This window comes from Telopea speciosissima, chromosome 1 (assembly GCF_018873765.1).
Source record: "Telopea speciosissima isolate NSW1024214 ecotype Mountain lineage chromosome 1, Tspe_v1, whole genome shotgun sequence".
In the NCBI taxonomy this organism is placed as follows: Eukaryota; Viridiplantae; Streptophyta; class Magnoliopsida; order Proteales; family Proteaceae; genus Telopea; species Telopea speciosissima.
The window spans coordinates 13,040,900-13,092,359 of NC_057916.1; the positions used below are offsets into that span (position 1 = coordinate 13,040,900).

At 38.5% G+C, this 51,460-nt stretch overlaps 2 protein-coding genes and 1 long non-coding RNA gene across 4 annotated transcripts; 1 reads left to right on the forward strand and 2 right to left on the reverse strand.

The window, feature by feature from the left end:
- Nucleotides 1-562: 562 nt before the first annotated feature.
- LOC122658048 lies at nt 563-29,205 on the reverse strand. The gene is made up of 5 exons (XR_006332406.1): nt 29,170-29,205; nt 22,384-22,386; nt 16,568-16,630; nt 16,037-16,043; nt 563-575 (listed from the first exon to the last, which is right to left on the reverse strand). It is a non-coding gene; the product is annotated as an uncharacterized LOC122658048 (long non-coding RNA).
- LOC122658017 (psbP-like protein 1, chloroplastic) lies at nt 864-8,298 on the reverse strand. 2 transcript variants are annotated; one of them, XM_043852880.1, is made up of 8 exons: nt 8,086-8,298; nt 7,871-7,973; nt 4,009-4,089; nt 3,699-3,781; nt 3,463-3,585; nt 3,257-3,328; nt 1,620-1,716; nt 864-1,076 (listed from the first exon to the last, which is right to left on the reverse strand). In XM_043852880.1, exons 1-8 carry the CDS (start codon nt 8,155-8,157, stop codon nt 973-975), a joined length of 735 nt encoding a protein of 244 aa, XP_043708815.1. In that variant the 5' UTR covers nt 8,158-8,298; the 3' UTR covers nt 864-972. The 2 variants fall into 2 exon arrangements, with proteins under 2 accessions (XP_043708815.1, XP_043708806.1); XM_043852871.1 differs by having other exon boundaries at nt 7,871-7,978; nt 8,082-8,298.
- Nucleotides 20,651-47,711, forward strand: LOC122658043. The gene is made up of 5 exons (XM_043852903.1): nt 20,651-20,706; nt 29,865-30,049; nt 39,892-39,964; nt 40,093-40,148; nt 47,510-47,711. Exons 2-5 carry the CDS (start codon nt 29,988-29,990, stop codon nt 47,622-47,624), a joined length of 306 nt encoding a protein of 101 aa, XP_043708838.1. The 5' UTR covers nt 20,651-20,706; nt 29,865-29,987; the 3' UTR covers nt 47,625-47,711.
- Nucleotides 47,712-51,460: the final 3,749 nt, after the last annotated feature.

A 51,460-nucleotide genomic window follows, 5' to 3' on the forward strand; every position in this document is an offset into this window, starting at 1 on the left:
TGCAGTGACAGCAAGAATTTGAAGATTGAGAGTAGGAGCACCATCCCTCCCTCGAGAATCTGGTTACCTATGTTCCAGTTCCCACGTACTTGTACTTTGTTTAGCTTAAAGCATGTTTCAAAATGTCTCAAGCACTGATTAAAGAGAATTAATCTTCAATCTTCATACAGGAAAAACATAGCTCAGAAACCATTGGAAATGCAAGGAACTCACTAACACCTTCAACCTTAAACTTTGGATGGTTCAAGGGGAGGGGGAGGGGAGGAAAAACCTCATAGAAGGAAGCAGTAATATCAAACCAAAGAGAGTTGGTCAGATACTCCATTAAACCTAAAACTTTGAAACCTAAGTAGATTACACTGAAATTATTAAACCCTATCATTAATCTAGATGAAGGCTGAACCCTTGCTGGAAAGGTGCTATTAAATATGAATATGAAACAGTAGGACTCTATTTACCAAAAAAAAAAGAAACAGTACGACTCCATACAGAGTGATCGCCGGCAAATCAACTAAGAGAGCAACTTAATAGTTGAATTTGCAGGAGTTCCATCGCCCCAAAAATGGGAGTTTTCTCTCTTAACAAAAATGAACAATTCAGTTTCCTTTGTAGGTGTATTAATGCTTGTGGATCTACCTTTTGCCAACATCGGCACAACAGGCATTGCACAACTCGTTTGCCTTTGCATATTTCAGATGGGAATACCATGTTAAATAAAATGAGCATGTCTTTTTAATGAGCATGTCTTTACCACAAAAAAAAAAAATGAGCATGTAAAGACAGCAAATAGATAGATTAAGTAAAAAAAATGCATAAATCAACTGAGATAGTATTTGAAGGGTTAAGAGATGTAATATCGATACAGATCAGGCAACAGTAATTCCCAGACATAACACCTGTCATGGAGCAAAACGCTCTTGCTATCAGGAAGTGGGTTACTCCTAATCTGGTTTAGAGAAGCAGGTGACAGCCTCAAACATTGAAGATTTTGAAGGAATCAATAACAGTGTTCAATTTATCTTTCATCTTCCCCCATCTCCTTTCATTGGCTCCTGTTGTTATGGTGTAAAACTTACCTGAAAAGAGAAGGCCATAGTTCTCGATGAGAATCAGAAAATTCAAGACAAAGGGGATTAAGACGCATATGCTAACTACACTGGAAAATTCAAAAAAAAAATTTTCAAAAGATTCCCTTGCACACTTTTTTCTCCCACATTTTTTTTTCAAAGACTTCAATGAGTGGAGTCCTGCAATCCAATCCCAAGTTTCAATATACATGTCTGCTAGTAGTTATTTAAATTAGTAAAGAAACCATACACTTTAACAGGTCAATGATCCATGTTATAAGAATTACATGAATTCTCTTTTCACATAATTACCAATCAGATCTTTCTCTCAATATCCCAAATCTCTTATGTGAGTAATTGATGAAAATTCTATTGGAACCCCTTGCCAGGATTGTCAAGATATGATTTAGGATGGGTAGTTTCTCTCCTTAGCCTGAATCCTTATCATTATACATTTTATTTTATTTTTTTTAAAAAGGCCTTTTAAGGAGGTATTGCAGAATTATGCATTGAAAAACTCAAAGAATAAAAAAAGATAGTTTAAGTTTGTACCATTTCCAATTGAGATTGCACCAAGAGCATGCCGGGTAAAGTTTGAAGCTTGAGCAACAAACTCAAATGTGTAATAAGTTTTTCCATCAACATCATGCTGCACCATGATGAAAAAAATACATGCAAGAATTACAATCTTTTCCAACTTGAGTGAGATCTGGGAATTGCCCAGCTAACGTATGTGCGTATTAAAAGAGCATCCCAATGCACAAGGCTCCCGCTACTGCAGTGCGTATTGAAAGTATAAAACAATGCACATTTTATGAAGATAATTCCAGTCTACCACAAGTATCATTCCAATAATTTAAGTACTCAGGAAACAGGACGTTGACCACATGTCAATTTCGCATATGGCATGGTTCAACTAAGTGGAATTGGCAACGGGATTGGCCTCCGCTGATTCCGATTCCGATTCAGCTGTAAATCGTCCTAAAATCTAGAAATTCAGTATTTATCGGCCGATTCAAATCGGCAAGAATCATAACTGGGATCGGCCATTTCCGATCCACTACCACAAAAAATGGAATATGGGCACATCCATGCACTGAAAGTTGAAGGCCTACACATGTTATTTTATGACAAGCTTATAAAACAGTCAAATCACAACATTAGAACTCTCCAATTAAGTCAGTTGACTGGTTTTGTGTTCAAAAGTATATTATTATCATGTCTATAGTATTAGAATGTGTTCTGTGTGAAATATAGTTTTAGTTTGATTTACTAAAGACCCCAATATTGGAGCGCCTTCAAGAGTCCAGTTCATAAACCTATTACTGATTTGGTTGTCTTGCACAACATCATTCTTTTACCGCCTCCCAAAGCCTGAATGGAAAAGCCACATGTCTTCCTATCTAACTGGTTTGGGTATAGAAAGCTGGAGTAAAATGCCAAGGGAAACAAAATGCAGTTACACCAGTGAACTGAAGTACGGAATTTCACAGATCCATTTTCAATCGGACGATCATTTTCTTTGGTACAACTAAAACTACGAAACTTGATATTTCAAAGTCCACTTCAATCCTTAATTATGGGTATTGAAATTGCCAGGAGTTTTGATGCTGATAAATTAATTATTGGAGGTGATGATTCATCAGTGATTATTGGATGGATTTCACCTGAGAGGAGGTTCTTAGAAATTAAAAAGTTTCAGACAAGGGCACAAGACAGATCCTTTGCCACCTCAATGATTATCTTGTTCAGTTGGGTTCCAATGTCTACCAACACCATAGATGAGGTCTCAAAGTTGGGAGCTAGGATAGATGTCATTTGCATTGGCAATTATCTATTGCTGACCTAATCTGCTTCTAGAGTTTTGTTGTAGCCTGTGTCTAGTCTATATGTGGTCCATGATGTTGCAGGTTGTTTGGTTGTTTTGTTTTTATATGCAGTCGTCGATTCGTGTGGTTGTGGATTGTTTGGTTGCTTGATCAATAAAGTTGTTATTTATCCCAAAAAAGGAAAAGAAAAAGGATAGCATACTATCATGGATCAAATCACTTAAGCTTCAAGAAGTGATGAAACAAATAGTTGAAATTGGCATATGAATAATGAGGATCACACTATAGTCTGCTACCAAAGAACTAAAGGAAAATACAAATTATACACTGATCTTTAATAAGAAAATAAAGGGATTATACCTCTGTTGCTTCCACTAGCTTGCTTTTCTGCGAAGGAGGGACTAATACTTTTTTTATTAAAGCTTGAGCAACCTGAACCATTGAATGATAACAACCTTGTAAGGTGTTCAAGCATGTAGAAATTCAAGGAGTGCAAACGGAAAATGACTGTTTCACCTGCATTTTATTAAAACAAAGTATATGCTAAAAACAGAAATAAGGCAAACCTCTTGTGGGGATCCAAGGTCTCGAATGTCCTGTTTGATTGTTGGAACCATATTTACGCTGACACTTTCTAATGGCTCAATTACATCTTTGAATACTTTATCTTGACCTTCAATGACTACTTCCTGGCTCAATGAATTAACTTCATCAAGAGAGCAATCTTGGTATATATTTTATATTTTTGACTACCAAATACATTCCTATATAATGAAACTGAAAGAAATTTAGAAAAGCAAACCTGCCATCCAAATGGGTAGAGAAATGAATATCCATCCTTCTTGTCTACGACTGTCAAAAATCCTTTTTTAGCTTCTGCAGCAACTGAGCCACATCAAGGGTGTTCTCTTAGGACATCATCCATCATTATTCAAAGAACCAATGCACTGCACAATCAGCAGGCGTGCTTTCAATGCTACTTAAGCATTAATAAGGATTAAGGAACAGACATGGAAAATTATTTGTTTCAAATTGCCACTAGCTTGGGAGGGGGTTGACAAAATATGGATGCAAAGGAAAGAGGATGCATACAGGGAACTGGAAAAGCTTACAAGATGAGGAAGTTGAATATAACAAAGAAACCCAAGTCGTTATTGGCCCAACAGAAAGCACTTGCCGTCTCCCCAATCTATCTGCATAACAAAATGATCCAGGAAATTAAAGTGTCTGGTCCATTGTTTTTTCACTTTTCAACTCTAAACCCAACCCCCAAAATACACACACAAGCATGCACTGCACACATGGATAACAGCACACACAAGGGAATTATCATTTAGTTATTGGAAAGGTCAATCAGAAAACAGAGATCAGAATGTGGGGGAGAGACTGAAGCATAAGATATACAACTACAGTAACATTTTAACTCTCTGAACCAGAAAGCATATAAGGAGCTGTTAAACATCATTCCACTGGGATGGACTTGTTAACGGGAAAATGAATAATGAGTACCTTTTTTTTTCTTTGGCCTTGGAAGCAAGAGTTTCTACATCGTTTTCTTATATTTACCATTCCTTGTTAACGCAAAAACAGTTTATTTCACTCTAGTGCTATGTTTCTCTATATAAGTGGGATATGCTTAATGTTACATCTAGACACATCATGCTTTGGCTTTGGATACCATACTTCTCATGTGTTTTGGCTTTGACTTTGACATGTATTTTGAGTATGGAGGAAGTTCCTGCTTGTTGGCTTTCCTTATTTGTCATTAATTCCCTTATATTGAGGAAATCAATTAATGAAAGCAAAGGCATTACTGACCTGGAGGATGTCGTTCTATTTTATCAATTCCAACAACAACTCAACCTTATCCCAACTAAATAGGGTCGGCTCCTAACCCTCCAATCAGTTCTATTCAAAGCCATACATGATAAAAGGCCTAAGTTATGCATGTCTTTCCTCACTTCTCCCAGAGTCATTTTAGGTCTACCCCTGGCTCTTTTAGCCCCTTCAATCTGAATCAAATCACTCCTCCGTACTGGAGCATCTAAAGTCCTCTGTTGTAGATGGCCATGCCACCTCAAATGACTTTCTCACAGCTTATCATGTATCGGAGTTACTCCCAAATCAGCTCTAATTTGATCATTCTTTATTTTATCCTTCCTAGTTTTACCACACATCCATCTCAACATCCTCATCTCAGCTACACTGAGTTTATCTATATGATGTTTCTTAACTGCCCAACATTCCGTGCCATACATCATTACCTGTCGTATGACTGTCTTATAAACTTTTCCTTTTAGCTTTAAAGGAATGCATCGATCATACAACACTCCGGATACACCTTCCCACTTCATACATCTTACTTTAATTCTTTGTGTAACATCATCCTCTATTTCTCTTTATTTATGATTGAGCCTACATACCTAAAATAATCACTTTGTGGGATCTCCATCTCATCAATTTTCACCACCTCAGCATCCGTCCTAGTGTAACTAAAGTTACACACCATATTTTCCATTTTTCGTTCTACTTATCTTAAAACCTTTTGATTTCAAGATTGATCTCCATAGTTCCAACCTGACTTTAATCCCAACTTTTGTTTCATCCACCAAAACAATATCATTAGGAAAAAGCATATACCAAGGGACCTGATCTTGAATGTCTCTGGTTAGACCATCTATGATAAGCACAAACAAATAAGGGCTAACAGTTGATCCTTGATGTAACCCAATTGTAATTGGGAATTCACTACTTTGACCCCTCCCCCTCCCCCCAGCGGTTCTTACACTAGTCACCACACTACCATACATATCTTTAACTATACCCATATATTTACTTGAAACACATCTCTTATCTAGTACATGCCAAATTAACTCTCTAAGGATTCTGTCATAAGCTTTTTCTAGGTCAATAAAGACCATATGAAGATCCTTCTTGCAATCGCTAAATCTTGAGTCTCCAATAAGTAAATAGCTGTTGTTGTGGATCTTCCTAGCATAAACCAAATTGGTTTTTGTAATAGTAGTTTCATGTCTTAGGCCAGTTTCAACTATCTCACATAACTTCATAGTATGGCTCATTAGTTTTATGCTTCTATAGGTATTACAACTTTGAATATCACCTTTATTTTTAGAAATCAGAACCACAATGCATCTCCTCCATTCATCCGGATTTTCCTCATGCTCATAATCTTATTAAACAGTTTGGTTAGCCAAGATAAACCACACAATCCTAAGCTCTTACACACTTCTATTAGGACCTCATTTGGACCGGGTGTCTTGCCTACTTTCATCCTCTTTAAAGCTTCTTTTACTTCAGGTACCCTAACTTTTCATACATATCTACGACATGCGGTGTATCTTGATGAGTAGTGCAACCTTCTAGGTCACCATTACTCGAAACGTCTTCATTAAGTAAGCTGAAGAAATAATATTTCAATCTCTCCTTAATGTCCTCATCGCTTAATAATATTTTATCATCCTCACTTTTAATGCATCTAACATGGTCAAAATCCCTACTCTTTCTTTCCCGCATTTTAGCTATCTTATAGATCCCCTTTGTTCTCAAATTGTTATAGAAATCCTCATATTTCTTTGCCCTTGCTTTTCCCACAATCTTCTTTGCTTCATTTCTAGTAGCTCTATACCTTTTTAAATATCAATTATGCAAATGACATTTCAAATGATTTGTTTGGTGTTCCTTTTTAAGGTATTAGCCCCGCCAATGTAGAAAATTTCTGATTATGATTACAGAATGAACCAAGACCAAAAGCATGGCCAGAGTCATCCAGTTCTGGACTGTGTATATGCATTCATCTAATTGATCTCAGAAGATGGAGTTGGATTCCAGTTTTTGACTCGTTGTTGGCATGACAGCAATATCTTCACTCCCACAGGTAGCCCATGCTGGCTAGTCCACGCATAGATCTAACTGATCTCTGAAGACACAGTTAGATTCCAGTTTCCCACTGGTTATGGGCATGATAGCAATCTCTTTACACCAACAGGTAGCCCATGTTTCTATTATTGCAAGCCCAAAGAGTATATGGTTCAATTTCAGATTGCTTCATGCTTACACTGAGTCGTTTAAATCTGTGCAAAACCAAGTTTCTGAACAGGATTAAGTGCAAAGAGGATCAAATCACGAGGATAGTGTAAACATATCCTTTCAATAATTTGTGGGAGGCTTTAGAAGCTACCAAGCACCTCCCCATGGCAAGACAGTTGTATTATGTGAAATATATAATTAGCAATCAAGGGAATTATTTGACGTATAATTGCAACTGCATCCGCAAATATCAAAAGTAAGCTGATAAACACAATGAAGTGGATTTTCACAATAGCCATCTTATGATGCCAGTTTGTTAAGTTTGAAACATTTTTCTATGCTCAGACTGTAATTCTTTTACTTCACATCATAAGAAGCAAATACCATAAAATCAAGAGGAATGTCTCTTGCAACATTATCCAACAGCCAGTTAGAAACCCACTGTCCCTACTCTAGTTGAGCTGATACAACCAGGTAGTTGGAAGTAGTTATCCACAGTTGTCTTTCTGGAATATTTGCTGTGATTTTTCATTCATCCAATAAAATGCAATAGATTAAATGTCTACATTCATTCCCTTACTCAGTAGGATTTACTGGATTAGGGATAGTCCAGTGAGCAGGGCCATTCTTCTCGCCAGAATTGAATCACTTGTAGGGAAAAAGACAAATGTGCATAGATAAAAAGTCAAAAAGTCGATCAATTCAAACACCAATGCTAAGCATGTCCGATCTTGATGCATTTTTTGAACACTTACCATACGCCAGAATCAGTGAGCTACAATTGGAAAGTATACTAAATCAACATTATATGCAGATACCTCAACAAAGTACATCACAGAGTCTCTAGCATGAATATCCAAGATAAACTATAAATAAGGTGCATTCACAGACTGAAGTAAGAAAAAGGTAAATGAAGAAAAACCTAACCTTGCCGAGTAGAAGTCGAGGCCGCAGGCGTTAGCTCTGCCTTGACTAAAAAGGGAAGGCCTCTTCTGGAACAAGGGAAGAACGCAGGCTTCGGAAGCCCTATCTGGGACAGACAGGAGAAATGGTACAGCTAATGAGCAACCATTTGGACTAAATTTGGGAAGAAAAATAATGCATCAGATGATCTCGTTTTACTGTGAATAGAAAGAGGGTACCTGAGAGGAAGCATTGGGATTGGGAAACAAGGTCCAATGGATTGCAGGTGAATTTCTTAGAGACGCCGTCATCTCTGTGTGTAGGGATGTAAATTATATAGATAGAATTAAAATTTTAGCAGAGGACATGAAGGATAGACGAAAAAGCAGGAAACAGAGCGTTCTTCCTTTCTAAGCTTTTGAAATGGCAGCAACGTCAACTTGGTTGTCATGTGGCCTGTGGAAGGTCACCTTATCTTTTCTTTTCGGTTCGGACAGCTTGACTTATCCATTCATCGAATGGACGAACGACGCTAAACACAGATCCAAACTCGTAACTGTCCGCGACGGTTTTCTTAAGGTGTAAGAGATACAAATGGACATGATTACAGTGTGGTATTTGACTAGTAGCCTGGGAGGTCGGTTTTTTGGGCGTCTGGATTATTGGGCTTGGCCAGAGGTATCAAGTCAACCGTCACAGGAGTCCATGGCATCTATTTTTTGAAATCCCCACCTATATAAATTAAAGAGTTATCATCACTGGAAAAAAAATCCTCTCTCTATTCCCTAAAAAGGTACGGCATCTAGTATTCGGTACAATATTTAATATTGAGTATGGTATTCATACGGTATCAAAGTCAAACACCCCATATCGATACCTAAGGGTATCAAAACCTAGCCCAAACCATTAAGATCGATTGAAAAAACCCGAACCGAATCGAACCAATTCTTATTGGATTGGGGTGTGACGGGATCGATTAAAAATCGGACCGACCAATATCAAACCGAATGAAACCGATATAAAAAAAAACAAAATTTGAGTATAAGGTTATGAATAGATTAATTGATTATCAATTGATTTCAATATTAGTGAGCGAATTTCTGGTTGTAAGGAGAATTGTTACAAATCAATGAGTATGAAGCGACAAAAATAGGGATATTGATTTTTAACAATATTTCTTCCATTGATCTCCTTGTTCACTATGCAAAATTAATTGGTTGTCAAATAAATAATTTGATAGTAGGGTTCATTTTGTGATTTCAATATTGATTATATTTTCAATAACTATTCATTGATTTCAATATTAATTATCATCCCCATACAAATACTGATAAAAAATTATATGATTTGTAACAATGATTTCGCTACAAACTCTATTTATCCATTGATTTATATATTAATTATCTTCAATTACAAAAAAAAAAATATATATATATTAATTATCTTCCATTCTTCTCATTACAAATTATTCTTTTTTATTCGAATTACAACATGAACACATCTTATTTATGGTTGTTTACTTGTTTTGACTTGGGGAAGGTGCATTAAAGTGTTTTTTTATCGAATCTTTCCCCACTACAAATTATGAATGTAATATTTCATTGTGGTTCAAACCCGAAAACAAACCGATCTAAATTGATATTAAAAAACCTAAATAAATTGAAACCCCACCGGACCGAAACGAACGAAGTTTCTTAACGGTTATAAATTAGTATATATGGCATGAAATATATTGTATTTAGTATGTTATATTCTTATATATATAAATTATTGTATATATTTAATACATATATACTTGTATATATTATGATAATATGGTACTATACCGATATTCGGTAATTTGATATGGTATCGATATATACCGTTGGTATCAACCTCCATACTGATACCGAGTACGTTACCATTTTCCCATACCATTATTGTACCAAATAAACGGGTAATTCGGTATGGTATCAAATTGACACATACCCTTAGGCATAGTTTAGGGTTGAGAGCTCAACACCTAGCATGCGTGGCATCCAACAGTGATGGGTTCAAGAAGGAAAAAAGAACTGACTCAATTGATTTCAGACCATTGGACGTCGCGCTTGCCAGGTGTCAACCCTAAACTACACTGTACTCGGCAATCAAGGAATTAGAGAGGATTTTAATCTATCATCACTGGCTATATCTAAAATCGAAATATACAGTATCAACTTAATCAATCACGAAGAAAATAAAACAACGACCCTTGTATATATCAAGTGTAACACCCAATGTTGTTAGATAATTTGGGGATGGATTCGACGGACATCAATGATGGGAATTCTATTGTTGAACGGTAAATTATACAATTTTACTAGGCTATTTTTGGTAACGGCCTCAAGAATGTTCTTTGGCGTTAAGAAGAAAAAAACGTAAAATTGTGTTTGGTTAATCGATTCGTTCTTTTGGTCTTTAAGAACAAACCGAATAAAATCTTAGGTCCCGTTTGGTAAAACTCCCAGAGAATACTTCTGGTGTTTATTTGTTCTACGAGTATGCATATAGAATAGAAACACGTTTGGCACATTCCAATCTTTTATTCTCACAGACTGGAATAAAAGGTAGAAAAATAATTGCCCGCTTGACAACAACGAAGGTGACTCTATCACGCCATTCTCTCTTCCACGAGCTCCGCACAACCCTCTGCTACGTCAGCTATCCTCTCTAGCACGATCCCCTCTGCAACTGGACTTGACAACAACGAAGGTGACTCTCTCTCTCAAGCAGAATCTCTAAACCCTGAGATTTCAGGGAGTTTAGGGTTTCTTCCATGGAAAAGAAAAAGAAATCCAAAACCTGCGTTCTTTCTTTATTTCTCTATGAAAAAGAAAAAGAAATACCTAAAAGAAATAGCCCCGCCCCTGCGTTCTTTCTTTATTTCTCTCTGAAAACCCCTGCCTGAAATTTCCCAAAAAAACTCTGTTGAAACTGGAAAATCCAAAACCCAAGAAAAGAAACGAAGAAGAAAACCCAGCCAAACTTTCTGATTCTATATCTCTTCTTCTCTGCATAAAAAATAGAAGATCGCAGGGTTGCAGGGGAACCCTAAAAACCCAAAATATACCATACGATTCCTTGCAATGTCATATGATTTCTTGCAATTTTTTTCTTCTAACTTGAACCTATGGGATTTGATTTTGCAGGAAAAACTAGAGAGAAAGTTGGATCAGCAGTGAACCAAGTTTAGTTCATACCTGCAACCTCCAAAAAGTGAGTCGATTTTGGTGTTTACCTTTGTGCATTTTTTTCTTATATTCTTTCATGTTGCTTGGTTTCCATTCGAACTTCATAGTTAAAATAATATCTATTGATTTCTGGTCTGAAGCCTGAGGTTAATCTTTCATATATTACAAGTTCAAACAACTGCTCTGTTACTTGAAATATTCAGTTGCTGGCCTATTGCACCAACTAGAGTTTCAGGAAACATAATATTTTTAGGTTTGAAAAAATCACCAGGGTGGGACTATAGTGTTGTTGAAGTCCCTGTCCAGGTTACTTAATCTTTGAGAAGTTACAGCTCTTGTTTCAGCTTTCTAGTTCACCATCAGTTATCCTTTTTAATTTCTGAAAGTGTTTACTCATAAATACAACCTCGGGGTTGTGTTTGGTAAATCCAGAATAATCCAATTTCTGGAAACTACATTAAATTTATGGAATCTGTTAAACTTCTCAGTCTTCCTCATTCCACCCAATTGATCCAGGTTACTACTGTGGTTTCAGAACTTCATTGTGATTCTAGATTCCATCCTAAAATCTGAACCACACCACATTAATATAGGTAATGTGACCTATCTTCTCTGTTTTCTAGTTGTTGAGTGGGTTGTTCCATTCCTACTGAACTTGAACATAGTTAGGTTCACCCAACACAGTACCTACAGAAATCAGCTGCCTTGGTTACCAGGGGGTCTTTCTTGTCTTAGGTTGATTTGCTAACAAAGGTATAGGCTGGATTGGGTGTTTTTGGGAGGGAAGGGGTGGGATAGGGGCATGGCCTTGGGTTGTGTTGATAAATCTGATTCCACTTAGGCCACATGCTCATGTGGGTGATTTGCAGTTGTTTTTAAGTACAGATATCCCGAGAAAGGGGATTCGATCAATTGAGAAATGAAGAAAGCTTAAAGAGAGTTCTTTGTCTCCATTGTTAAGTTTTGGTGTTGCAGAGAGGGAAACCTTGCATTTTCAATAGTTGTTTTCTTTGTGCAACAGGTATTATAAATCAAATTCTAGATCATACCCAGTTGAGTCATGAAAATTTAAGGTGTAAATTACTCATACTAAAAATCATTAATTAAAAGAGTGTTTGGATGATCTTGACTTGGACTAGAGTGTTTATATTAGAATAAGAAAGGAAAAAAAAAGAAGAACAAAAGAAAGGAGAGAGCTGAACATGAGAAAAAGAGTTTTTGATGTTCCCATGTTCAAAAGAGAAGTGATGCTTGTGAGTGTGCTTTAGAAGGTAAGTGCATGTTTTGTGTGTTGTGACAACACACTTTGGAGTTTGTATTGTTTGAACTTTGAAGGTTGAAGCCCTTCTCTCTCTCTCTCTCTCTCTCTCTTTTTCTTCTTTTGTGAGTTCAGAAAAGAGAAAATTTGCCAGCAGTGGGTGTGTTGCTATTTGACTCTTTTTATTAATGGTAGTTTATTTAGGACATGGATACTCAAGTTTTGTTGGATTTATTTGTTTGAGGGATTAATGGTAGTTCATTGAGGGCATGGATACATTGTTTGTTGATTTTTATCAAAATAAGTATAAATAATTTTAAGTATTATAGTATTATTTATGATAATGAGTAATATAATCATAATTATTATGGATTAATAATGAACTTAATGCCATTTATGTAATTTTTTTGTATAAAAAAGTGATTTTGTAAAATGTCTACCAAACACTGTTTTTGTGCTTTTTCTATTTATGGAACAAAAAATGTAACAGTTTTACCAAACGTTATTTTATTCCACGAGATTATTCTCACAGCACAGAATCGAAAAAGAGCACTTATGTGAAAAGAACATTCTCCCAGAACGATAGTGTTACCAAACGGGACCTTACTAAAAAGATCGTTCTTTACAGACTGTTTGTAAAGAACGAGGACAACTTATTGGGGGAAAAAACCCGTGATTTCTTCTTGGCTTTTCAACATTGTGAAGTTCAGATTTCGGAGGGCGCTGCGGTTAGAAGGGGAAGAGGAGACCTGCAACTACGGGAGCTTCCTCACAAGGTGAGGCCATGTCCACTGATGTCTCTCATCCCTCTCTCTCTCTCACAATCTCTTTCTATCTGTCTCTCTCTGTCGCAGTATCAAGGGTTTGTCCCTCAGTCTCTACAACTCTCTCTCGCTCTCTCTCTCTCGGTCGTCTCTGTTGTGTGAATGTTTGTTTTTGGTTTTGGATAGCCAAGATCTGATATAATCGTTCCATTTACTCCCAATTTTTCTCAGGAATTGGATCACCATCACTAAAATTCGAAGGAATCAGCTCAAAAGGCATGGATTTTACCCATTATTTTGACCAAAATTGATTTTTAGGTATTCCGGTTCTATCTCTCAGGGACTTTGTAGGATATGTGGATATTATTTGGTTAGCTTCTCTCTTCATGGTCATGTATCACTTCTTTTAACAGACTTCCCTATGATGGATTAAAACTCTGTTTCTCACAACATCCAATGAATTTTTTTTCTCAAGTTGTACAAATATTCTACATTTTTAAAGCACCCTAAAAATTGGTCTGTGCAAAACTTCTCTTTCAGTATGGATGAGTCCTGTCCTCTGTTGTTCCAATTACTTGATGCATCACTAACATTGATTGTGGTCCCTTGACCTGGAAGACTAGTTGATTTGGCTGCTTCCTGGGCTGCCAGTGCTTTCTTGCTTATGATGTGGAAGATCTCTGTCAAAATAGTTTGGACAGCCTTCTCAATATTGTATGCTTCCAATGCTGATGTCTCAAGAAACGAGAGTCCTTCCTTCTCCGCCAAAACCCATGCATCTTCCTCCTGTACAGCTCTCAAGTGGCCTAGATCAGACTGGTTCCCTGCCATTATGATGACAATGTTAGATCAGACTTGTTACTTACATATTTTCTTCATCCTCATCCTTAAATTTTTGACTTTGTAATCTTATAAGGAAGTGATTTGTCTATCCTCCCGTGTTTACATATTTTTGTTTTCTCTCTGTCTCTATAGAAGCTCATTGCAATATTGTGACATTGGCTTATCATAACGACTGTAGTGGAACATATGTTGCTTTCTCTGTATGCAACCGGTCTCAATTTCATGTTTTAGATGGACTGATGTTGAGCAATCCTGAATTAGTTGTTTTTTTTTTTTGGGAAATTTACACATACCACCCCTGAGGTTTGACGAAAGGATATTTTCACCCCCCAATTTTGGAAAATTCTGCATACCTCCTCGAGGTTTGCAAACGGTAACAAATAAGCCCATTCTGTCAGTTCATGACTAACACTGTTAAAAATTAGACTTGAATTGACAGAATTGCCCTTCTAAGAAGAACAAAAAAAAAAAAGGTGAATGGACAAAATTACCCTTACAAAGGGGAAAAAAAAAACAAACCTGCAACTCATCTTCCCCAATCGAATTGGGGAAGATGAGTTGCAGGTTTCAAAACCATAAGGGGAAGAAGTGGTGGCGTAAGTGGTTCTGAAACTCTTGCCACTTTCTTCTTCTCCGCTTTTTCTCTACTTATCAGTTTCCATTAAAATCTTGTTCGTTAATTTAATTTGTCTCTGCAAGTTTTGGTACCTGAGAGCTTGGAAAACAGAGAGGACGGAAGAGAGAAGACGCGGAATTGATTAACAGTAATAACAATGTCAAGCAAGCTGAGGAAGGCAATAGGAGCAATGAAGGATCAGACGAGCATCGGACTTGCCCTGGTAGCCAAAACCAACTCCTCGAATCTGGAAATCGCAATTCTCAAGGCCACAACTCATGACGCCGTGCCAATCGAAGAAAAGTATGTGAACGAGTGATACAGAAGCCGAAACCATGATTTAATTGGCTGTTCTTTGATTTTCGTTGGAGCCTTTTTATTTTTCTTATGATAGGGTTAAAACAGTCTTTTTATATTTATTTTCTTAAGTTCTCCCTCCACGATTTTAGAGGGATAGGTGTTTTTTTTATTTTATTTGTTTAAGCTTATACTCCTATTTAGAGTATAAGTCTATTATGTTTTATGTTTGTGATTAGGATTCAGATTAGGAATTCCCACTCCGAATCTGACTAGGATTTGCTTTTAGGTTGATTATTTGTAAGGCCTTTTGCCCCCCCCTTTTATTATAAATAGATATTTCGTGGGAGGCTCCCCCACCTATTATGTTTGAAATTTTGTTTCTTCTTGCTGCTGCCGCCATGACTGCTGCTGCTTCTCTGTCTTGTGTGTCATATCAAGGCCCCTTGTGAGTAATATCAAGGGCTAGGGCTGGAGTAATCCGGCGACTCCTTGCATCTTGCAGATCGGGAGGTTCGTCTTCTTCTTCCTTCAAGTTCTTCAAGGTTGCTGCTGCTGAAATTCTGCAATTCCAGTAAGAGTTACAATTTCCTGCAACTTTATCATCTCTTCTTCTTACTTCCATCTAACCTAATCGACTTCCCCAAACCCTAGCTTCATCTACATTCATCACAGCCTTATTCCCTCATCAGATTACACTCAAAACCTAACCACAGGTCCATCACAGTAACCCTCCCACTCGATCTCAGTTGCAGCCTCACTTATCCACTACAAACCCTAATTCCCTCCCTCAACATAAAAACCCAGAAAACCTAAGATCTGCCTAGGCCTAACCAGCCATCAAAACCCCACCAAAGTCCAGCCGAACCACCCCCTCTCTGCTAGGAAAACTCGACCTAAAGCCCAGCCCCTAAATCTGCTCCTAACCCTAGTTTCAGCTTAGATCCTAAATCTGGAAACCCAAACCCTAACCCTAATATTTCTGAATTTCTATTTCTTATTCAAACCTCATTAAAACCTATTCTAATAGACTCCTAAAATTCTGCAGACCATTACCCAATAAAACCCTAACTCAATCTCCCATTCCTAACCCTAATTTTGCCCTAGTTACCCTAAACTGCCCATTCGGCCAACCCTAAAACAGAACCTGGTCCTAAGTGAGATTTATTTCACCTAGGCTACATTAACGAGATTCTCCTCTACATCTCCTCTTCCAAGCACTACGCAGCTGCTTGTGCGCAGGCCATCGCTAAGCGCATTGGCCGCACGCGTAAATGGATAGTGGCACTCAAATCGCTAATGCTCGTCCTCCGCATCTTCCAAGACGGAGACCCTCACTTCCCACGCGAAGTCCTCCTTGCCATGAAACGAGGTGCCAAGATCCTCAACCTCTCCAGCTTCCGTGACGATTCCAACTAAAGCCCTTGGGATTTCACCGCCTTCGTTCGCACCTTCGCACTCTATCTGGATAAGCGTCTCGAGGGCTACCTTATGGGCAAGCTCTAGCGCAGGGCTGTCTATAAGGAACAGAACAATAAATGCAGCAACCATCGCAGGAATGAGTCCGTGTGCGACATGAAGCCCCCTGTTTTGCTGGATCGAATTAACCACTGACAGTGCCTGCTTGATCGGGCAATCGCTACCAGGCCAACCGGTGCCGCCAAATGCAACCGTCTTGTGCAGATCTAATAAAGACGTGAAATTTTTATTATAATTTGGATCTACATGTTTTACCTGTAAATGGGCAGACGGAGATCATAGCACCCAATGAATCTGAGCTAGCAAGTCTCTTCATGACTGAAAAAAAAATTGAAGAACCCATTGCTTTGTACGGGCCTTAAAGGAAAGACAGGGAGTGATGGTGAACAAATCAGAGTTTAGGGTTAGGGTTTGAGGGTGGGGCAGAGAGTGATGGTGAAGATGGTGATGATTTGGTTCAGGCAAAGAGGTTGAAGAGGAGTGATTGAGTGGCAAATGTTTTAACGAATCAATGGGGTGCTGGGATGGTTGCAACTCATCTTCCCCAATCGATTTTGGGAAGATGAGTTGCAGGTTTTGTTTTGTTTTGTTTTTTTGGTTCTTCTTAGAAGGGTAATTCCGTCAGTTCAAGTCTAATTTTTAACAGTGTTAGTCATGAACTGACGGAATGGGCTTATTTGTTACCGTTTGCAAACCTCAGGGGGGTACGCAGAATTTTCCAAAACTGGGGGGTGAAAATATCCTTTCGTCAAACCCCAGGGGTGGTATGTTTAAATTTCCCTTTTTTTATATACATAAATTGTCATGTAGATGAATATGAAGGTATTGGAAAAATTAATATCTTCCACTTTGATCATCTAGATCAATATGAAGGTATATACATAAATTATCATCTAGTTTTGGTCCACTTTTGTACTCCCAAGAAGTTCAGGCTTCACCATATAAATGGAGACGCATTTTAAAACTATTAATTGTCTCCCAAAACAAATCACCCTCACAATGGCCCTTTCTCCTTGCTCCACTATGAGTGAGATAGAAAAACAGCGTACAGCAGGAGTCACACTGAAACAGTTACCCATGACTATTCGGTTGGATCAGTTGATCTTTTGATCTTGGTGAATAAACAGTGTGGTAAATATTCAAATTCCTTTCAATTGTTTGAGGCTCTAGAAGTTCAAGGTAATGCATAAGCATCAAGATACTACATAATGTGGAACGATTTGGTATTTCATATAAGTTAAGTAGTTCAATCTTAAACAGTATTTGTTGATGGTGGTTTATTAATTCCTATTTCTGAGAATAAGGATAGAGTATGCCCATGGGACCTTAGAGATAGGAACATGGAAGGAAGAAATGAAGAAGAAGAAGAAGAAGTAGGAGTAGAAGAGGAGGAAGAAGATAAGAAGAAGAGAATGGGGAAAGCAACAAGCTGCTGCCCGGAGAGGGGGGGGGCCTTGGTCCTCCCTCCTCTGTGTGCATGTTTTGTAGGTGGTTGGGGCTGCCAATGGTGGCTTCAGCCACTATTGTGTATAAAAATAAAAACAGTGAAATAGAAGAGAAGAAAATGGAAGAAGCAAAGAAGAAGAAGGTGGATCCACATTTGGGCTAGCAGATTTGAAATTTGGGCCTTTAATTGTGGACTCCTAATGAATTAAATTGCACATCTAGGCCTAAGGAAGCTGAAGGTCCTGAGTTCGACTCCGCCTCTCCCCTTGGGAAAAAGATCTCTACTTGGTGGTGTTTCCTACACCCCCTCACAGGGCACCATGAGATGACGCCTCTGTCCCCTGGGTAGATACTCAAGTGTGCTCCCCCATTGGCCCAGACGCTTGTGTAGAAACCATGTGACTGGGGAAGATATATTAGCACTCTCTCCCTCATCCTCTAATGAAATGACCTCCCTGCCCTCTACCCTATGTGTATGAGGTGTCAATTCTAGGCTTGCATCGGTTTGCTCCATTGGGATTAGGAAAGCTTGAAAATGACTCGATCATTTGTTAAATGTGTTGGGCTCAAGCTTGGACCAGTTGTTTTTTGTGTGATGGTCCTATCGGATGGGTGCCATATCGATATTGACCGTCTAAGAGCCCGATTAAGACCGACCTCTTAAGAGTTCGATTAATCCCACTATTACAGACTTGCTATTGTTGTTGATAAATTTGATGAATTTCTTGGCGTAAGGAGACACTAGGGCTCTGTATGGTAACACTTCTGTTTGTCTTTTAGTGTTTTTGAGTCTGGCACACTTTGTGTTTCTATGTTTTTTGAGCATTTCTGGGTCCTGAAATGCTGTATGATGATAATAACCCTAAAAAAAAAAACATTTCTAAAGTTTAGAAGAAAGAGAAATCTGTATGGGTTGCACTATGGCATGAATCGTTTCTGTTGTTTACCAAAAATTACGTAATTGCCACCTGCACCATGGCTTTTATACTTATGGTTTTGTTAGCAAAAAAAAAAAAAAAAAGGCAGACATCACAATTAAAAACTACATAAATTGTTTACGAAGTACAACCATGAGTTTAAACAAGTTATTACAACTGAATTCTAGAGTTGAAATAAAGCATAAACTAGAGCAATTGATATGATCAGGTTCCATATCAATAAGAAGGATGTAACATCGAATGCAAAATACTTCAGCCGATTTCCTATTGGTGGATGAGTTTGAATGCCAGTCTTGAGAACATTATCATGGATACGCTCATCAATATCCTCATCGGGATTGTGGGCGTCTAACCATAAAATACAACAAGGTTCCCTAACATACACAAGAGCACCAATAGTTAGAACTTAGAACTACCAAACAAGTTTCATTCCATGTAGATGAAAAAGCACACAAGCTATAACAAACCTCACAAGTTTCATCAATAAACATAAAAAGAAGCTAGTGCATAATTTACAACAAAGGAAGCTAAGCATAAAATACTTTGAAGACACATCCTTGCCTAAACAAAACTCCAATTTGAATTCCAGCCATGACCACACCCATCATCGTCCTTGCTGCCCTGTTCTACTTTGAAGAAAAAACAAGAAAAGGAAGCTGAGCATAAAATACAGCAAGGATTCCTCTTCTTCTATTTTTTCTGCTCCACTATTCTTTGCACCACAGCCGACATCACTTCCCTTTGAGCATAAAATATAGCAAGGTTTCCTCTTCGAAGTTCAACAGAGGTCAAGCTTCGTAGTGCAACAGAGGTCCTGGGCGAGAGAGAAGATGAAGAGGGCGAGAACGAGTTGAGAAGTTGGTGAGGGTGAGAGAGAGAAAGAGAGAATATGGAGAGGGCGAGGGCGAGTTGAGAAGATGGAGATGGCGAGGACGAGTTGAGAAGATGGAGATGATCGTCATTCTTGCGCAGAAGAGGTGAGAATGAGAGTTTTTGCGATTTTAGGGTTAGAATGCCCAAATGTTATGTTTTTCTGCCATATCCATATATTACCCTCCTTCACTTAAGTTGGACTGCTGTTTCTCCGAAAATTTAAAGAAGTGCTTCTCTCAAGTGAGAAACACCAATTTGGTTTTTTGTCAATGTGTGCTAAAAGTGTGCCAAGTGTCTGATTCGTTTAAAAAAAAAAAACAAAAAAACGAACCAGACTTGCCATACAGTTTTTATCGTGTTTCTGTTCCAAAAAAGTGGAAAAATACCAAAAACACTAAAAAAGAACGTTACCATACAGAGCCCTAGCTAGCTTTTGGAAATTGGAAATCATAACCCATGTAGGAATTAGGATACCCAGCTTTTCCTTCAACAATACTTGTAGTCTGTAGCATGGTTTGCGGAATTGGCCGATTCATATCGTAGAGACCGATACTGATCTCTGACCGACCCCATGTCGGTAGATCGGTACAGACAAGGGTAAAAATGGGATTTAAAAAAAAAAAAGAAAACAGAGCGGATCCAGACCGATACGGTCGATCCAGATCTGTGTTGGTCTCTGCCGTTACCAAGCTGATACCGATTACTAAAACCCTGGTCTGTACTCTGTAGACCCTTAAAAGATAACTCGAACTCATTGACCAAGAACTGAGAACTGAGAACCGAGAAAGAACCCTAGCTGTGAAGCTGAAGACCTGAAGGCGTGAACTGAACTACTACGGCGGTTTCTTCCGTTGAGTAAGATCTCTCTGGCGCCGCCTTCAATCTTCCTCTGATCAACCATAAGTTTTTTTTCTTGCTGTTTGTTCAGTATCTTCCCTTCTTCTTTCTTCGTTTTCATCATCATTATCATCCCCACTCTTCTTTTTCTTCCTCCTCTTCTACTCGGTTCTTCCCACCCTCCCCCTTCCTCCCCTTCTACTCGGTTCTCCCAACAACACCCACTCTTTTTCCCCCTTCCTTCTTTCTTAGCAGATTTGTTTGCATTTGCTGACAGCTCTATCTTTGTTCCATATACCCGTCAGTCTTCATTCCCTCTGCAATCATTTTCTCTTGATTTGCTCTCCCAACTTCAACATAGAGATTGCTTTTAGACACTTAATCCAATGACATGTATTTTTTACCCAATACTTACCATCTACTTATCTCGAGAAGGTATCCTGGTGGACTCTGGAGGCAATTTAATCAGAAACAAGATATGACTTATATTCAAATGCACAACAATTTGATCTTTGTGGTTATAATTCGGAATCAGGAATTTGAGGTTATATACATAATGGATAAAACCCTCCCTTTTTTTTCCTTCATCCTCTTCATCTTCTCGGTTCTCCCCCCCTCCCCCCCTTCTCCTCTTTTTCTTCTATGCTTTTCCCCTTGGTTATAGGCAAGAAGCTGTGTCTTGATCTCTTATTCTCTGTTTACTTTTAAGTATGGTTATTGGTTGCCTACAGAATTTCTACATTCATATTCTTCTTACGTGCTTCAAGTTAAAGTTTTGTTAGGTAACATCATTTGGATCACTTTTGGTTATGTCAATATGTCCACATATGGAACTGATTGACCTAGGATTACTTTTAGTTTTTAAGTCCAACTATGTGCTGGTTTATGAGTAGAGTACACTTTCTTATCATATGTGTACAAACATGCGTCTGTACTAAATGGAAAGTGTGTGTGCTTATGTAGTTTATACAACAACAACAATAATAAACACAGCCTTATCCCAACTTAATGGGGCTGGCTTCATGGATCCAAATAAAACAAAATTATGAGATGGGAAATGAGATGAGAAATGAAAAAGGGGAAATGACAAATGAAAGATGGAAAATAAAAGAAAAATGAAAGATGAGTGATAAAAGTAAGAGGAAAGAGGCACAACCCAGCAAGTCAGGAACATCTCAGCTAAATGGGGTCTGCTACATAAAACCCTTGCCCGCCAATAGGTTCTATCCGAGCCTCCGAGGTCATACTTGATACAAGGCCTAGACTGTGCATGTCCTTCCTCACAACTTCTCCTATGGTCATTTTAGGTCTCCCCCTAGCTCTTTTAGCTCCTTCAATCGGTATCATATCACTCCTTACTGGGGCGTCCTTAGGCCTCCGTTGAACGTGACCATATCACCTCAAACAACTCTCTCAGAGCTTGTCATTGTCGGGGCAACGCTCAAGTCAGCTCTAATATGCTCATTCCTTGCTCCTTACTTTATCCTTCCTAGTTGTTCATCTCATCCATCTTAACATCCTCATTTCTGCTACACAAAGCTTCTCAATATAGCACTTCTTAGCTGCCCAGCATTCTACCCCATACATCATATAGCCGGTCGTACAACAGTCCTATAGAACTTTCCTTTAAGCTTTAAAGGAATACGTCAGTCACACAACACACTAGACACACCTCTCCATTTCAACCATCCCACTATAATTCTTTGCGAAACATCATCCTCTATGTCACCTTCTTTATTTATGATTGATCCTAGATATCTAAAATAGTTGCTGTGCGGTATCTTTCTTTCCCCAATTCGCACCATGTCAGTATCCATCAAAGAATGACTAAAATTACACATCATATACTCCGTCTTCCTTCTACTAATCTTAAAGCCTCTTGTTTCCAAGGTAGATCTCCAAAGCTCTAACTTAGCGTTAATCCTTGCTTTAGTCTCATCCACCAGGTCTATATCATCTGCGAAGATCATGCACCACTTGCTTATGTAGTTAATATGGATAAACAATTCATGTTGCTTAAAGTGTTGATTCTTGATAAGTAATTAAACATAATTATATCATTGCTATACTAGATATAACTGATATATTAAAAAAATACTAGGGCGCCTTGTTGCCTAAGCGCTTAGGCGGCCTTGGGGTGCTTAGGCGCTGTGACAGCTATGTGTTATCTTATTTCTACATAATGGGCTAACTTTTTTGTAAAATTCCTGAAGTATGGGATTTACTTGGATGCCTGGGTTGGTCTAAATTTGGTGACTTTTGGTTTCAAGTTATTCTATGATGAACCAACCATTTTATTCACTAATACCTACCCATGATTGTGCCAAATGACATCATCTAGGGAGTTGGGCAGGGAAATCCAAGAGTCCTTGACTTGAACTGTTTCCTCTGCTTTATATCATAGTGACCTACACATAAGAGTGCTTGGGTACCCATGGACTGGGGCTTTTAAAAGGACTAGCAATCATGGGTAGGTTGCCCTTGCTCTATACTCACTGGCTTTCTTTGGGTTCTGGGGAGAACAATCAAGTATTCATGGCATGGGGATTGACCCCTGAAGTTTTGCAGTTTTATATCACGTGGCAGATGATAAGGAGGCAAGGCTGGTTGTTTACTTGGAGTTTGTGGTGAATAGAATGGTAAGGATCCATACTAGCCACAGAAACATTGGTGGTTTGAGATTCAAAGCTGCCCAGCCTTCTACTCATCCGTGAGAGTTGGACGCTTTTGAGTTTTGGAATCTGAATGCAGCTAGATTTGCAATGCTTCTCACCCAAGTCCTCTTTTGAGGTTGCTCATAGGATCCACTACAACCTTTGTCCTAGATTTCTCATGTGTCCAAAATGTTGCGTCAAGCTGGTTTTTGAACTATGATTCACCTGTGAGATAGAACTTGTAAAGATCTTATTACACCCAAAGGAGAACATGCTAAGAGCACACCAACCATTATAGTGCAAAGGCTACCAACCAAAATAAAGACAAAGAACCAGATTGGGGAAAAATTACAGAATGTTGTGGCGCAGGGAGTAGTGGAGTGCCTACTAAAATGAAGGCTTTGGGTCTCCCATTACACCAGGAAGGTTCTTGCTTACATCCGGTCATTCTGTACTTCCACTAGGAAAGCTTATTTGTTAAAGTGGATTGGAAATCCACCTCCAGGTAGCTATAAAATGCTTATCCTCTGCGTAAAACATGGTATAGACTGTTTTGATCCTAGATATGTGCCCTCAACACACACTTTACCAACTGGTTGGATGATGAAAGTGAAGACAACAATAGTGATAGTGACATTGGTGAGGTCATGAACATCGCAAAGGTGGCAGGTGGTATGCAGCAACAGCTATGGGAAACATATCAGAAACAAATTGCAGATCAGATTGAGGCCCCCTATAAGTATTGAGGATGGATAATTTTGTTTTTCATGGAACTATTTGGTATGTCTTTATTAAAGACTATAATTTGAGTTTAACAACTTTTTTTTTCTCTTCCACAATGCGTACACACTTTACATGTTTTTGGTCACTTTGACAGCCTGGTGGGGCCTGCTAGGTGTACATTGCAGCTGATACCGATATGTATTATGTGAGTCCATTTGTTCAAATATGCTATAGATGGACTTCTAAAAAGAAATAACTTCAATATAATAAATAAGGGTTACAAAATTTATTCTACACATAGGCATAGCAAACCTATTTCTCATTTTAGTAACTATTATGTCTACTAGTAACCAATTGATGCGATCCTGGGTTTGAAAACCCTAAATTTGCGTTGCTATAGGCCCACCCAATCAAAAGAAACTCAAATAAGATGGTCAGTGGCAGTTCTATAATTTCACAGCATGATTCAAGACTATTTGGGATGGGAAGTAGGACTTTAGGACATGTGGATAAATAAGTTTAAAGGAAAGTGACAAATCTGGAAACCAATTGGAATAAAATAAAAATAAGTTAAGAGTCTATGGGTTTTGTGTAAATTACAGGAAATAAGGCTTTAATATCAGAAGAAGCTTCTTCCTCACGGTACACAAGCATACAAACAGAAAAAGAAACCAGTTTGCAAGGGCACCAGCCCCTCAATCACGGCGTCAACTCAATAATGGATTTGGGGTTTCAATATCAGCTTCCAATCCTCCCAAATACAACTGACATTAGCCCAAGCAATCAGCCAGAACAAGAAATATAATGATCTGCAAAAAACATAGGCGGAAGTTCAAAACACGCTTTGTTTGCTGGCTGTGTTTCTCAAATTAGAGAAGGCTTTTGGGTCTAAGTTCCTAGGGTTTGAATCGCCCTAATGGAGGAACTCACTCCTAAAATCTGAGAAGAAAAGAAGGATCAAAAGAGAGGCCCAGAAACAGAGCTCAGAAATAATAGCAGCCGAAAACAGAGGAATTAGAGAAAATACTAGGCTAAAAAAAGAAGGGACTGGAGAAAATAGAAGAGATAAGGAAAGAAACTCACACTTGAATTGATAGGGATCAGAGAAGAAGGAAAGAGATGCTTATGACCGCTTTGATGAATAACACTTGTAAATAATTCAACCACCAGTGAGGAAAACTCAAATCTCAATTCTATATTCCATTCCAATTCCTTATCGTTGATTACATATAAATATAAAGAAAAGAAAAACAGAGAATTCTATTCAAAGTTTAAAACGATGGTAGAGTTTGAAACAAACTCCATTCTCTATCTATTGTCACGCTAACAATAAAAACTTTAAATGACAAAAAAATAATCCCAAATAAATAAACTACTACCAGCCTTATTAGACCAACAACCCAGGTGGGTGCGTGGGGCCGGTTCTGTCTAGGCTTGGATTTCCAAACTTGGTCGTTGGTCCAACCATTCTAAAGCCAATGCATCAAATCTCCTACTCTGTTGAATTTGTCAAGTTGGGATAAGGACCAAGGGGGCCATCTGAGTCAACATGCTGGAGGAACGACTCTGCTACCTTGAGCTTAATTTCGGAGGACCTTAGTAGGAGAAGCTTCATTTCTTTGTTGTTGTACTTAAAAGAGTACGCATTCGTATACTCACATTGTTGGGCCTTTTTATCAAACAACCACGACTGTCCAAGAAGAATTTGACGCACCTTCAGAGGGAGGATGTTGCACTGTACCGTATCCATGAACTCACCAATAGAGTATGTAATGTAGTCCTAGAATAGGAGATAATCCTACTAGGAGCCAGATAAAAGCAAGTGCTGGTCAAGCCTGCTGTTAGGGGCTGGTTAGGGACTGTTTTAGGGCAAAATTAGGGTTTAGGATGGGAATTTGGGAATGGGGTTTATAGGGTATTAATGGGCAGGTCTAGGGGGTCAATATGGTATAAAAAGGTTAGGGTTTGGGTGAGTTTTGAAATTTTGCAATTCTGGACAGAATTGAGTTGCAGGTTTTGGGCTTTAATGGAGTTAGGGTTTATGGGATTCAAACCAAAAATAAAGGGGATCAATTGGGGGAAAGGATTAGAGGATTAGAAGAAGAATTTTGGCGTCAAACTTACTGGAGATTCCATTGGCAGCAAGCTTCGACAGTTGTGAAGGATAAAACCACCTTCGAATTTGAAGAAGATCCTCCCAGCCGTCACGGCGTAAGGAGTCAACCGGATTCCCCCAGTCCCTTTCCACCTTGATAGAACCACGAGGATGCACACTCACAAGGAGCAACACTCAACAGAGTAGGGCAGCAGCAATGGCAGCAAACAAAAGCTTTTCATTAATCAAAATTCGTGTCTAATGCTAGCCTCCCTTATAAACTTATATAGAAGACTCAAAAATAGACTTAGACACTAAAAAGGAATGGCCTAACCCTATCCCTAACCTATTAGGTAACTTAAGCTAACTAGGAAACTAGAGTACTACAGGAAATAGACTCAAAACATGGCTGGACTTATAGAGTCCTAATCCAGCCCAACTTACATCACATGACCACTTAACCAAGTCACATAATCACTTAAATTGAACCAATTGGATGCAACCAATTTGAACCGGTTCAATTAAAAAACATAAAAATAAACTAAGTATTGGGTTAATCCCGTATGCAACTTATATACCCATATTTTAGGCCCATAAAAGTGGCCTATGACATTAGAAACCCATGGGATCAAAGGCCCAACATGTATGTAACCCAACCCTAGACTTATTCCCAATGAAACAAGCCCTATTTGGTGATGAATTTGCATCAGTATGTGAGCAAGCACCTATCAGTAATTCTAGATTGGTGTTGTTCACCCATGCTATCTTGTATTGAATTTGGTGTGGCTCTGTTTTTAATCCCAACATGCGAACATCGTCTTTAAAGACAACATTTGTGCAACTACCTTATCAATCACCATGCTACATAATTGGTCATTGTACTTCATTCCGGTCTGGAAGATACTGCTAAGACGCCAATCTTCATCCACAGAGACCTTGTGAGTGGTCAAAATAGGACGAAAAACATAACAAGCCTCATTGCTATCATTGCCGTTCACTTCACCTGGCTCACGCTCTATCTCCAAACAAATTGTCACAAGACTAGGTTGCTCTTTCGTATCAGTATAGACTATCAAACGATTGGGACATTGAACAGTGATATGCTCATACCCTTTGTACGTGAAACATTGAGTGCCGGATTTTGGCATCATATGAGGTTTGTTAGAACCATGTTGAGGTGGAGAATATGATCAGTTAGGTCGTGATTAATCTAGCCGCATACTCTTCAATTGTTTTGCGATCCTGTCTCGGCTATGAAAATTTGAGTTGCATGCGCTGCTTGTAGTTGGTTGGTAGGATTCTTCGGTTCATTGGTTCGCTCATCTCATCCCAAGTAGTGACTAATTCGATGCCTTGAGTCTGATTATGTTTTTTGTGTTTGATCCACCAGACTTGAGCCGTGCCCTTCAGTTTAACCTCAGCAAATAGAATCTTTATGGCCTCAGTCAACCCGTACCATCTGAAGGTCTTCAAACTGTGAACCCAATTCAAATACTGCTTCAGATTATTGTTCCCGTAGAAGTCAAGGACATCTAATTTGGCACATCTTTCAGCTCCATAGGGAGCTTCACCAAAGGGTTGGCCAGCACCATATGGTGGAGGAGGTGTTGGTCTAAAATGTGGCGGGTGGTGTATAATATGACGGTGGTGGTGGTGGTGTGTGATGGGGCGGCTGCGGGGTTGGTATAACATGAGTTGGGCCCTGTTGGACGGAGTTGGAAGAATCCCTAGATTGAATGGGACTCTTTCTTTTATCTTAGGCCACCAGTCGGTCAATAGAAGCTTACATGGATGCCATCATAGTCTGGAGAGAACTGACAGCAGTGTTGAGGGTATCAACACGATCTGTGAGGTTGGCAATTTATGTCCTGGTTTTTATCTTTATAGGAGTTTAGCTGTTGGAGAACCTCACTATTGGCCACCTCGATTCAAGGTATGATTCAGCTCTAATACAAATTGATGCGATCCTGGGGTTCTAAAACCCTAAATTTTGGTCGCTGTTGGTCCACTCAATCAAAAGAAACTCAAATAACATGGTCAGTGGCAGTTCTGTAATTTCAAAGCACAATTCAAGACTCTTTGGGAAGGGAAAGAGGACTTTAGGACATGGGTAAATAAGTCAAAGGAAAGTGACAAATCTGGAATTTAAAACCACTTGGAATAAAAAGAGAAATGAAGTTAAGAGTCAAGGGGCTTTGTATAAATTACAGGAAATAAGGCTTTAATATAAGAAGTATTCTTCTTCCTCATGATTCGTGATACAAGCTTACCAGTGGAAGAAGAAACCAGTTTGCAAGGGCAACAGTCCCTCACTCAAGGCTTCAATTCAATAATGCATTTGGTGTTTCAATATCAACTTCCAATCGCTGGAAAATCAAGGTCTCCTTCTCCATCAGCTGTTTGTCCATCCACACCTGGCCCCGTCCTCCGCCTGGTTGGACTGCAATTAACTGCAATGGATCTGTTTGTGGGAACCTTGGGGACTATGGCACAATTGGGCGCGATGACAGGGGTCGGGCAGTTTTTGCTATAACCGGTGCTTCGGCAGATGCTAACATCCTGCGTACGGAGTTGATGGCTATGAATTATGGTTTGTTCAAGACTCGTGACATGAACACTCCTCATGTCCAACTACGGTCAGATTCATTGACTGCGGTTCAGATGGTATTGGGTGTATACCCAATTCCCTGGCACTCGATTAGCTTGGTCAAGGACATATGCAAGCTTCGTCGTTGCTTTAGGAGTTGTGTTCTTCTTCATCATGTTAGAGATCAATTCCTGCTCAGATTTTTTAGCCAGTTTCCTTTCCTCTTGTCAGGAGCTCCACTTGTGTATAAATAGTCTCCAAGAGGTCCTTTCCAGCTTAATACGGAATGATGCCAATGGGAAGAAATACTATAGGTTGTAAATACCTAAATTCTTATTAATATAATCTCTCCTTTACCCACCCCCCACCCCCCCTCCCCCCAAAAAAAAAAAAAAAAAAAAAGAAGAAGAAGAATTCCAAGCCTCCCAAATATCATCGACATCAGCCCAGCAATCAGCCAGAAAAATAAATATAATGATCCGCAAAAAACCCAGGTGGAAGTTCAAAGCACATTTTGTATGCAGGCTGTTTCTCACAGCCGAGAAGGCTTTTGGGTCTAAGTTCCTAGGGTCTGAATTGGCCAAGGGAAGGAACTCACTCCTAAAATCTGAGAGGAAAAAAAGTATCAAAGGAGATCGACTCAACTTCGTGGGGCTGTTGGTGTTGCCCAGAAACAGAGCTCGGAAATAATAGCAACAGAAAACAAAGGAATTAACGGAATAAGAAGGAAAGAGAAAGAATTGAGGAAATTAAAAGAGATAAGGTAAGATACACACGCTTGAGCTGATAAGGATTATAGTAGGAAAGAGATGCTGTCGATCACTTCAACGAACAACACACACCAATAACTCAACCACCAGTCTCAAATCTCAGCTCAATATTCTATTCCAATTTCTCATCGTTGATTACATACAAGTATAAAGAAAACAGGAAAAAAACCTATTCAAACTCAAAAACGATGGTAGTGTTTGAAACAAACTCCATTCTCTATCCACTGACACGCTAAAATAAAAACTTTAAAGGACAAAAAATAATCCCAAATAAGTAAACTGCTACCTGCCCTTATTATACCAAAAGCCCGGGTTGGGCTGGTTCCCTCTGGGCTTGGGTTTCCAAACCAGGTCATGTTGGTCCAATCATTCTAGAGCCACTGCATCAATAATTTCCATCAATACCATAGTCATCAATTACTGTATCTTGTCTCTCATAAAAAATTACCGTATGTCTGTCTCGTTTAAAAAAATTACAGTATGCTTGTCTGTCATAAAAAAATTATCGTATGCCTTGCTGTATGCTTGTCTCTCATCAAATAATTACTGTATGCATGCCATCCTTTCATACTAGGATGAGAATTCCATTATCCTTAGTCCTAATAGTGTTAATATGTTTTTTGAAACAGGGTTGTAGTGTTCTTCCCATCAATTTGTAGGAGCCCAAAAGGCCTTAAAGAGACTTTCCAAACAAGAAGTTAAGAGGAGGACATATTTCTGAAGGCCTTTTCTGTTCTCCGTTGGCTCTGTGTATGGATTCCGTCGTTTCTGAAGCAGCAGATGGAGGAATTCTTCCTGAATGGGCGTTCAGTTGGTCAGAATCTCTCTCTTTATCTGTCTTGCCCAAGCTCAGCTAGTTAGTTTTGTTGCTGACTAGATGGTCTAGAAAAAAACAAGTTCAGAACATGTTTAAAGCTGCAAACAGTCTTGTTTCTTTTATAAAATTTAGAATTAGCTTTTTAATTGTCCTTCTATACAAGTACCCTTCTGAAAATTAGAGAAGATAAATGTTTAGAGGTCAGTTAACTTCATCAAGGATAATATGAGAGGGCATTTTGATAGTTAGGTCCCAAGGAGAGTTGAACTCATTAATTGGTAGGTGTTGATCCTTTCCAACTGAGCTACCCCCTTGGGGTCTGGTAGAAAATTTATTCAATTTTTTTTTTTCTGTTGAGATAATCTGTAGTTAGAGGTGCAGTCAGACACCCTTGGTTATTATTCTGAGTTGAAGTTACATAAGCTGCCTTTGTTATTTTAGATAGTGACTTGCGCTCAAAGATCCGTGCTTTCCACTAGGTTTGTGTTTTTCTTTGTTGTCTAGAAACAGAACTCAGGAGTAGCCTCCTCCTTTGCCTTTTGCTGGTGTTATTGGGTCACTGTTTTTGGAAGGTGAAATGGACATAGATGAAGAATTTCAGGGATGTACTTGGGACTTTTGGCCATGCAGTCACAAAGTTTGGTTGGGGCAATACTGCTCCTTGTAGGCCCATTAACTTAGTTTCTTAGTAGGTCGCCCCCTTCCTTTGACCACCAGAAAGAAGAGTGAGATTCTGCCCCCTCTGATGGCCCCTCTCTTTTGACCACCATTGCTCTTGTGACCGCAAGCTGTCAGCGCCCCCCGTTGCTTTTGCTTATACTCATAAGCGCTATAAGAGCATCCCCCCTAGGGGATTGTTGCCTAACCCTCTTTAATTCTCTCTGTCTTCTGGATTTTTCTGGAATGTTAGGGGTCTCAATTCCTTGGCTAAGCAAGCTGCCATTAAGGCCCTCATTAAGTCCTCCCACTCTTCTCTCTGTGCCCTGCTCGAAACCCGTGTTCTTCGAGATAATGTGTCCCGCATCGCTCCTTCTTGGTCCTTCCTTTCCAATTATGACCATTGTCCTCATATTTGGATCCTGTGGGACCCTTCTATCCTTAACATCTCCATCTTGTTTGCTTCCCCCCAGATCCTTCACCTCTTCTTTTCCCCTCTTAATTCCCCTCCTTTCTTCCTCTCGGTCATTGATGCTCCTAACCGTGCTTCTGACCACCTCCCTTTGTGGGCTGATCTCTCCCTCCTCAAATCCCTAGTGAGTTCCTCCCCTTGGGGTATTGGTGGTGATTTCAATGTGGTCAGGTTCGGTCATGAGAAAGTAGGTGGTAGGCCCTTTCATTTCTCCTCCTCTAATGCTTTTAATGATTGTCTCGATGACCTTGGCATCTCAGATCTTCGCTGGTCTGGTTCCCCTCTCACTTGGCATAACCGTCGTGGAGGTTCTAATCGCATAGCTTGCAAAATGATCGTTTTCTCATCAACGATTCCTGGCTATTCTCTTTCCCCAATTCTCATGCGAATTTCCTTCTCCTTGGCATCTCGGATCAGTCCCTGCCACTTTTGGATCCAGCCCTACATCTCCTTTGGTCCTAAGCCTTTAAAATACTTCGATATGTGGTCTTCTCACCCTCTCTTTCTCCCCTTAGTCCGTGATTCTTGGCACATGCCAACCTCCTTCCATTCCCTCCCTCCCCTTGCTTTTGCCTGTAAGCTTTGTAATCTTAAGCTTTCCCCTAAAGCTTGGAACTCATCCGCCTTTGGTTACATTCCCTGGTCCTGATGGCTTTAGTATGGGCTTTTCCCTTGCTTGTTGGGACATAATCAAAGATGACTTTTTCAAAGTTGTTCGTATCTTTTTCTTGAATCCCAGCCAGATCTCTAGGATCAATCAAACCGTCCTTTGCCTCATCCCTAAAAAGTTGGGAGCATCCTCTTTGTTTGATTTTAGACCTATCTCTCTCTGTAATCTCCTTTTTAAATTCATTGCCAAAATTCTTGCCAATCATCTTCAGTTAGTGGTTCCTTCCTTGGTCAGCCCTAGCCAATCAGCTTTCATTTTGGGCAGAAGCATCGTTGATAACATCCTTCTTTGCTCCGAAATTGTTAGAGGCTTCGACCGTAAATCCCACTCTCCTGTTGCCCTTATGAAAATTGACATCCATAAATAATTTGACTCTATCAGGTGGGATTTCATTGGCGATGTTTTTGACTCAAACGTCCTTTCACCTTCCCTTCGTGCGCTGGATCCATTTTTGTATCTCTTCCCCTTCCTTCTCGGTTATTATCAACAGCTCCCCTGCTGGTTTCTTCCCCTCTAAAGTGGGAATTCGCCAAGGCTGCCCTCTCTCTCCCTTTCTGGAAGTTTTCTCTAGGAGCATTCAGTAAAAAACTGACCAACATCTCATCTCCCCCATTCCTAAATGCAAAGCTCTCAATCTCTCTCACCTTGCCTTCGCGGATGACCTTATGATCTTTTCTAAGGCTGATCCCTCTTCGATCTCTTCCATTATGTCCTCCCTCCATCTCTTCGAAAACCTCTTTGGGCTTAAGATCAATCTCCTGAAGTCCAATATCTTCCTCTTTGGAGTCTGGAGTTTCTGACTCCGTCAAGGATCATCTTCTTCGCCTGACGGGATTCTCCTTGAGCTCCCTCCCTGTTAAATATCTTGGTCTCCCCCTCATTCCCGCTAGATTTACTGCCCACCATTGTTCCCCCATGTTAGACCTAATTAGAAAGCGCCTCCAGCTTTGGAAGGGCAAACTTCTCTCCTTTGCCAGAAGGCTTGAGCTCATTAGATCCGTCCTCTAATCCTCTTACATCTATTGATGTGGCATCTTTGGGCTTCCCAAGTCGACCATTTCTGTCATGGAATTCCTCTTTTGTGTCTTTCTTTGGAAAGGCAAAGAATGCTCCAAATTCATCCATCCTATTAGTTGGGCTTCTATCTGTTTCTCCAAATCCAAAGGTGGCCTAGGTATCCGTAGGATCGGTGATTACAATAAGGCTGGTATTCTTAATCTCATCTGGAAAATCATAACCAAACATGATTCTATTTGGTTTCATTGGGTTCAATCTCATTTCCTTGAAAGGACTCCCTGTGGACTGTCTGCTTTCCGGCGGACACATCTTGGGTTTGGCGCAAAATCCTCCACCTCCGGTCTCTTTCCCTTCGTGCCATCTCCCTCAAGATTGCTGACGGCTCCTCCTCTCTTTGGATGGACCCCTGGCACTCTTCTGGTATTCTTTTTAATCTCCTTGGATCCCGCTCTGTTTACTCTTCTGGTATTCCTAAGTTCTCCCCTCTCTCCTCTATTATTGTTGACGGCTTATGGTCTCCCCCTTTCCCCTTTGTCTTGCCCAGGTCTGGGCCCCCCTTCCCCCTCTTCCCCTCCTCCTCTCCTCCTCTATCGGACAAGACCATATGGATCCCCTCCTCCAATGCCCTTTTTAGCTCTAGATCGGCTTGGAATTTTGTTCGTCTCCAAGCTCCGAAGTTTCTCTTGCATATGCTTTTCTGGTTCAAAGGTCACATTCCTTGCCATAGTTTCAATGTTAGGTGCGCCCTGAACAACTGCCTCCCCACCCAAGCTTTTCTTCTGCACCATCACATCCATGTTTCCCTTGCTTGTATCCTTTGTTGGAACGGTCTTGAGGACGTTGATCACCTTTTCTTCTCTTGCCCTTTCACCTCCCCTGTTTGGAAGAAAGCCCTCCAATCCATTTGGCCCTGCCCGAGAAGGCCTTTACCTTTTTCCCGTGAGTGGCTTTGGATGGATATGACTTTTTCAGGTAGTTCTATTTGTGATTCAGCAGGTAAACTTGTGCTAGGGGCTGTCATTTCTCATATTTAGATGGAAAGAAATCTTAGAAGATGGACCTCCAATTCCCGATCTTTTGATAAGATTTGGAAAGGCATCTTCTTTGATGTTAGCTCTAAGCTGCAGATTTTTCGTTTTAGCTCTCTTATTGACTCTCCTAGAAATAGGCACATTGCTTCATTTTGGAGCTTAGATGTTTCTTTTATTCAGACTCCTATCCCGCCCCTTTGGGGCTTGTTAGGGCTTGGGTCTTTTTATAGCTTCCCCCCTCTCTTCTCCCTATGTATCCTCCTCCCCTCCCCCTTCTTTTCTGTCCCATTTTTGGTAATGCATTTTTATTTTCCCAAAAAAAAAAAAAGTTTCTTAGTAGGTGAATTGTGGGTGCTATACGGGAGAGACATACACCTAACTTGTGGAAGACCGCAATTAAGGTGCTCTCCCAGACATGTTCTTTCCTTTGTATATGAGCGCAATTGGAGTACGTTTTCATTTGTTTACTCCAAAAGGCGGAACCAAGGTTCAAAAACTCGGGTCTCGGAGCCATCTCGGCCCAGCAAAAAATCGAGTTGGGCCGAGATCTCGACGAGTTTGTGCATTTTTTTTTTCTGACTCGGAAGCCCATCTCCGAGGGTTTTAGACCTCTTTTGGGTCTGAAAATTGGTATACAACCTATTTTAGGCCATTTAAACACAATGGCATTATTAGATTTTGCAAAAACAAAGTCCAAATTGGAGTTTCTTGTTAGTGGGAAAGCAGGACAGACACACTTATTTTAGAAACCAGGACAGACACAGGACAAACAGTCTTATTTATGCCTAAATAACTCCTTCAATATAAATCAGATTTAAGCAATCTTGGACTTGTTGGAAAGCTTTCAAAACATAGCTTTCCAACAAGTCCAAGATTGCTAAAATCTGATTTATATTGAAAGAGTTATGTACTGGTCAAACTTAATTCGGTGTGCGCGAATGTTGTCAAAATCACTTTGAATGAAAATAATTTTTTGGACATCAAAACAAATGAATATTTTACCGCACTTTTGGTTTTTAGCAATGTTTTACCATAATAAGATTTATGGAATTTTTAGATTTGAGAAAAACCCCAGCATTAGAAAGTTGAAAACCGCACCTATCGCCGAAAATCCAGTTTTTGTTCCTGAACTGGGGGGTTGACTTTTTTTCCTTTTGGAATTTGATTTTTTAACTATTTTTATTGGATTCAAATGGGGGGGGTATTTGCTTATCTATGAATAATATCTTAAGTAAATGCAAAAGCATTTACTTAAATGATATTAGGCATAAATAAGTGTCTGTCTTCTCTGTCTTGGTTCCTGGAATAGATAGGTGTCTGTATACCAAGAATTTCCAGCAAGATCTCGAGATTTGGCACTCATATAAAGGACCTACATGGGCATTTTCCTATGTCAAACCGAGATCTCGGAGAGATATTGACATTTTAAGTTTCGTAGGCCATCTCAACTCGGGAAATTGGAAAACCGAGAATCTCGGCGAGATCTCGCGAGATTTCGGACTATGGGCGGAACCAATTGGGTGGTAAATAGTTGGAACAGTTGGTGTATGTGCACTACAACATGAGATTGAAGATGCAAGACATACGCATGGGCATGGACATTGACAAAGACCAAATCGAGCTTAACAACATCTTTTAAGCGGAGTCAGATGAGAACAGTCCCATGTACGAGTGGGTGAAGGATCGAGGTGACATCATGATGGATCAACCCGGTGCTAGGCTCGACCCTGAGATTGCTAGTCAGATGTGTACCGATGTTAGGGAGTTCACGACTTTTGAGAGGGTTGAGTTCACAAACAGACACTCTGATCTTTTGAGTCCTAGCCTAGCGGAGAAGACGAGGATATTGACTGGTTGCATTCCAATTTCCACATGCATATTGTTGCTGTTTGGTGGTAATGGTAGTGATGGCTATAGTTTTGCGACCCTTCGAGATGAGTAAGACCAAGTGCAGCTAGAGCCAGAGCCTATGCTATTCATAAGAGAGACTCAGTTTGATCATGCTACACAGGATGCTGACCATGGTGCACATGCCAACACTCATGCAAGTTATTCTATCGGCTCGTGCCGCAGGTTCAGATCAGATGAGGAGCATGACAATATTGACATGGAGATAGATGTTTCTTCCTTATCTGGCACACTTGGAGGCCTCAGTCTGGAGGGGAGTAGTGGATGTGGTGGGTATGGACATGGGATCAATGGCGTGGACCATCATTTCCCAGAGAGACATCTAGTGTCAGATATGGTGGATATGATGGGTTTGATCAATAAACCTCTTCATCTTCATTCCCTACTGCTCATGATGATCAATCACAAGCTGTGTCATATTTAGGATAGATCTCATTTCCAGGCCCCCAACAACCATTATCAGCCTGGTCCGCCAAGTAATGTAGTCCTAGGTTGAAAGAAATCCAACTAGAAGCCAAATCCAGGATCTGTTCTTCAAAGGGGAATTCGGTTAGGGTTAAATTGATGGAAAATTTCAAATTTAGGGTTAGGGTTTAGTGGGGTCTAGGGTTTGAGGTTAGGGTTAAGGTAAGTTGATGTAGGGGAGTCTTCCAATAAAGGTCTCATTAACAATTAACCAGTCTAAGGCTGCTGACCAGAATCGGCAGCAAGGTTGGTTGAGTTAGGGTTAGGTTTTGGAAAGAGAGATGAGTGGAGATTCTAGGGTTAGAGTGGGCAGAATAGGATAGGGTTTGGATCGAGTCTTCCAAAGGGCTAGAAGGACACTTGGTCAGGTTTTAGTAGTATTCTGATGGGTGGGTGATGCTATGCTGGCTGTGGGTGGTATAGAAGATAAGAAGAGGATGGTTAGGCCTTGACTCAATTTCACACTTGTGGATTGAAGAATAAACTTGAACAGAAGTTGTTGATGTAGAATAACTCTTGAAACCAGAACTTGAACCTAACAGCAATGGAGAAGACAAGTAACCAAATTGAACCACCTGGGCTTACCACCGCAAGGTGTTAATGGGATCAAACACCGATTCCGTCAGCCTTGATCAAGCACAAGACAATTCTCCTTGGAGAAGACAAGTTGCAGTAGCAGCTTAAGAGTATTTTTTTTTTCCCCAAAATTGTGAGGTGAAAAGAACTCCATGAAAATTAGCTTTATTTATAAGGGCCATAAGCCCTTTTCCTATTCAGCCTAGGAGACAAAGTCTCTCCTAGTCGATTCTATTACATTGCCAATAAAATAAAAGGGTCATGTGACCACTTTAAGTAGTAACATGACTACTAAACTACCTAGCCAATTCTATGAGGTGACAATTAAGTTGTCACATGACTTGTAAACTAATTGAAATAAAAAAAAAGGGGTCATGTGACCCCTTAAGTAGTTACATGACTATTACATCAAAATAAAAACTAAATAAAAATACTAACTACTAATAGTAACACTACTTGGACAGCTTTGACTTCTTCTTTCGGACATAAGTCTTCACATCTGCATCACCAAGTAGCTACAGTGGATCCACATTTGCATCATCTTCCTGACCCAGTGATCTATATACAAGGTTGGGGTACTTAGAGACTAGAGTATGACGATGAGACCTATTAGGCTGTTGTGATGGATTTTGATCGTTTTTTCAAATATAGCATGACAACCTTTTGTGACGACGGCAACAATCTTCCTCATCTTTCGAGCCTGCTCGGAACTCTGTGTTTTTTTGGGTGAATCGGAACTCTATGTGTTACTGACACAGAAATGGAGGAATGGCTTTGTAGGCATCTTTTGAGTTTCACCTTGGTTGATGGTTGTTCACTTGCACATATACATTTGTACATGTACTTGTAAGTTGTAACACTTTGACATTTAATAATATTAAATGGTTTTTGTTGATTTAATGCATATGCTAATTGTTTTCATTGAATTCTGCGTGTTACCGTACTAAATTATGTGTTGCATAAGCTATATTTAAGAAAGTATACAGCAAAAGTACACCATACACTAGGAACCTAGGGTACGAAACCAAACTAACATTATGTTTTTTAACATTTTGGGTGGACCTCGACGCAATGGTAAGGTTGCTCCATAGCGACCTAGTGGTCATGGGTTCGAGTCGGGAAACAGCCTCTCCGCGAAGCGGGGGTGGCTGCGTACATTATGGCCCTCCCCATACCTAGCAGTGGCGGGAGCCTTGTGCACTGGGACACCCTTTTTTATGTTTAGAGATGCTTAATTAGGGTCTCCATGAAGCTTCAGGCCAAAATGTGGCAATTTTACCACCAAAATGGTTAAATGAAACTAACCACCGAAACATGCTGAGTTTCGACCAGGTTTCGGTCGCAACCTGAAATTTTTTCTCGAACCTTGTTAAGGAGGGGGTTTCAGTTTGATGTTTGCTCGAAGTTATTGCCTTATGGATGCTTATGTTATATAGCTTGCTGCTTCTCCTGTTAGCAGACCCCATTTAGCTGAGATTCTCCTGACTTGATTGGCTGTGCCTCTTTCCTCTTACTTTCATCCCTCTTTCTTTTTTCCTTCCCTTTCTTTTTAGTTTCCATCTTTCATTTGTAATTTTTCCATTTTGCATTCCTCATGTCATTTCCAACCCTTCTTTTTCCTATCCCCTCATTACCCCTTTTTTTCTGTTTCGTCTTCCTTTTTCTTGTTTGTTTTGGATCCATGTAGCCAGCCCCATTAAGTTTGGATAAGGCTGTGTTTGTTATTTGTTGTTGCTTCTTGCTGATCATTTGATGAGCCTCTTGTTCTTGCCGTCTTCCTTTTCTGTTTACCCTTCCACTATTTTATCATAACTGGAAAGAAATTCCAATGGAAAAAGAAGCTGACTACTGGTTTTCATGGTGAAAAATACTTTTTGAACCTAATTTTTTTGGTAAGATCTGATGATAACTAGTCATACCTTAGTTGCTGTCTCAGCTCCTACTTGTTTTGGTTGGGGTTGATCCTGCTTGAACTTTGAACACAAAAGAAATTTGCATTCTGATACCAAATATCCATCTTTCCAACTCACGAAATCGGTAAAATTAGAAAATTCAGTCAATTCTAGGATGGGACATTTTCCCCAAGGGTATTTGATGATTCCACTTAGAATAATTACTTGTTTTACCAAAATTTTGACCTCCCATGCTATGAAACAAAAAAGAAAAAGCTCTGGTCACTTAAAGCATGACCCATGATCCCTACATTTACATAGATCACTATCTCAATTTTCTATTTCAACAACGACGACAACAACAACCATAGCCTTATCCCAACTAAATGGGGAACCTTATTAGTTATCTATTTCATGTGAAGTAAATTCTGTCTTACTAAAAGAGAATAGTTTCTTGCAGAGGCTGTCCATTATTGGGTGGTGATTCTTTTGATACTCTGTGTTTGCTCCAATCATAATATTCCCCACTGTTTCTTTGATCCACACATTGCATGTGCAATTATACAAAGTAGTGTGTGGACTGTGGAGTTGTGTACTTATGAACCTCAATAGTAGGAATTCTGGATTCTTAACGAGTCTATTGTAAAGAGTGAATTAAACTATATAGTAAATAGGGATCACATAACTTCACCAAGTAGCCAATGATCTGCTAGAAATGTGATCAGGCCACATGGTATGAAGTCTCTATTTGATCCAGAAGAGACCTTACACGAAGAAGCAACCTGATTGTGTTGTTGGCCATTTGTGGGAGTCTTTTACAATTCAAGTGTATGTGAAGACTTCGATGACTTCAATGATTTCTCAACCTTTTAAATTATTTTCAATTACAAAGATATGTGCTAAATGCAGGGATTGTAAAGTAATTTTTCTTCATAGTTACCACCACTTTTCTTTTCTTACCCCACCTGTCCCCAGAACTATATGGATGAAGATGACAGAAGGTCAATTAAGAAGGGGGGGGGGATAGGAATCATACATTTGCTCTTGTGATGCAGTAATTTATTTTTTAACTGCTTCACAACTGTTCTTTTTCATATCCTCTTTCTAAAACTACAGTGTTTGCTTGTCATTTACTGAAATTTTGTCTGCAGTGACCTGGAAGTAGATTATGCATCTGAGATGAATGCAGCCATGGTATATGCTGCATTAGCTGTTGATAAGGAGGTAATGCATGGTCTAACTTTAGAAACCTACCTAGTTGGTGTATATTTCCTTTGACAACTTGTCAGTTTCTGAAGAACAACATTTATAAAGCTTTTGTTTTCTTATTTAACTTCTATCTTGAATTGCAGTTGCAGCCGGACAAAGTGAAAAGGCAGATGTCAGTGTCTGATGGAAAGCTTTCAGTGTGAGATTCTCTGCGCTGACTGATTGTCTCATTTGTTTTTATTGAGACTAAATTTATCATCCATTGTAGATTTATCTGTTAAAACTTCTTCTATTGTGATTTGTAATATGCCAGCCAACATTTGGTAATGTAAACCAGTTTCCAAACCAAAAAATTAGCTCACAACAGGATTGAAAACAAAGAAGCAAAACCAGAATTTGGAGAACTTTATAACAGGACTCAGGAATCTCAGAATAGACCAAAACTCAGTCAAATATATTCTACTAACGAAGTTGTTAATAAGTTGTACCGCAGGTTCAGGGTACAGCAGGTTAAATATTATTTTGTTTTGTTGGTTCTTATTAGTGGGTTTATGTGTAATTATGTATAGACATGTCCTTATCAGATATTTTGCAACTTTCTTTATAAATAAGAATTATAGGTCTCGGTTAGGGTTACAATCACTCTGACTGAGAGCCTCCTTTATTCTCTATTCTTCTCTTCTTCTTCTCCACCTTGTGCTGGTACTATTTTCTTGATCTTGGTATTGTTACATGGTATCAAAGCATTAAGCAAACAGTAACTGCAATCTACCTCTCTGTTTTGAGAATTTTCAAAGGGATTTCTCTCCATGGTTTGCAGTAACCCATGCTGCATTGTGTTCCATGAAACCCCATTAAAATAGCGTTTCTTATTCTGCTTGTTACTATCATGCAGTACTGCTGATATACTCACCCTGTAGCAAGGTCTTAGGTATTGGTATCGGTATTGGCACCCGTATCGGTCTCGGCTAATGTGGATACTGCTACTGATACAGATTGGCCGTATCTGGCCGGATCGGACCGTTTTGCCCCTCTAAATATTGATAGTCTGATACCTTGGTTTTTTGGACCATTTTACCCTCCGTGTACCAATACCACTGGTATGATATTGGTCTTGGGTACCGGTGATTCCGATACAATACTGATACCTTGAACCATGCCTTGTAGATTTGTTTTCCTTCTTGGGGTATAGATTTTTCTTCTTCCGGCTGTTTGTTTCAATGTGGCTGCTGATTTGATACCTTTTTATGAAATGTTGAAGATATGTCCCTACTGATGACTGAGATTTATTGGTGCTATCAATCATCTTTTTCCTTCTGTGGTTACACCCTCATGGTACTCCTATTTTGATGTTTTCTGCTGCTAATAGAAAACATAACTGGAATTCCAGCCCTTAGATCCTTGTTATCTTTTGGAGTGTGCTTCTACACAACAGAGTAGTTACTCTTCACCTTAAGATGGATCAGGTCAATGGATTGTGAGTTTGTAAGATTCCTAATTTTAAGGGAATTTAGTTTTTATTTCTGCAACCAACCCTATTATTGCTTATCTATCCGTTGGATTCCTATCGAACTTTGGGAAACCGGATCTGCTAGGGTTTAATGGGATAGACTAGGGTAAAATTAGGTAAATAATGAAACTAGGGTTAGAGTTTTGGGTTTTGGAGAAGGAGATTAATGTAGAGATCTAGGGTTTATAATAGGTATTGTGGGCAGGGGCTTGGATCGAGTTTCCCAAACAGTGGGAGGGAGATTCGGTCCAAGTTTGGGCTGTTTCTGATGGTGGGTTCAGGCTGGGCAGGTTTTAGGCTATGGAGGTGATGTTTGGGAATGGAGGGGTGCTAGGGTTTGGTTTAGAGGATTAGGATCAGAAGGGTTTGGGGATGGAGATTATTTACTTGTTATTGGCTGGATCCTTGAACTGGTAACAGATTTGGACAACTGAGCTATGAACCTTCAAACAATCAGCAGTAGCAGACTTGAACAGATCTGAATGCTCTCGAAGGAGAGAAGCCGTGAACCAGTGAAGGTTATCTCAGCCTCACCTTCACAGCCTATCTCAGGACAGTGGAATGCATTAAGCTAAATTCTTATTCATTAAAATCATGGGGGGCTCAATAGAGCTCTTACAATATATATAGCCTTTAAGGCTGGACAGAAAAATTAAATCCTAACTATGACTAGGACTCAAAATAGAAATAGGAATGCCAACTAGGACTAGGATTTCTAATTAGGATTCAAATTTGCACTAGGAATCCTAATTAGAATTATAACTCAATACAAAATAATAAAACAAATACTACTTTAAGTCCCCACGACTGCTGCTGGTGTAGGGGAGAATCCCTACACCTACCCGATGACTACTTGTGCTGGTGTAGGGAGGAACCCCTACACCTGTGGCTGGTTTTAGACAGCCAGTTTACATCATACCTTCTCCTAATTGAAAGGCAACTTGACCTGGATTTGAGGTAAATCTGATTACTTGATTTTGAATTCTCATTTCTCTCTTGTTCTGGTCCTCTAAAGTGTCTTGCAGTTTTGCTTTGGGTTTGGGATTTTTTGTTTTGTTGATAAGTTGACCAGACTCTATTATGGGATTTTTTATTTGTTCATTTGCTGTGGTCTGCGATTGGAAGAGTTATCTCTGATGTTTGCTTTGCAAGTTAGGGCTTGATATCTGTGTTTGTTACTGGAATTATGTCCCCTGTGATTCTCTAGGTGATTCAATGCCTCCTGTGGACTCGGTCAATGTCCAAATCACTACGATTAAGCTCAATGGAGCATCTAACTACCTTCTGTGGGCCTAGGTTGTGAAAGTATACATCAATGCAAAAGGGAAATTAAAATATTTGATTTCAGAACCTCCCTCTGCATATTCTAAAGACTAAAGAATGGATGTGTGAGAATGACACCTTGTTTGTGTGGTTGTGGAATAGTATGGATCCCTCTATTGTTGCAAATGTTTGAAATCATTCTACAGCTAAAGGTGTTAGGGATGACCTAAAAAAAATATGTCTAGAGTATATGATTTATATGAGACAATCTTCTCCTTTAAGCAAGGTGATAAATCTATGGTGAATACTAGAGTGCTCTTAAAGGCATGTGGGAGGAACTTAATGTATATCAAACCCCTCCCGATTATTAAAGACTCAACGTACGGAATTTTAGGTGGCAAAATTTCTATCTGGTTTGAATTTGGATTTGCAACCTGTTAAAAGCCAACTGCTTGCTAATGATAGGGTTTCTTTCATGAACGAAGCATCTTGTTGAATCCAATGTATTGTATCTACATCTCGCTACATCTGATTGTCATCTAAGGAAAGTTTTGCCTTTGTTGCTGATGTAGATCAAAGCATGATGAACAGGATAAAAACATATTTCAAAAACAAAGGTATTGTTCACATGAACAATACCCGAGTACCTTGAGTACTGTTCACGTGAACAGGGTTGTGGGTCCCAATTTAGATCATGTGTGCTTATATTCTAGAAGCCTTGGATAGCAAGACACTCTAGGATCGATGATACAACTTCTAGAAGATTGAAGACCAAGTTAGCTTTCTTTTTGACAAGGATCATTTTCTATTTTTGAGATTATATGTTTCTAATTAAGAGTTTCTATTTTAGTTGCTTAGCCTTTATTTAGAAGTTTCTATTTTATGGATTTTATGAATTAGTAGTTTCTTTTTTTAGGACTCTTTAGTTTCTTAATTAGATTGGGACTGGGTTGCTTTGTAATCATAGTCGCCAAGGCGTCCAAGCGGCTTTGTTGGGTCCTTAAACCCTAAACCGTAACTGAGTTTATGTGGTTGAAAGCTCTTGTCTAGGAACTTGATTTCCAGTCGACAAGCCTATGGATATGTATTGTGATAATCAAGCTGCTATCTACATTGCTAGTAATTCAGTTTTTTATGAGCGAACCAAACATATTGAAGTTGTTTGTCATTTTGTGCAAGATGTTGTGATGCACAAGTTGATTTCTACTCCTTTTCTTAGATATACTAATCAACTTGGTAATATGTTTACTAAAGCCTTGTTTGAAAGTTTCTTTCATCGAGGGTGTTCTAGGTTGGACATGGGTGATATCTATGCTCCAGCTTGAAGGGAAGTGTTAATAAGTAGTACCGCAAGTTAAGGGTGTAAGTGTGTAACAGGTTAAGTGTTATTTTATATTATTGGTTCTTATTAGTGGGTTTATATGTAATTATGCATAGATCTGTCCTTATCTGTAATTTTTCTTAACTTTCTTTATAAATAAAAATTATAGGTCTTGGTTAGGGTTACAATCACTCTAACCGAGAGCCCCCTTTGTTCTCAATTCTTCTCTCTTCTTTCTTCTTTTCTTCACCTTGCACAGGTACTGTTTCCTTGATCTTGGTATTGTTACAGAAATCAGGCTGTAGAATTTGGGCCAAGTTTGATAACATAATGGAAAAATCTAGAAGACTCTTAGTGCCACTAGGAGAGAGACTAGTAGAACTAGAACTAGAACCAGTACCAATCGACCAGAAATTTTAAAATTGATAATAGAACTTCAGAAAGCAGTGTAATAGAATCTCAAACTTTAGTCTAGAGACAAAACTGAATAGTAACTTGTGTTCTATTAGCAATACTGCAATAGAATATAATTGAACCTTGAATAACATCAGATACACGACCAATCCAGGTTAGCCATGTTGATTTGATTTTATACATAAAATTGATAGAGACCTATACAGATTGATATGGACCAATACACTTGAGACACAAGCTGCCAAAACCAAATTTCCTTGTTTTTGAAATAAAACTTCTTCCTACTTTGATTTTTTTGACCAAACCTAAGTGGATCCCATCTACGCACAAAAAATGGCATAGGAGAAGTGATTAAACAATCAAAGATTGTATTAAAGCTCATCAAAGTCGAGTATCTCACATCAAAATTCCGGGTTGAAGTATGTTAAAAAATGACATTTTCTTTTTTTCTATGTTTTTGCCAAGTATCATATTTAAACTAGAAAACTGACCTAGATTTGGATAATCTCGAATGATGTGTGGTCTATAATGTACATAGTGTTCTCAAGGCGTCATTCAGGCTATTCCTTGGGTTCAAGGCGACAATACGCCTTGTTGAAAGTTCACGAGTTTATGTTGATTTATGTTTATATGTTTATTGCATTGCTTTTTGATGAATATGTTTATAATATATCTTTTATTTAGTTTATTATTTGTAAATTTTCTCATATTAGGCCATTTCAAGCATAATTATATCATATTGCATTGATATGTGTTGCATATAAGCAAAATTATATAATATTATCATTGTTATTATTACACAATTATATCATATTGCATGCCTAGGGTGGGCCCCTCCAATGCCTTGGGTCACCAGGTCACCTAGTCACCTTGACAACTATGATAATGTATATGGCGAATTATTATTATCACAATGGTCTGTTATTTTTCTAAACGTCATGATACATTTATTCTGCCACATGGACAGATGATGTATCCATTCCAACCGTTGGAAGTGTCAAATTTCAGAGTCTAATTCAATCAAATACCACATTTGTATTGACATGCATGCCGTGTGTATAGACTCTCCCAAGGCTGAGCAGGAACAAACAGTTGAGATTTAAAAAACTGTAAAAACGAATGGTTTAAATTTGTCTTGTGATTTCCAGAAAATCACATTCTGTTGTTATATGGATAACTACTCTTTTATGATTGTTGCTAAGTATTTATTATTAATAAGCATGTATTACTTCAAGTTTGTTTAATATGTTACTAATAGAGTAGTAATATGGTTAAGGTGTATATCCTTAATGAATGTAGGTTATACTTATATATTGCTTTCTTAGTTTTGGACCTTTAGGGGTTATTTTAAACCATTATCCTAATATTACAAATAAGTTTTTCTCTCTCAAATCTTCTTGCATAATTTTTTTTTTATTACTTATTAATATGTTTGAGATTACATTTGTCAATGAAGATTTGAATCACACAGATACTGTGATGACAAAGATAACCTAACATTGGTTGGATACCATTGTTTATCGCTTATTTATGATGCACAATACTTAAACAGTTGTTTGACATGTCATATGCATATCCATGCATATTAAGCGTATCTAGTGTTTCTCTGAGACATCTCTTAAAAATAGCTTTCTGATACACTGCCAATATTGATACTTGACACCTTACCTGTGATTGAAAGAAAGAAAGAAAGATACAAGGCTGGAAAATCAACTATGCACCCACTTTGAATCCACCAATCACATTACTGAACCGCAACAGCAACTAATGAATCCTCAACAACCAAACTTTAGAAAAACTGGAAGCTATATTTCATAAATATGGTTTCGAGGTCATATGCCACCACATCTATATATAAATTTATAAACTGACTCTCTAATGCTCTTAAACTGACTTGGAATTCAAACTACTAATTGGAATGGTCAAAACAGACTGGGATTTGACACTTCTACTCAAACAAAACTAAAAATAGAACATTGGCTAAGAATGTAACCTAGACTCAAATATTTAATAATTCTAAGACTTGACATAGCGAATTTCTAATATTAAAAAAGCCTCTAAACTAATCTCATAGTCTTAGCTCCTGTTTTTTATTTTAGGCCCATTAAAGTGGTGTATTACAATATAAACTTATTGGACCGAAGACCCATGTGTATAGATCTCAACCCAACCTTTATTTCTTACTAAAATAAGCCCATTTATGTGATTTTCTTGCATCATTTTTTGTAAGAATTTTTAGAGTTTGGTCCAGTTCTAATATTTCCAGTTATTAAGTTTTCAAACGTTGGTTGTCTCTACTAAATTTTTCATCACTTGGATAAAAAGTTCAGGATTTTTCAATTTTGACGAGGATAAAACTGGTGCCCAAATGAATATTCAAAATATTAATTAAACTCATGCATCAGATGTTACTTTTCCCAACTACTTAGTATCTTCCCCTCTTTATAGTATTCCCTTCTCGTTTTTCCCCCTTTTCTACTTTGGGAGGTAATAAAATCATTGCCACCAGCAGCAATATCTAGTTTGAGAGAATTGGACCATCTCCATCCAGTCCAAAGATTTTACAAAGCAAAAATGCTACTTTCATTATGTCATTGGAAATTTCTTAAGTTTATCCTTTTGACATTGAGGGAGCTCCAAGATCTAATTGCCTTCCAATATTGTAGAAAAATGTCATTCAATTTGTAACCACACAAATGTAACGATGTGGGAGGGAGGGTTCCACATTATATGTTTTTGTTCTATAGTCCAGTCATTTTCTTGGATCATCCAAGGATGGATGTGGTTAAAATTAGTTGACTAATATGACTTTTTATCCAGAAGAGTAGCATTTGTGCATTGTAGGTAGGTCAAAGAGTTATTTAGTCTGTTGTCCACCACTGCATATACTATTTCTTTGTTCCAGTTTCGTACCGATAATCTGGAATCAAGTTGTGGTAGGTAATTCATATGCTTCATCATGCAGTAGATACCTTTTGTTTCTTTGGCTATTTATAGTATCACAAATCACTTGTTCCTTTCTTTCTCTCATAATGTTCGTTTTTTCATTCAGGCATTTTGAGGCTGTGGAGGCAAGATTTCTCCGTGCATCGTTCAGTGCATTTGTTGACATTCTAACACTTGCCACAAAAACAATTGAACAGTGTGGACCTAGGATAGAATTTTGACATCGGTTGAGTAACAATTTGTACTGACCATTGAATCATTGATTATAATTGAGGGATTACATTGAAAATTTTACTTTCTTCCGAAAAGGACTAATTTCTTCTTTTTTAATTTCATTTCCTTTTCCCTTTGCGGATCTTAAGAGCTATATTGGCAATAACTATTGTTTAAATCATTTGATTGGAATTCAACCGATGGAAGGGCACATGACTTGGTAGGTATTTCAAACTTAATGACAACAAAATGAAAGAAAAGGGATGGGCACGCAATCTACCTACTTTGGTATCATATACGTTAGTGAAGGAGAAAAAGAGTCGATGGATCTTGGTTAGTCAATAGGGAGTGCCGGGAAGAGAAAGAAATTGAGAGGGTAGTATATTGTGGGGTCATATAAGTCCTATTTACATTGTCCAGTAATGAATCCAAACATAAACTTGAAAAAAAAAAAATTCATTCCTCATCATAAAATAATAAATCCAAATTAATTAGCTCGATAAATTCATTATATTAGAATAAACTTATGGCACCATTTTGCAGAGTGGGAGAAATAGAGTCGATGGGTCTCCATTGGTCAATAGAGGGCCATATAATTAATGAGGGAGGAACTGAGGTGGGCATATATTGCGTGCATGTCCGCCTTTTTCCTTAAAATTAAAGTATAAAGTCCTATATACATTGAAGCTCAACCATTGCCTAATAGTGAATCTGAACATAAAACTTAATATTTTTTTAAACTTTTAAACTCTTTCGTTGGCTTTCCTTAAAGAAGACCAACTTGACTCATAGAGTCCTGGTTTTTTCATTTGGAGTGTTCTCTAAATCAAAGGTGAGTTACATTGAAACAAACGGAGCAATGTTTAAATTCAAGATCGGAGATGAGCAATTTGCAATAGTAAATTTGGGCCCCACTTGAACTACCGCATGACAGGACTATTGGTGAATTTCAATTTGCATCCTCACCTGAATTTCAAAATTTTTTTTAAAACTATGGGATATTGTTGAATTCATTTACAATAGTATACACTTGAAGGGAGAGGGTTTCCCATGATGCCCGAGTACTAATTCGGCTGTATGAGAGTTTTGGGTTTGGAATTGTAACTATGGGTTTATAGAGGAGAGGGAGAGAGAAGAATTCAGATTTGCTACCCACATAGGGACGGTTGGGGATAGATCTAAACCCTCCATGAGAGTGTGGGACCCACCTCTAGGGTGTGGGATCCATGCCCCATGAAGGGGTCAGATCTGTCCCCACCCGTCCCCATGTGGGTAGCTAATCCGGACTCAAAGAGAATGTATATGGGGCCTCAGTTATACGAGAGGGCGTGTACTAGAATTCACACGAAGACATCATGCAGATACTTTTCCACACTCAAAACTGAGAAAAAGGTTTCCCACATGCTCATTGGGAACCCATTCTTAGACGCTTACCACATTTTTGCCCATAGACACAAACGATTGACATTTTGATGAATAAAGAGGGAAATCTATTGATAGACCACAAATCAAATTTATAAACCCTACGTTAAATAAATGACTCATCATTTATGGGTTTTTTTCACATATTATCTTAAAAATCCTTATTGATCAAATAGTTCAATGAAAAGTTCTAAGCAAAAAGAACAATAGTTCAATAGAAAGTTAAGACTTTTTTTCATATTATTTAAAAACCCCTATGTTGACATGTGGAGAAATTAAATTGATCTAAAGTTTAATGCACGATTAGATTGTGACGTGGAATCCTGTTATGTAAAACACATGTACACTAAATTTAAGAAATCTCAAAGTTGCCATGCATAAATTATTGGCAATTATAGACATGTTGAGAAGGGTTCCTCTTATAGGTGTTGCCTCCAAAAAATGAAATATACAAATTTATTGCTATATTAAACTGTTCATTTATTACACAAAAGTAAAGGTTACCTTAACAAGCCAACCAGGTGCATGATAAACTTATCTTTACAATCCACTATTTTAGTCATGTGAAGGCTTGCACTTATGATTAACATTAGTTAGGAATAGTGGCCTTTAGATGGTCCACTTATCAAATTTTATGATATATCACAAGCATATGACCTATCATTTTGTTGGATTTTTGTTTCATTTTTTTATACCATCAAATCATCACATGATAATATGAGCTGATGTGGCAATTCTAAGTTAAAAGTAAATACAAAATCATTTGGACAGTTCACATATCAAATTTGAAATCAAATAAAATCATACACCATGTCATTGAGTATATTTAGTTGTTGTAAAGAGTCATGATCAGTTGATCATTCCACGTGGTGAATTGTTTTACACTTAATCAAATTGATAATATATCCACAAAATTTGGTATACAATGAAATTGTCATGTATCATATATTGGTAGAAGAATCTATATATATATATATATATATATATATATATATATATATATATTGGTAGAAGACAGGGTTTCCCATGATGTTAGTGTGGGGAGGAATCAGTACACTACACACGATGTCAATGGTTGTCTTGCAAAAGATATCATTTATATGAGACCCATATATTCAAAGCAAAAGAGAGAAAATAATATAAAAGGGAAATTACACTTTAACTTCTTGGAAAAGTTTTTTCCTATGCTGACCGTTCAAATGAACCATGTAGAATATCATCCAAAAATGCATATCATAAAATCGTAATCGAATGTTCTGATTTCACATTTAGAGGTTAGATTAGTTGTACAAATGATAGGTGCTCTCCATTTCCCTCTATTTATGTGGAGAGACTGTAGCTAATTGAAAAAGCTCTGATTGAACTTGAGCCTTCTCGGTTTAGTTTAAATTTGGGCTTTTATGAAACCAGTAAAAAATCAAACTAGATTGATTGAATGGACCGGAAAACTCCATTAAAGATTGATACAAACCAATAAAAACTGAAAAACATTATATTGAAAAGATGTTTTTCCATTATTTTTAATGGGAGAGGGTTCTCTCGACAAGCAGGGTACACTACACCTCCTCCCATTGAATTTTTAAATCATTGTTTCTCCATTTAGAAAAATTAATATGATAAAACGTGTGAGAAGCCGTAATGTACGCCTTAGGCTCAGAGAGCCTTTTTTCATTTTCTAATATATATATATATATATAAATGAAAAATCAAAACCGAACCATAACAACCTGATAATGGATCAATAAAAGCATGTTAAGTCTACCTGATCAAAGACCAAACTGAATCAAATTGAAATTGAAATCAATCAAAATTGAACTTTGTCTAAACAATTTGGTTTCGATTTGGCCATATATCTGATCGAAACCAATTCAACCTAATTGAAACTAGACCTAACAGACCGATTGATACCCCTAGTCTCACATTTGTAGATTATTGTAATACGAAGAAGGGAAAAGGCTTTACAGTTTATTGTCCTTTACATGTAACATGCAACCAGATAGTTGAAAATCCGAATTCGATCTGCACCTACATCTGTATCCGGGTAGTTGGATTTGAATTTGGATAATCTATAACATAGCTATTCTATTCGAATATATATCCAGCTAATAATAGAAAATTAAGTAACTAATGATCTTAAGGTTCTTGAAGATTCAATAGGTTCTAGAGAACAAGGAAAAGAGCTAAGACATCTTATAAATGTGGATTGAGAGCAAATCGTATCCCGCACGGGTGAGAAAGGTCTAAGTTAAATAAGTCAAAAATGTAAATAGATAGTCGAAAATCAAGATTTGATTTACATTGACATTCGTTTATGATTATTCGTATCTAATTAGGAGATATCTGGATCCGATCACATGCGATCATTGGCCATTAGTATTCGATTCATTTATATCTTTACATGTGGGCCCCTAAAGCGTGGGAT

Bases quoted from the DNA above. Each gene is read 5' to 3' on its own strand.
- LOC122658043 (XM_043852903.1), top strand. From the start codon at position 29,988: ATGGATTCCGTCGTTTCTGAAGCAGCAGATGGAGGAATTCTTCCTGAA. The intron at 39,965-40,092 runs GTAATGCATGGT...CTTGAATTGCAG, and splicing joins CATTAGCTGTTGATAAGGAG to TTGCAGCCGGACAAAGTGAA. The intron at 40,149-47,509 runs GTGAGATTCTCT...TTTTTCATTCAG, and splicing joins TCTGATGGAAAGCTTTCAGT to GCATTTTGAGGCTGTGGAGG.
- LOC122658017 (XM_043852871.1), bottom strand. From the start codon at position 8,157: ATGACGGCGTCTCTAAGAAATTCACCTGCAATCCATTGGACCTTGTTT. The intron at 3,782-4,008 runs GTAAGCTTTTCC...GATGTGGCTCAG, and splicing joins ATATTCAACTTCCTCATCTT to TTGCTGCAGAAGCTAAAAAA. The intron at 3,329-3,462 runs GTTTGCCTTATT...TCAATGGTTCAG, and splicing joins ACCTTGGATCCCCACAAGAG to GTTGCTCAAGCTTTAATAAA.